Here is a 72,089-nt window from a genome sequence, read left to right on the forward strand (position 1 = left end):
AAGAAGCCCCAAATGGATGATTTTCTAAGAAATTTTGATGTGAGAAAATCATTTAAATTTTTTTCTAAAATGATAGAAAATTTAGATAAATTTTTAATATGAAAATAAAAAATAGAAAAATAAAAATAAAAAATAGATAATTAAATAATTAAATAATTAGAGATTAGAAAATAATTTTATATAAAATAATTAATAAATCCAACAAATAAGCCTATTCAAAAAAAATTAATGTGTTTTTTTTAATACTGTTGCGGTGAAATTTTTATTTTAAATTCTAACATAATGTTGGATATCAAATGTTGTTGAAAACCTAAAAAATTTTAATATTTTAAATAATAAAACTTAATATAGAATAAAAGATCATTTTAATTAAAAAAATTTTAAAATAATATAAAATTAATTAATATTATTTTAGGATGGACATTGTAGAATATTGATACATTTTTCACATATAACCGTATTCTCAAATATAATTCTATTACATAAAATTAATTAGTCAAGTTTAAAAAATTTCTTTTAAAAAGGGGATAAATTCAACTAGTTAATCAATTATATTTAACCATAAAAGATTAGTAATGACTTTTACTTTTTGGGTATAAAGATTGGGTTCTCAAATTTACACATTATGATACAGTAAATTACAATGTTTTATTTTATTTTATTTTTGTTTTTCAATAATTGTAAATTGCAATGTTAGCATTTGCCAAACACAGCTGAATACAAACCAAATGTATAAGTTGTGTTGGGCTATCAGGTCGACAATCTTAGGCCTGTTGTGCAGGCAAGCACTACACAACTGGTTAGGAACACATGTTTGCAGTAAGCCAGTTGGTACAGCTACCAAATATCCGCAAATAAACCTATGACTTCATTTGATAACCATGAAAATTATTTTTGGAAGTCATTTTTTGTGTTTTCTAATATTCGGAAGGGCAAAACGATCATGATAAACAGAAAATATTTTCAAATCAACAAAAAATTAAAGCACAATACGTTAAAATTGTTCTAGTCTCTTTTCAGACAAAAGATAATTTCCGGAAATCTCTCCAGACAAATCCACAACCCTTTCCCAAATTTAACTCTTTCTCACCAATCACCGTTAATTCTTCACTTTCTTTTTTCTTCTTCTTCCACTCCTTTGTTTTTGCACGTATTTGTCTTTTTTCTTCATGGGTAGGGACTAAAAAATTCTAGCTTCATTTTCCAGATTTTGTTTGAGTTTCAAAAATCTCACTTTGGCTTCATCTCCTTCAAAAACAAACACCCATAAGCTTCTCCAATCATTATGTCTTTTTCCTGAATTCTTTTCATCTTCTTTCATCTTTTTGCTTTGTTGTTTAATCTTTCTTCAGTTTTTCACCATAAAACCCATAAATCTCTCATAATTCTTCATCTTTTCGTTTTGTTCTTTTATCATTCTTCAAATTATTCACAAATAATTTTTTTTTACTTCAAAAACCAAAAAGCGGGCAACAAAGTCTACCCACAGTGAAAAAGACCTCTTAATTGAATTTTTATCAATTTGAAATGAGTATCATAAACTATTATGAATTTGTATTTCATAAAATTCTTCAAACAATAAAAAAATATTTTTTTCAAAATGGTTTTCCATAAAAAAATTATTTTACTTGTGAAAATTATTTTTAAATTATCAAACGAAGCCTGCGAGGCATTAACCATATTTGACTGCACTATCTTTTGTTTCTCAAAAATAACGAATATTTTTTCAAGGCGAAACTACCCTCGAAATGTCATAATATTATACTATGCTAAATTATTTTATTGAGTTATTTTTGAAAAAAAAAAATCTAAAAAAAGCATGTGCACCTAAAAATCTAAAATCAAAACCAAAATTTTTGAAAAAAAAAAAAAAAAAAAAAGTAAAGCTTGACTCGACATAGATTGCATCATGGAATGCCATGTCAACGTTACGCTACCAAGGTCATGACGTTACATTTAGGCGGTCGTGCCAAGTGTCAACACAAATCGTTAGACACGTTAGACGATGATTGACATTCTGTAATGTCTACTCTAAAAAGAAAAAAATCTATTTATTTTTTTTAAATTAATTAAATTTTATTATTTTATATATTTTTGTGAGATTTATATTTTGTTAATCAAAATATTAGTGTCATGTTTTATACATGTATTTTAGCATGTTAAATTTTAAATTAATTAAAATGAATAATTATTTTTAATAATATTTTATTCATCAAATATGTATTATAAAATGATGTGATCTCGACTTCATATGATATAAAAATTAGATTGATTTGAGAATTTATTTACACTATGAAAATAGATCTATTGTAAAATTCATTATTCTTACAAAAGGGTTTATACATATACATGAATTAATTACACATTTAGCATCCAATTATAATTAAATTTTGACTTGATGCTTAGAGAAAAAATTTATAATTAGATATTTAAAATTTGATTTTATCTATCAATTTGCACAGAAAACTAATTTCATTAATCAAATTACTTATATACTAAAACTATTTAATTTAATAAAATTATGATGCACTCAAAGGTGTCAAAATATTTTTTTCCTAAAATTTTTAAATCATAAAAAGAATTAAAAAATTTTAAAATCAAAAAGATTAAGGAAAAAGAAAAATGAGGAAAAAGCAAGGGTTGGTTGGAATCGATCGTCTGATCCAAGGAGATTGATAGTCATTTGGCCTGCACTCGCCATTTTCTTTCGTCCTTTTTCACTTTCGCTCATTTTTTTCCCCCTTACTTCACGTTCTCTTTTATTTATTTTTTTTTTTAATTTCAAAAATAATTTTTTTAAGAAAGAAAGATGTTTTTATATTTTAAAAAACTTATTTATAGTTTCAACAATATAAATTTTGAAAGTGAAAAAATAATAATATAATTTTAAATTAAAAATTTAGAATTTATTTAGATATAATAAAAAGTACAAAAATTTATTTTAAAAAAGTCATAGAACTTATTTAATATTTCAGCTTTACTTTTAATAAACAAAATTAAATTAAAAAAATAAAAAATAAAATGTAACGTGAAACCATTATTTCATATATCCTCACCCAATCAACAAATGACGGTGAACTAGGGATTGGTGAGCAGAGTTTTGAGAAACCATCTTTTCATATCATCCTTATTTTTCTAAAAGCGGGGAAGAACGTAGACGCCTCTCTCTAATACAATTTTTTATTTTAAAAAAATCAAATGATAATTCGCACACCGCAAGAATACTAAAATTCGAACAACAAAAATTATTACATTGACTTGAAATTTTGGATGAATGCCGGTCCAAATCTTATAAGCTACAAATAGACCATATCCTACTGTTATTCCAAGGATTTGTTTTTTAGGACAAAACAATAACAAGAACAACAGCATCAAAGCTTAGCAAAAACAGGTTTCCTTTTCTGGATTTGAGCAGAGATGGCCTCCGTTAGATCATCAGACAGAAGCATCGAAGAGTTCCAAGTTGCAACATAATCCAATCCTTGTTCCATACTCAACTCCCTGCTTCTTAGCAAAACAGCTTTTGTCCCTGCCACGGCTAGTGGAGATTTCCCAGCAATTCCTGCCATACCAATTTCACTCTCTTAAACTTAAGCCCACATATAAGATTTGAGGATTTAATAAAATTACACTAAGTAAGAATAAAAAGACAAACTTACCCTCTGCAATGGTAAGGACGCCTTCACTTAATTCTTCGTTTGACTCAAAAACTCGAGAAACCAGACCCAACTCCTTTGCCTCCTGACCCGAGAACCTCCGACCCGTCAACGCCAGCTCCATGGCGTTCCCAAACCCGACAATCCCAGGAAGCCTCTGCAGCGTTCCTAAATCCGCGGTGATAGCCAAATCGACTTCCTTCACAGAGAAAAACGCATCCTTCGTACAATACCTTACATCACAGGCCGTCACGATATCGATTCCCATGCCGATACATGCGCCGTGTATGGCAGCGATTACGGGCTTCCGGCATCGCTCGATGGCGGTAATTGCATCTTGCATGAACTTGATCTGTCTCAGTAATCGCTCCCCGGAGCGGCCGCGGTCTCCCGAGTAATTACTGGATAAGAATTTGAGGCTTTTGAAGTCGATGCCAGCGCAGAAGTGGTCGCCGGATCCAGATAGTAAGATGACAGCGACGTTAGGATTTTGGTCGAGCGCATTAAGAGCTTTTGGGAATTCGGTGTAGAAGTCGAATGAAATCGCGTTGCGCACAGATGGGCGGTTTAAAATTAGGTTAAAGACTCCCGTTGGTGATTTTTCGAGGATTTCCAAAGTTTCGTACTTGTCTCCCATTTTTTTTATTTTTCTAAGGAAATTGAAAGAAAAAGAAAAAGGAATTTATCAAAAATTGTTGATTTTTTTTAATTGAAAACTCCTAGCAAAATAGTTTATTAAAAGGCTGATATATGTTACGGGCTTCAGGTACCCATCTGGGCCATATCCGAAATCTTAATTATTTTGTCTTTTAGAACACCCCTTTATCGATCCGATTAAGATTTGATCTCAGTATCCGAACCGTAACCCAAATATGATAAATAAACCTGTTATTTACCCCAATCCGGTTTTCAACTAGAATTTATTTATTTATTTATTTTTTTTTTGAGAAGAAGAAATACAGTATTTTCAAATTCAACCAATCCTTAAAAACATATCATACTATAAACTCAAATTTGAGAATAATATAATATAAAATAGAGCAGAAAAACTGTTTAGATCTCTCGCATCTTGGAATTAAGGCATATAGATTTTAAATATATATATATATAATATAATGTGCAACTGTAAAGAGACAAAGGTGAGAACAATCATTTAGAAAATAACAAGACTAAATATGAGAGAGAGTAGAAGAACGAGTTTGCTCAAATCCAACAAAAAAATAAAATAAAAAAAAAAGAAAGAAAAAAGCGTTCCGGCACGCAAATGAAATGGAGTCTTTTTCCTAGTCTTGAAAAACAAAACGTTGAGTTGGCCCTCAATAATTTATTTAGAAAATAAATTAAAATATATATATATATATATATATGAAAGTTTTGCAATTCTGATGGTTAAACAAATTTAAATGACAAAAAATTTCGCCATTAAATATTTTGTCTAGAAAAGTGAAGCTGCAGCTTTTGGGCTTCCCGAGGGCGATAACAAAATGGAAATGAAAAACCAGACCTCCCGCGACTCGCTGAATTGAAAGCCATTTCACTAACCCCTAGACCACGATTCATATTTTACTTAGTTTTCCATTATTAAGTTTTCAACTAAAAGAAAGATTATGAACGTAAATATCCAATAAGACATAGTTTCTGGATCCCAATTTCAAGTTTCAGATTTAAATCTAACTCTGCTGATTTTTTGTATTGATTTCCTCTAATTACGTACTATAATATATATTAAAAATCATTTGATTATGATTCTAATCTATATTTGTAAAAAAAAAAAAAAAAAAAAAAAGTAGGATTGACAAAATAACAGAGGTTAAAAGCTGGTGGGTGGGAAGGTGCAAATGACAGAAATAGGGAGACGTTGTGTACGGAAAGATGCTAGATTGATTGAAATTGAAATCGAAATGCTTCCACTTCAAACAAGGTTTCCTTAATTCTGCCATGAATAAATGTGGTTTGGAATTGACTAAAGTGTTGAGTTGAAACCAAAGAGAGAATGATACGTTGAGAGACGGAAAATGTATTTTGGCATTTGCAGAAATCAAGAATGGATATTGAAGACCTCACTGCTTGCACGTAACCGAGTGATTTGCGCATCTAGACATTTTAGATGCAGCTCCCCCTGTCCCTACTCCCTTTCAGCTCTCCACAAAAAAATTCTTCATTGCTCCTGTTTTAAGCATCCCTCTTAATTAATATCCGTCCTTCTTCACTCACCCTAAGCATCCAACAAAACCCATCAATCCAGACTTTTAGTTGGAATTTTCACACATTTGAACTTATACTTTATTACAAATTCCAATCTTCCTAATTAAAGCCATTGAAAAATGAGCTTTGTCTAATGGATAGCCAACCATGATTTTATTTTCTTTAGAGCGTAATGAAAAATCTATTACGAACAAATGCAACTTCATCTTCAATCAGAACAAAAACAAAACCCTTAGAGCAAACAGACGAAAATGCAACTACCACACCAATTAATGAAGGAAAATATCTTCTGTTGTATAGTTTTTCTTGTTAATTGCATCATAAGTTCATAATTTTTGTTCAATATTTCATTTTCGTTCGTAACCTTTAAAATATGATTTTTCTCTTTTACAAATTTTTAAAATTTTTTAACTTCATCCATTTGATCAATTATCATTAAAATTTAACAAAATATTTCATTCCAAAATTACATTTATATCTATTTAAATGTCCATCGTGATAAAAATTAGTTTTTTTTTTAATTTTTTGAGATAAAATATATGCCACATAAATATTTATGTAACATTAAAATGACATGTTTTATTAAAAAAATTTTTATTTTTTGAGATAAAATATATGCCACATAAATAAATTTAAAACACTTGTAAAAAGAATGTGATGCAAAAATTGAGTTTTAAAAGTGACAAAATTAATAATAAAATACTAGCCAAAGGTCATGGACGTGTGTATTTCACCCATATATAGTTTCTTATATTTAAAAATTAGAGTATGAAGGGATTTTAATTAATTAATAAATGATTAAATGATGGTTCTTTTACACAAATGATTTCAAATGCAGCAAAATTTTCCTACATTTGTTTCTCAAGTTTCTTGCTTTAAGCGTTTTACATTGATGATACATGCTCTTTCCGTAATCTATGACGACTTAAAAGCACGTGTTTCAACGCTGAACTTTTATATATAAATGAAATATAATAATGAATTGGAATTTTAGTTTAATCGTTTTATACAATAATTTTTAAAAAATAATATTTAATAAATTTAAAATTTAAATCTCTAAAATATTTTTATTTCGTATTGTAACTTTCTTTATACTTAAAAATAAAATAATATAAATAATCATTATTTTTAATTTATTTTGTAATCAATTAAATTTTTTCAAAGAGAAAATCTTATAAAAGGTCAATTGGTCGCAGTTTAGATCGCATACCATTTTGGGAGGTTAAGAATTTGAAAACTTATAATAGTAATATCTTCTTCAAATGAATTAAATAAATAAAAATAAGAAAGTCAAACGTAAATTAAAATTTTCAAAATTTCAAAAATATAAAAGAAATTCTTTAAAAATAATAATAAAAAGAAGGTGTTAAAGGTATTTATTGATCAAAATAGTATTGTAATCTTTTTCCATTATTAGATGCTACCAACATACAACCAGGGGAATTTTTGACAATCAAACCAAGCTAAAATGTTAAACCGACCTGAAATATTCGATGTCATATCAATTCAGTCATGTCACTATTGTCCGCCATAAGTTTTTCGTTTTTTGTTTATAAATATAGACATCTATATACTATCATTCCACTCTATATTTTGCTATAATTCCTTATCTTCTTTCCTTTCTCTCCTTCTAACCTTCCCTATATTGATCTCTAATTTACACATCATAGTACAAACGTAAAGAATACTCTATACCTTTAAGATTATAACCCCACCCCAAGCTTTAAAGGTGCTCGATCTAGTTACCCCTAATCGATAGGCTACAGAAAAACAATCGAGCTACGATGAAGTAGAAGCTTCCTTGACCTTCAAGGAAGAAAAATAAGATATTCTAACTACTCATCATTATCCCAGCTACAATTTGACATATGCTACAACCCAAAAATCAAAATAAATTGACCTAGAATCCTAATCGAGCATAGACTTAAAGGTCCGAATGTAGGCCATGAAAAAGGAACTAAAAGGGAATACAGTCACTTTCAAAGACGAGCTTAAGTTTCTGGAGACCTCGCCATTTACTGAAGAGATTGATAGAGCCATGCTTTCAAAAAGTTTCAAGATGCCGATCTTGGATACTTATGATGGTACATTTGATCCTTTTGATCATTTAAAATTTTATAGGACTAATATGATGATATAGGGTGCAAACGAAATGCTCATATGTAAGGGGCTAACCACCATTTTCAAAGGGGCAGCTTGGTCCTAGTATAATAGTTTCAAGCTGAGGTCAATCATAACGTTCTAAGAACTTAACCATTCATTCCTTTATCATTTTGTAAGCAACCAAAGAACCAAGAGAACAACTTTAAGCCTAATGTCAATTTATCAAGGCTAAATGAGTATTTGAAAGACTATGTTATATATTTTAACACGAAAACTCTACTGATGAAGGATTTAAAGCAGACGACCATCATAGCCACCCTGACAAGTGAACTCAATGATAGAGAGTACCATCTTAAACTGACCTTGTCCCAAGAACCACCAAAGACGTTGGTTAACAGCTTACTTTTGGCTAAAAATATATAAATGTCGAAGCTATAACGAGAAACAACCAAGGTGAAAGTAGCTCATCCTTCTCTTCGACGATCAGGGTAAGAGAGACTCATCTCTCCTTATCAGTTGTAAAAAAGTGAAAGATTTTTATGATCCTCCCCCAAAAGGGAAATGACATAAGGACAAGAGCCCTAACAAAGAAGAAAAATACACTGTACTGAATACCTTTCGAGAAAAAATTTTAATATAAATCGAGAAAAACCTAAAGCTCTGATAGCTGAAGCCACTAAGATAAAAACACAATGAGGGATTCAACCTAAAGATATGCCTTTCACAGAGACATAGGCCATAACATCGATGACTATATTGATCTAAAGAATGAAATTGAAGCTCTGATTAGGAAAGGCTAGTTAAAAAGATTTATGCACTGACGAAGATAAAGTCAGAATAGGTCTAATTATAGAAAAGATCGTAAAAAACCTATAAAGAATAGGAAAGATAGACCAAAGGAAAACAAAAGAAAAAAAGTTCAAAGGGATAAGTAGAAATATGATAAAAGTTGACCCTCCGATAACCAACCTATTTTGGGGTAATCAACATGATCACTGAGAGAAGCTTTGCCTTACTAAGAGAAAATTTGATTAAGGCTTGGTTATGGGCATTGGTTCTTCGATAAAAAAAAAGGATTGGAAGAATGAGCCGATCTCTTTTAGCTTAGATGATTTAGAAAGAATTCAATATCCTCATGACTCTGCCATAGTAATCACTATTGTGGTTTACAATTATGTGGCTAAGATGATCTTATTTGATAACGGAAGCTCAATCGACGTCTTGTATTGTACCATCATAAAGAAAATAAGAATTAAAAAAGATCAATTACAGCCAAACACTACCATTTTAATTGAATTTGGGAATAAGCAAATGACTATTAAGAGGGCCATTAAACTACCAGTTTTCCTAGGAACCAAGCAATGAACAATCACATTTGTTATAGAGTTTCTAGTCATGGACATCCCATTATTGTACAACATGTATTAGGTCGATCTAGTTAGTCTATTATACAGCTTATAGGCTTAGCTCCCCATTTGAAAGTAAAGTTCCCAACACTTCATGGGTTGAAGAGATTAGGGGAGACCAGTTCACAGTATGACAATTGTATGTTACGTTGATAAAAGGAATGACTAGAAAGCATACTGATAGTTTGGCTGAGACTGAAAAAAGGGAAAAAGAGAATGAAGCAATAGAGACTAAAGAGAAACAAGAAAATAAGAGTGAGCACTTGTAAGAACAATACCTAAGTATTGATAAAAAATTATGAATGCTACTAAATACCAAAATCAATTAGGGATGATATAAGTAAGTGTTAAATTATAAGAAAAATTTTTTTTAATAAACAAAACATGAAGAAAGAACGTCAAACTTACCATTATCGAGTCCCAATATACCCAAAGCTAGGCTTAAGCTAATTAGTGATATGATATGAGGTGCTTGGCATCAATATACTATACCCTTTTTTTAAAAATCGAAAGTTCATTCTCAAAGAACGGACGTGATGAGCAGAAGACATATTAGGGTAGTTCTCGGAGTTAGCCTTATGTTTTAAATTCTTCATCACATCCTTGGGGATAACTCTTAAAAAGTAAAGAGTATAGATGGGGATTTCAGCTAATCATATAGTTTCGAGGAGGATTCCCTTTAACTTTTATTTTCAACCCTTCGTTGCTCTTCCTTAGACATCAAGTTTAGCTAGTAAGCCATTTTACTAATGTTTTGACTAGTAATGATCCATGGAACTAAGTCGTTGTCGTTGTGTCTGAGCCGACCCCCTAGGCTCTGTCCTATAACTACATTTACCCTCGAAACTAGCACTAACAAACATGATGAAAAGATACGTACCGAAGTGATAGAGGTGAGCGATTAGATAGAAAGAAATACTTTAAGATCGAAAAGAGCATAAAAGCTTTGAGGTTCGAAGATTCAAGTCGGTTCGAAAGCAAAAAAGCAAAAAGTAAAAAATGAAAGCCCCAACAATCCTTTATATAGTCACGTCTCAGAACAAATGATGACCCAAATCATGCCACATATTAGAATGCTATTGAAGAGCATTTTTTCATCTTCTTGGCTCTGGATTTTATCGCTTAAAAACTTTTCACCTCATTAAATGTGATCTTACCCATTTGAATAAACCAGACCAAATAAAGAGTCTAAGTCGAATCAGTTGGGTGAACCAACTTCTATATCAACCCAGGGTAAACATGGACCAAATTTTAAAAAATGCTAAGTTTCACCTTTGGCTGAACAAACCTCGCTAGCTCACCCAAAGTTCTTTCATCTTCACCTCGAGCCACCTAAGGTGAAGTCACTTTGGTAATCTTCAAGCAGATCATATACCTAACCTAAAAGATACACATAAGATCAAACTAACACCAGGTCGACACAAGCTAGGACCATCCAAAATTGAGTCAAACAACAAATGCGGGCCTTAAACGTTTACCTATCACATCTGCTTCATAAACATTTGACCTCAACAATAAGAGGTCGGATCTTAAATAATCTTTTGAAGCCTACATTCATAGAGATTAAGTCCACAAACATAAAAAAAAAAAAAAAGCTAATCACACACCAACAGTTTGATACTCAAATTGTTTGGTAGGGGAAGACAAAATGTTAAAAACATTTAACAGTCAAAAGGGCATTGTAGTCTTTCCTTCTTATTAGAGGTTACCAAGCGACAATCAGAGGTATTTTGGACATTTAGGCTGACCTGATATATTCGGTGCGACATCAGCTCAACCAAGTCACTATTGTCCCCTATAAATCCTTCATCTATTGCCTATAAATATGAGTATCCAAGTACTATCATTCCATTCAATATCTTGCTTCAATTTCCTATCTTTTTACATTTCTTTCCTTTTGACCTTTCTTGTACTAACATCTGACTTGTGCATTAGAGTGCAAATGTAAAAAACACTCATTGCCTTTACTTCTAACTGCTCTATTCTCTTTTTTATCTTTTTAAGAATACCTTCAAATTAGAGCTCGACACAAACAAAAGGAATATTTAATCTTTATGGATCCAGCATATGATTCTCATGTTGTTCCTTCCTGTATGAATTAGTATTACTTTGAATTCATGTTTACTATGGTCAAAACACGCATTTGACTAATGTGGACAGAGGACTCCAGAGTTCAAAGTGTGGAGAATTACTCTCAAATTAGTTATGAAATGTAACTAAAATATTATTTTCTTTTTTTAATTAAGCACTAATTAGTCATGTTTACCTTGCATAAAATGTTTCAATTTCGATCTTACGATGGCAGGGAGAGTCAAATAACGATAAAGGAACACAAGATAAAAAGTGAAAAAGCATTATGTTGGACCCAGCATTTGTAAGCTTTCCTCCCATGTTCCTTAAATGTTGATTTTTGCATGGATGATTAAATTAATGGGTTAATATCATTAAATGATCTATATAAATTATAATAAAATATTTAATGTGATATTTATTTTTAAAAATATTTAATATGATATATGAATTATGAATTTATTAATTAATATGATATTTATAGGATTGGTTACTTATCACGTGTCATCATTTGAAGTTATCAATACTAAAATAAACACCGCATTATTTAATATATTTATAATTCAAATACTACATTAAAATTTTTAAAATTTAAGTAACACATTAAATATTTTATTATAGTTTAAATCTATTTATCATACTAACCTTAAACTAATATATAATTTTAATGAGAAAAATTAAAAAAGAAAATACAATACATAATTGGGTTTTAAACCATTACTTATAGATTAATTAATTGATCTTATATTAATCATATATATATATATATATATATGAAGAATCAATTGAAATTGTACCTATATGTGAAACTAGCTACTTATTATATATAATGAATTAGTCATTGATTATTATTGAAATTTATTAATGAATTACTAATTATTTTTTTGTTTATACAGCTTATTAATAAAATAACTTTCAATTTTCAGGTTTAGTTTAAGAAATAAAATGTTTTATATATATATATATATATATATATATATATTTAGTGGTGAACTTTACACTCTCCACTTGAAAACTGACAAATACGAAGGGTTAGTTGGACATAAAATTGATTTATTAATCTTAACTTTATGTAGTAGTTGTAGTAATCTTTATTGAAATGAGTTAAAGATATGATTAAAAAAATTAGGCAAAGGGGAAATGCGAAGATAAAAAGAAATTAGAAAACCAAAAAGGACAATTTGGACAAGCATGATATAAGCAGCTACCCACCACAATGCCAATAATGACGTGCTTGTCTTTATCTGCATTCCAATAATGACGAGCTGAACTGGCTTGAGCTTAGTGAATGAGGGGAAGGCAGCCACAAGTTGAGGCGATCGTGGACCAAAAGTTTTTCAAGAGTGGTTCGATCAAACTATAATATCTATCCCCTCTCTTGCTCACACAGTTCCCAGTTCAATTATAGGGGTTATGTATCTCCAAATCAAAAACAATAAATCATGCAAAATCAAGCAATAACTCCTATTATGATAAATATGAGAGAGAACCCCACGTTTGATGTCTACCCCTCCTTTGCATTTATGATCAATTTAGAACCCCACATTTTTCTTTTTTCCTTTTATAAAAATTGAAGTAGTCAGCCAGTGGCCATCAAACTTTCCTTGAGACGCAGGGAGAACCAAGCCGTTAATTTTCATGATTAATTAATTCAGTGAATGCACGACTCAATCTCTGAACCCCAACTCTTTTCTGTTCCATAAATTATGAGTAAGCCAAATGATAACGATAGTGCCTTTTTTTTTTTTATGTTAACTTTAATGGACGCAAAGATTTAAAGATCAGATCAGGCACTCAAAAAAGTTGAATGTCGAAAAATGATTCATTTCATTGCCAACCCAACCCCCCCCCCCCAAAAAAAAAAAAATTGATTTCATTAAAAGGCTACAAAAATTAAAGAAAATCTTCAATTTGTCAGTACGAGTGAATAAGAGAGTGATTAAGAGGGCAATGAAGTGTGGGGTCTGGAAAGTTAAAGAGATGTAGCTGCTATCCTTAGCATTATTGGAATTGGGGAGAGGAATCAGATAGGGAAATCCCGAATGATTTAGTGAGTGATATATAAATATATCATAAACTACAAATTTTACACCAAAATATACAAGGCTTTTAGAAGAAAATCATGTAGCAGTCGAAAAATTCCAAGAAATTGAAAAAACATGTTGATTTCCGTTTACGTAGAACCACGAATCTGGCAAGCTTTCTGACATCCACCTAGCATTCCCAGACAAATTCCAACTGTGTCATACACACAAAGGAAGAATAACAACATCATTATTTGTTTGCAGCTAATATTTTTTGTCCTGTTTCATTTTCCTCCTCTCTCTCATCTAACCGCAAAAAAAAAAAAAGACTTGAAGGAGAAAAAAGTCAGATTCTCGTATGCCACACGAAACCTTTCCCATGCAAAAAAAACAAATTTAACAACGAACATAATTTTTTTTTCTTTTTCAGTGAGGGTTTTAGGGCTGAGGCGGATGAGCGTGTTCTTTTTTGTGTGTTTGTTTAGACTTTAGACTTAGAGTTAAGTTGTATCATCTTATTCACATCCTAAAGACAAACGGCTTCCAAGTTGTGTTTTCATTACTTCACGTGAATTGAGGCTTTTCGACGGACACCTTTGCGGTCTATCTGTAACGTAAATTGTGCCATCATACAAACTCTTGCTGACATCGTGCCACCCTTGTTCTTGGCTCGTGTCCCCCTCCCTTTCTCACTTTTATTAAAATTCAATTTAACTCTAAAGTGAAATACAGGTGTCCTTTTTTTTTTAATCTTTTCTACGTAAAAAAAAAATCAATATTAACTTTTTAAGTGAATTTTTTATAAATATTAATTTTTTATGATAATTGTAATGGACGATAGAATACTAGTACAATCAAACTAGAAAAAAAATTCAAACTGTGTTAAGAAATAAATATGATTTATAAACAAATATCTTAAATCATTTCGTACAAGCATTAGTATTTTTTTAAATGTTCACAGTAATGAATCAATTAATTGTCAATATTTTTGAAGCTCAACAAGAAATTTAAGAACATTATTGGAGTGAAAATACATATAAACCATAAATGGGAAGGGAATTTGGTTGATTGTCGATGGCAACTAGGTTGGAACGCTGGACACGATACTAAAGAGGCACGTGGGGTAAGGGGAATTTGACAAGGTTAAATGATTTTATACGAAGCTACCTTGCTACAAATGCTTCCACTTGTCATGCAATATAACGAGTTTAATACGCATACACTATGTGCTTGCATCACCATTCACCACCTTTTCCATAGCCCTCCGCCCATTTCCCATATAAAAACTCTCCCCTTCCCATCCTTTTAGTTCATGAGATACATAGAGCGTTTGGGTCTCCCAACAGAGTGTCTCTGAGAGCTAGGGTTCCCTTTCAGCCCCCTCTGCTTCTGCTTTTGAACAGAGACTTCGTTCAACTACTCCTCAAACTTCTCTTTGTTTGTTACAGAGAGATAGCCATAATGGGTGATCACCATTCCTGCGCAGTTGCATTTGGTATCTTAGGTAACATACCAAAATGCTCTTAACACACTCTTTTTTCTTCACTGCTATAACTCTTTTTTGACACATAGAACTGAAGTTTGAAGAGGGATAATCATCAGGCTGGTCATAAACAGCTTCGGGAGTGTTTTTCTTTTTTTTTTTTTTTTTTTTTCTTTATTTTGAGAGTCACTTTCGTCCTGTTCCAAGTTATTTCAGTTTTATTTAAGGGTGCTAGATCTTATCAGCACACTACCAATATATCACACAATTGTTTTTATCGTTCTTCACTTTAGTTTCTTTATTTGTTTTCTTCTTCATTCTTTCCTTTTGAGAGTTCATTTAAGCCTTTCCCCCACTGTGAGATTAATATATTTTTACACCATAGGTCTGGTTTAGGTTCGTCATTAAATTCTTTCTTCGTCCATACTAGACTTTATTTGAGGAGGTTCTAGTCATAATTTGGTTAAGTTACACAATTAAATAAAGACATACTATTTATGTTCGCTCTATTTGTTTTGAACAAATTAACTAGTTGTGTCCTTGTTAGAAGAACCTCCAATTTCACCCAAAGATATATTAATTAATGTTTAGTTATATATACTTTTTAACAAAAAACACTACAATACATATTATTTCGCTTTCAAATATTTAGTGTTGTCACCTAAACGATGATCCACCTTCCCAATCATATGAAATAATTCATTTATTTTGAAAACAGTACCGATGTATCAGCATGAATGCATTTTTGGAAGATTTTTTTTAGTTGAACGGTGAAAACTTTATGAATATAAAAAAGTATACTTTTTACAGAACGATGAATAACCAATGAATTTGTTTGCAATTGATGACAGGTAACATCATCTCAGTCCTTGTATATCTCGCTCCAGTGTAAGCATCAATCCATTTTATATCTTCTTTTACATGATCACTCAAAATCAATGGTTTTGAAATATACCAACAAGACGAATAATAACCCTTTTTTTTTTTTTTTTCCAAAAAATTTCAGACCAACGTTCCATCGAATTTACAAAAAGAAATCAACGGAGAGTTTCCAATCACTGCCCTACCAGGTGGCATTGTTCAGTTCCATGCTATGGCTGTATTACGCGTTGATTAAAAAAGATGCTTTCCTTCTCATCACCATCAACTCATTTGGATCTATTGTAGAGACTATATACATATCTATGTTCATAGCTTATGCATCAAAGAACAGCAGGGTAATTCACTCACCAAAATTAAGTCTTTTTATCAGACTATATTATTATTCTCTTATATATTTCTAATTTATGGAATTGCAGATGTGTGCTATGAAACTTTTTGTAGCTATGAACGTGGGGTTCTTCGCTTTAATTCTCATTCTCACACACTTTCTGGTGAAAAGTTCAATTCGCATCCAGGTTCTTGGTTGGATTTGTGTCGCCATCTCTGTATCTGTCTTTGCAGCACCCTTAAACATTGTGGTGAGTATTATATGTCCATTTTTGCACATTAATCTTCAACTTATTAATTACTTTTCTAACCATCTTTTTATGCTTTCCAGGCACGAGTCATTCGAACAAGAAGCGTTGAGTTCATGCCTTTCAACTTGTCATTTTTCCTCACATTGAGTGCAATAATGTGGTTTGCTTATGGACTATTTATTAAGGACCTCTGTGTAGCTGTAAGTAGTTGTTTTCTTTTCATGCGGGACACAGTTTTTTGTCTTTCACTTCACTTTGAGGCACTAATTGATTTTTTCTGATTTGTTTCCTTGTCAATCGACAGCTCCCGAATGTCCTAGGCTTCATCCTGGGGATGCTCCAGATGCTGCTATATGCAATTTTCAGAAACACTGAAAAGGTTGTAGAGGAGAAGAAGCTACCAGAACAAATGAAAACTATTGTTGTCCTTAGCACATTAGGCGCCTTTGAAGTTTATCCTGTAGATGTAGATATTCAATCTGATGATAACACTAACAATAAAAAAGAAGATAAGAAAGAGAATGAACAGGCAGGGAAGCCTGATAAAACTGATCAGAAAAGCTTGGAAGATTCTAGTGACTTCCACTCAAATGAGTGTCCAGTTTGAATAAACATTAAACTGTACCCAGTTATCATTTTGTTGAGAGTTCTGATGCCTGAAACTGCCTTCCTCATTTCTTTTCAATCCGTTCTTGTTTGCGTTCCATATCCACCCCGCACCCTAGCCTTTGTACACAGAACAATGAGCCAGGGGCTACTAAAAAAACGCAGACTATGTATTCTGCATATTTCAGTTTAATTATCTTTGTATGTCATTGATCCATTTACTTATTGTTTTGAAATACAACGATGACTATTTCGGATGACAATTATTCTCTCTTTGTTGATGATTGAACCGCAAAGTTGATTAAAACTACAGGGAAATGATTTCCCATTATTGGGTTCATCAAAATTGACATCCCAGGCTATGTGGCTCTCCCTTTAGGCTGGTTCGAATCATTTATTCATTCGAAACAAGACAGCTGGATGCAATAAATAGGAGACGTGAGAACGAGGAAACAGCTTTTCTTTTTTCCTTTTTGTTTTTCCAGCGGCCTGGTATGAGAAATTATTTTATGGTGCTAGAAATGAGCCCCCGGGGTTTAATTTTTTTTATTAATTAAAATAAATATCTTGAAATTAATTTATAGTTTATTTTAATTTTTTTGTTATTTTGATATAAATTTTAATTAAATTAAATTAAAAATAAATTTTACATTATCAATTTTTTTGTTGTAAAATTTATATAATTAAAAAGAAAAAATAAAGGTAAAACATTAAAAAAAAACATAAATAGAGATAACACGTGAACCAAATCGAAAATCATCAAATATAAATTATTTTTTTATTTCAATTTCATCATTTTTTATTGTAAAATTTATCTAATTAAAAAATAAAAACAAAAGACCTAAAAAAAAAACAAAATTAAGGTGTTGTATAAATACCTCAATTTTTTTTCATAAAGTTTTTCTAAATTAAAATAAAATAAAAAACAAAAACAAAAAACATAAAGTGCCAAATGAGACTAAAATAAAAGTTAAAATACGTAAAATTTATATAATGAACGGATGAATACATGAATTATATTTTAATTACATATAAATATAATGTTTTTATTAAATTAAGATATTAAATAATAATTTTTTAATATAATGTATATATCAAAATATAAAATAAATAAATAACTAAAAATAATTATTTATATATTTAAAGCAAGATGAAACATCATAAACTCATGTCCAACCTAACTCTAATTTAAAAAAAAAAAAATTGATCCAATTTTGAATTTTTTAAAAACCCACACATATTGGATTGGAGCAAATAAAAACTCATGAGATATAAATTGTTTTATTATTTATACATCCAATGACTTTTTTTTTAATAAATTTATCTAATTAAAAAAAGTCAAAACTTTTTTAAAATAATATAAGAAATGTGCCAAAACAATAGAAAATAAAGTCAAACGGGGATGCTACGTGAATTTGTTAAATTAAAGTATTATATAATAACTCCATTAAAGTATACATATATATATAAATATTAAATTAAATAAATAATAAAATATATATTTATATATATCCGAATAAATTAAAACACTTTAAACTCACATTCAATCTAACCTTGATTTTTGAAAAACATTTGATTCGATCCCAAATATAAACAAAAGCACCAACTAGATCTGGACAAATTAAAACCTATTGAATACATATTGTTTTATCATCCATGGTATTATTGACTTTTATCCTTAAAAATTTATTTATCAAGTTTTTTATTACAATATTTATCTAATTAAAAAAATAAAAAATAAAAAAAGAAATAGAATGCGATGTGGACATCCATTGCCTTTTTTTTTTTTTTTTCAAAAATTTATCTAATGAAGAAAGAAAAGGAAAAATTAGAAAAGGAAAAAAGAAAGAAAGTTGAGTTGGCACGTGGTATTAACAATAACAAATTATTCTTGCAAAATTTATATCATAGATTTTTTAAAAGTAAAATCTAAAAAAAGCAAGGGCTAAAAAAATTAAATTCATGTCATGTAGACACCTCTGTTAATATATATATATATATATATATATAGTTTACAAAAATATCTAATTTAAAAGAAAAGAAAAAAGTATGAAAAATATATATTTTTAATCAATAATACCATAGAGGTCTCATAAAAACTTTTTTTAAAATATTTATTAAATATAAAAAAATAGAAAATAAAATAAAATAAGCAAAAGACTTAACACATAATATTTAATAGGTCCCACAAAAATTTTAAAATATAAAAAAAGTATTAAATATAAAAAAGGAAAAAAAGAAAAACAACAAATAAAAAAATGGAAAGAAAAGAAAAAATATAAAAGAGGGCTTGACATGAGGTAACCAAAAGAGGTCTCCACTAATAAAAAATTTAAAATAAAATATATCTTTTCTATATTTAAAAATTTTATCAAAGTGACAGTTGTAATGTGAAAATACGCAAGATTTATATCTAAGATATGAGAAAATATTTCAAATGCTTTGGACATGTTCAAACTTCCACCTCTCTATCCAATGTTTCAAAGAGGGCTAAAATAATTTTTTTTTTTGAATTTTAACACTTTATTTAAATAAAATTTTAAAATTTTTATTACACAAATAAATCCTTAAATTTTAATTTAAGTTCAAATAAGTGTTTAACCTTTAATTTATATCGAAATAAGCTCTTAATTTTTAATTTATACTCTTAATATAAATCAATCCTTTACTTGAATTAAAGACTTACATGTAGAGTTATTTATCGGTTGAATTGGGTTTAGACAATATATGTATAATATTAACAGTTTATATGCTCACTTAGATTAGACCCGATCCAATATTTCAAGCTTCAAAATTCCTTTTATCTTAGCTCAAGTTGAAAAAATAAATCTCAAACTCACCAATTAAATTAAATTTATATAATAAAAATTTTAAAAATCATTTAAAAAAACAAAATATTAAAATACAAATATAAATCCCATGCCATGGATTTGAAAAGAAAATTATCAATTCTAGTACCCGTATGTACCAAGAATCAAATTTTGAGGGTGTTTTCACAATTAAAAATGACACTTCAACAATACTTTTGTTCTTTCATACCATAAAATTAAAAATAATAATGATTCAAAGATATTATAACTCATTCGTAAATAAGTTCTCACCATTAATCCATTTATAAGAATTTCCATTTGCCTACGGATCCAAACATATAAACTCAAAAGTCAAAATGACTTGGCCACAAAAAAAATGATTAAGCCTTATCATACTACAGAGGAACAAATGGAGATGCGAGGGAAAATCAGAAACCATGAAAAACCTGGCAAAATCAGCAGTTATATTTCAATAGCCAACATGAGAGAGCAAAGCAGCTGACTAACATAGCAACAGAAAAATGGTTGAAAATGATCTCAGTTGGTCTGGTAAAAAGTGCTTGTGTACCCAAGATATGACTACAACATACAGACAAAAGAAAAGTTCCGTACAGAAGGGACCCTAGAAGAGCAAGGATTACATTGACCCAGACGTCTTTACTCTCAAAATTTTATAAATACGTCTTGTTCTTCTCTTGCTCTCCTAGTTGATAATAATGTACATCCATTATGCTTTTCATCACCGTCATCATCATCGTCATCATTACTTCAATGAAAGGGTGTAAAGTAAAGAAAAGAGAAAAGAACCAAAGACTTGAAAAAACAAGGGGGTGGGGGGTGGGGAGTGGGATGTGGTTAAGAGCGCGTCAGCATCACAGTCCTCAAAGAGAGCACCACCTGTCTTCAGTTCAAAGGAAGGAAGAAAGCATTGCCTAACTTATTGGATGCAGAAGAAAGTTAGAAATGTTTCTTATAACCTCGTCAAGCGAAAAAAAGCTGGTAAACACTGATGGAAGATGGGGTGCACCACTTTAGGTGGGATGCTACCCATTAGACCCATCGAAACTACCCTGTGCACTTTGTCGCCTTTTTTCTCGCCAGTTCTCCCCCCACATCTTGGCCTCAGCTACAGCCCGTTCCCTATCCAAGTCCCTATTCAACATCCTGGCAGTTTCCCTGGGGGAGTCATCCTTCTCAGACCCTTCCAAATCCCACCTACGGCCAGATGTTCCTCCTTCATCATTCTTTGGCACCCTTCCTCTGTCATCTCTATGTCTTCTATCATCCTTTTCTCCAGAACCTCTGTAGCCATGCCCTGCTGCATTAGGATCATATGCCTGACTTGCCAAGTACGAGAGAGCAGTGACCACGTCCCCAATCAGAGGACGTGTGACAGCCTGCTCTTGAATGCACATGGATGCCACAGCTAGAGCTTGGTAAAGACCTCGCATTGGATATCGTCCCTGCAATCGTGGATCTGCCAATTTTGAAAATTTGCGGCGGTCATTGAATAATGGCCGTGCCTGTATATACATAAACCAGGAAAAAGAAAAAACAATTATTAAATAGTTTGAGCCATTACTTGCTCCTCTCACACCAACCCTCCACAACATGATAGTTAGGCAACCAGACTACAAAAACACTTAAGATACATTACCCATGTGATAAGGTTCTGTTCTCCATGGGGTCGTGTGCTATCAATAGCTTTCCGTCCAGTAATTAGCTCTAAGAAGACAACCCCAAAACTATAAACATCAGATTTCACTGTCAATTGACCAGTCATGGCATACTCAGGAGCACAATAGCCATATGTACCCATAACTCTGGTGGAAACATGTGATTTATCTCCAACAGGACCAAGTTTTGCAAGCCCAAAATCAGATAACTTAGGGTGAAATCCTTCATCCAGTAATATGTTGGAGGACTTGAAGTCCCTGTAAATAACAGGAGGGTTTGCTTTATCATGGAGGTATTCCAAACCTTTAGCTGCACCGGCTGCGATCTTCATTCTTGTGTTCCAATCTAGTGGTTCCTTCTCAGGTGGAAGATCTGCAGAAAGATTAATGACAGATTAGATCGTAATCAAGTTTACCCTTTCCTCCTATATAAAATCTGCATTTAACTGGCACTGGCAGAAAACAAGCAAAACATGTCCAAGGGAACGACAGTGCAAATATTGGGCACATCCATTTGTATCAACTTAAACCAGAATTCATCCAACAATAAGAAGTAATCATACACCATCTGTCTCAAAACTGATTGAGAAAACATATGGCAGCATGTGAATAAGCCACAAAACAGATCCATTCTGAGAATTCTATGCTCATAGCTCATTATTAGTTCCAAGAATAACTAGGATTAGTTTAACGTTATAGTTGGTTGGAAAACTGTGGTTGAGAAATTAGGGTTTGGGAAAGTATGGTGAAAAGCCACTTTTTTACTCAAAACTTAGTTTAGGCAGAAAATGTCGAATGTGTTTGGTATAGTAGTTGCCGTGCAAACCATGATTTTGCATGTCAACCACAATGCCAAACTCGGCCTTCATCTAATACAATAGAGCCGTATGCTTAAATTCCATATCAAATAACCAAGCCACAAGGTAACCTTGGGCTCATGTTGAACACCAATGAGTACAACAATTTCCTTGTCTTGCAGATAGCAAATGTCAACAGACTTGAATATCCAGATTTTCTATACAGCTAAATAAAGCTTCTAGCCTTAATTCTGAAACTACAAAGTACCACATAAAAACCCAACATGAAAACTATTCCAACAAAGAATTAGTTGTAGTTTAGCCTCACTGCTATAGTTGGAAAAAGTGCATTTAAAAAGGGTGATTAAAAATTTTGTGTTCAGTATTGCTGTGAAAAAGTGCTGTGAATAATTGAAATGTCTAAAATGATATGCATATAATAATAAAATATTAGAAATATAGAGTAATATAAGGATTTTCTATCCCAAAAGCACTTTCACCACAAAAGCACCTCTTGATTAGCTTTGTGGTTTTGGTTGCAAAACCAAGCTTTTAAACTGAAAAAGCCATATTTTTTTTGTTGTTTAGCATTGAGGTTGGATCAAAAGTAGTTTTTGAATGCAAAAGCTACTTTCAACAGTGATGCTAAACTAAGCCTTAACCAAAATTATAAGCACAAACATTAATGTTACAAGTATGTAACAGAGCAACAGCACAAACGTTTAATTACTGAAACATATTAACCTCATCAATACATATATTTAAACCCACAGCTAAGTATCTACCATACTTAATAAACATATTAAAATATATTTAAGCCTACACTTAAGTATTTACCATGTAAGATAAACAGATTAAAATTACTTGACAGTCTAAAATGAGATCAGAGGAATAAGACTACATATAGAAACGAGACAAATAAACACTTCACCACACCCTTTTCTCTTCCTTTTTGCTCTAACTTGCATCTTTCTCTACCGTACACCATAATACAAGCTCATTTGACATCTAGAATAGATTTTGACAATATAAATATCAAGAAAAACAAGAGAATAACTGAAGTAGTTTTATCTAGAAGACTTTACAAGAATATCTTGTCATCAGACAACAAGAAAATATTTTATTTGACTTTTCTTATCAATATAAGACACATATGAAAAGAAATAGTGAGTAACACAGTGTTGGCCTAAAATATTTAATTAAGTTATGTAGGGCTGTTAGAACAATAATATGCTATGACATAATAAGGGTTTACGCCTGTTGCCCTGAGGAATGGACATGCAAAAAACAAGAACTGCAAGAAGAGAAGCTCAAACCAGAGAATGAGCATAATGAATCATCCTTAATCTTCATATTGCAGTGAACACAAACACAAATGTAGATGCTTTACCATTTAACAAAATGAAATTCTCTTTGATAGCTTGAAGCACAGATAACTACAAAGCCTCACAGGCAATTATTTATCATATATTTGGCATGCTGTTGGAAGCTTACTTCAATATTACTGACTTTTCAAGACTAAAAGAAAATAATAATCCATCCAACACAATGGAATAAATTATGATTGCCTAACTTTTGACATTTGAAATGATGTAAAATTTAAAAATTTTTCTTTTGGCAAGACAATATCCAGTCAAAGATGACCAAATAATATCTTCTACCCTAATCCTTTGGCATCATATCCAGTCGAAGATACCCCTCTATTCATCTTTGGATTAACATTAATTACCTCTTCACAACAACATGGACTCCACTGAAAAATATGAGGAGCTAGAAAAACAGTGTCTACAAAAAATCTTAACAAGTTCCTTAACCTAATGCTGATATTCTACACTGACCTCAAAGTGCTAAAATTCTTGAGTTGGTTATATCTTTATCAAGATCTAAAGGTTGCAGTAGGACTAGTTGGTCTAGATAAATGAATTAATGTGAGAAAGGAATTCTATCATCAGAGCACTAGAAGTGCACCAAAATATTACCATGAAGGTGATCTTCCAAGGATCCCAAGGGCATGAATTCATAAACAAGAAGCCGCTGATCTCCATCAGCACAATAACCAATCAGGTTAACAAGATTAGGATGATGAAGAAGGCTGAGCATGAGAACCTCAACCAGAAATTCCCTGTTCCCCTGAAGACCGTTCCTATCCAACTGTTTGACAGCAACTACCTGCAAAGGCAAAAAATATATATATATATATATATATATTTTTATCTAAGAGACAGAATTGCATGAACACCCCAAGCCATACAAGATTGAGTTTGTTATTCCAACTACAAGAACCTTCAATTTGTGTAATTTCAGAAGAAAATGCAGAACTCCTCTTTCAAATATCTTATGCACATGTTTCACAATCCAGTTACAAAGGAATAAAACAATTTAGACAGAGACAAAAACTTCATTGTCCAAATTGCATGGTTATATATACCCACTATAATGGTTCTTCTCTTACAAAGATTAAGTCTAATAATTATAACTGGTTAGATATTTGTAATTATTTTGTTTGGATAAATATGTTTTAGAAAGAAATTTAATCTATTGGAATTTGAAGAGATAAAAAAGATAATTATAAAGGAAAATTAATAATATTAAAGATAAAAATATATATTTATAAATAAAATATGCAATATAGGTATCATTATATTTGTAAAAATATTTAGATATTAGTAATAATATAAAAAATAAAAAAAAATGTATTAAAGTTAAATAAAATGATATTTTATTTTTTGAGTTTTGTATTTTATGATGGGCCATATGCAGTAAAGAGATGGAGGATTTGGAGGAATTTTAAAAACCATCTCTTTATTTGGAATTTAAAGAGGAAATTTGTGCACCTAAATTTTCCTCTAGAAATTCTACCTAAATTTTGAAATTCTTATTTTTACCCAAACAAGTCATTTTTGGATTTTTGAAAATATTGATTGAAATGAAATCCCTCCTCCAAATGCCCTATCCATACACACCCTCAGACTCATGCCAGACCTCAGCTACATCATGATAGCATCAAGTAGATGATTTAGACGGAAAAACCACATTTTATAAGCAAGACAGACTCCAGGAGGATGAATGCTGCTCTTTTTTACCAGAGGGTCAAGTATGTCAAGTAGCAACAATCACATCCAAAAGGATAAAAATATACTCAGATATTAATTAGATCATCTTCAATGGACAAAAGATTATTACTTGAGAGTTATCAAATTAAAGAGCTCCATCCAAATTCAATAGTTGAAGTTTGCAACAGATGAACACTAAGATTCAACCGTATATAGCCTCTTCAGTGGGAGATAGATCAGAATGCAAATCAAGTAATTTAGAGGATTTGGAAATCCTAATGCAGAGTGCAAACCAATGATGCTAACTGGCAATTTTACCAAAATACATTCTTAACGGTGAAGGTGCTAATTTTACTAATGCTTCACTTGCTATGTTTATAAATGTTAGAATCTTAGATAAAACAGAGTATTTTCTTTCCCAACACCCAGTCTTCAATCACGAAATATCTATATAACCTCTATGAATGGTTGAATTTAAGAATTCTTTTCAGAATATAGGACAGAAGACAAGGTTTGAGCAAAACAAGCAAAGGCCTAGAAGTGGTAAATCATGGTATGACTCAGATCTTATATGCTTTCAATATTTGTTAAAACACGGCAACAATAATAAGATTACCTGACCAGCACTCTCAAGCTGCCCTTTGTACACATGTCCAAATCCACCTTCCCCTAAGAAAGACTCAGGCCTGAAATTCTTTGTTGCAGCTGCAAGCTCACGGAAAGTAAAAATTTGAGCAGCAATTTGGACACCAGGCCCATCTTTGGGACTTGGTAATTCCCTTTTGGACCCTCCACTACTTCTTGATCTAAGCCTGTCCCCTCCTGCCAACTCCATCAAAATAGATACTATTAAAGATCTTAGTACCATTTCAATACTAAGAAACAATCTAACAAGGAAAAAGAATACGATCTCAATTCTCAAGCTCAATGATTCAAGAAAAGACACAAATTTTAATAGCCAAGGCAATAATAAGCTCTATCGAGCTATAATTTTCAAATGCTGGACTTTGATTTTTATACTTAATAAGCTAATTTTAATTTTAAGAAATTGAATTACTACAAATCACAAGACATCTATCAAGGGATTTGAATTAATTACAATTTTTTCATCCTAACCAACTATCGAACAGATCAGACATGTGATCAAAATCATCACTACTCATGAGATCCTAATTCCTTTACAAAAGAGCATCAAAATCTGTAAACAATCAAAAGTTACATCTGTAAAAATTTTATGAGGATAAATCAACCATGGCATGATACGCTGGCAACAATGAGAAAATTATATAACAACAAAATAAGCATCATCATCAAAACTTAGCATAGAATAATGACCCAGATCAGATCAAGTGATAAGGTAATTAATTAAAAAAAAAAGCTAACCTGACGATAATCTGGAAATGTTAGAGGAAACAGTAGCGTGTCCTGGTTTTCGATCATCGGTTTCTTTGACAGGATTGAACTTCTCCTCTTCCCTTGAACCGAAACAAGGAAAACAACCCATAAATCGAACCAAACCCAAGAAAAATTCCTTAAATTTCTGAAATATATCAGATTTACAATAATAAAAAAAAAAAGCTCAATCAATGTGCCGTATCCAATCCTGTTTTCTCACAAATTATATATATATATATAAAGAAACTTTTGGGGCCATATCCTCTCTCTTCCTTTACCGATCAAATCATCCAAAACAAAGTATGAAATGAATCCAACTTCCAAATAAGAATAAGAAAGTGAAGGGCAAGAATCAAAGAAACTTTAAGGGTGTGAGTAAAGGAGAAATTTGAAGTAAAAGAGAAGTGGAAGAAGAAGAAGAAGCCGGCTTTTGCCTTCGGCTTGGTGTACACTTGAAACAAAACTTAAAGTTCCCACGAACACTCGCTGTCTTTCTGACGATAGATTATTTTATTTCAACCAAAGCTTACAACAAAAAGTTCCCCTTTCCTTTCCCTCTATTTTCTGGCAGGGAAGAATACATGTCGACCTTTTACTGTACATTTGTTGACAGCTTGATAATTAATGTTATAAAATTGTTAGTTCGAAATTTTAATTTTTATTTTATCATTTAATTTGGTATTTTAAATTAATGTTATCAGTCAATTTATTTACATAATATGATTTTTTTTATATTTTTATATAAAATATATATAAAAAAATTTAATCAATACTACATCATCAATTTAGCATTAAAAGAAAATTTTAAAAAAAAATCTAAAAATTTAAAAAATCCAAAAATTTTTCTAAAATTTTTTTAAAAATCTGAAAAGTTTTAAAATATTATAAAAAATTAAAAAATGAATTATTTTAAAAAATTTCAAGAAAAACTCAAAATTTTAATAAAAATAAAAAAAATAAAAAATTATGAAACTTTAAAAAAATTAAAAATTTTAATAAAAATAAATTTTTCTTAAAATTCATAAAAGATTCACAAAAGCTTAAAAAACTTAAAATTAAAAAGGATAAAATTTTTTGAAAAAATATGAAAGTTTTAAAAAATTTTTGAAAAGCATTTCATTTTTTTTAATTTAAAATTCTCATTTCTATATATTTTTTGAATTTTTAAGAATTTTTTTAAATTTTCTTGGATTTTTATTAAAATTGTAAAATTTTTATATTTTATTTTTCAAAATTTTTTATTTTTTCTAGAATTTTACAGATTTTTGGAAATATTTTTAACATTTTAGAATTTTTTTAAAAATTTTACATATTTTAAAAAATTCAGAAATTTTCCAATTTTCATATTTTTATGTTTTGTGAATTTTTTGACTTTTAAGAAACCTTATTTCTATTAAATTTTCATTTTTTTTAATTTTTAAAATTTTTTTGAATTTTTTACCTTTTTATTAAAATTTTGAGATTTTTTATTTTTTTTAATTTTAATAAAATTTTTTGAATTTTTTTTATAAATTTTAAAATATTTCATATTTTTAAATATTTTATAATTTTTAAATATTTTATAATTTTTAAAATTATTTCCTATTTTGTAAAAAAAATTTAAAATTCTTTTTAAATTTTTTTAACGATAATGTAATAATTAATAATATGATATTAACTAAACGTTTTGACACATATAAATATTTTATTAGATGTTTATATCACATTAAAAAATTAATTAATAATATTAATTTGAAATAATAAATGAATGATAAAATTAAAGTTAAAATATCTAAATGCTAATTTTATTTATGTAAATATTATACTGATAAAAAATATATAATACATTAAAGAAATGAGTTATCATACTATTACCAACTTCCTTATTTAAAAAACACTTTGCAGTTACTTTTTGCACCGAAATAAACGTCCGTGGTGTATAAAATTAAAATAAAATTTGATATTTATGTGTCAATTGACCAGCGGAGCACACAAAAAAAGAACAACATGTTTAGTCGGGGAGAATTGTAATTCCATTCCTCTGTGGCGCTTCTATTCTATTACTTGGTTATTTTGTTAGCAAAAAATAACTACTTGATGGAATATCAATTCCTTAAAAATAAGAAATAACAATCTTTACTCTCTTTTAAAAATTGTAATTGCTTGTCCATCAGAAATTGAGAATAATTTTATCTTTTTATATTTACTTAATTCCAATTTTGTTTTTATATATTTAATTATAATATTTAATTAGATAATTTATTAATATTAATTTTATAAAATTATAATTAATTAATATTCAAATATTATTAAATCCATCTTTAATATAAAATATTATTAGAATAATATTATATTATTATAATATTATTAAAATAAAATTTTAAAATTAAAATATTATTAATTTAATGTTAAAATTTTAAAAATTATTAAATTAATATAAAGATTGAAATAATACTAAAAAATAATAAAATATGATAACATAAGTTAAAAATATTAAAAAATTATTAAACAAAAAAATACTAAAATATTATTAAATTAATATTTAATATTAAATTAATATTTAATATTAAATTAATATTATATATATTATATATTGTTAAATTAATATTTAGTATTAAAATATTTAGTAATCTAATGTGTAATACTTAATATTAAAATATTATAAAAATAATATTAAATATTAAAATATTGTTAAATTAAAATTTGGAATAAAATATTACAAAATATTTAATATTATTTTATTAATATTTAATATTATTAAATTTCATATTTAATATGATTAAATTTATATTTAATATTGTTCAATATTTTTTAAAATTATTAAATTAATATTACAAATATTAGCATTAAAATATTATTCAAATAATATTAAAGTTTTAAAAATTAATTATTTAATATTTAATAAGAAATAAAATTAAAATTTTATAAATTGAATTATTTAATGTTAAGATATTATTAAATTAAAATTTCATATTAAAATATTTAATATTATTTAATTGAATATTTAGCATGATTAAATTATAATATTTAATATTAAAATATAGTTAATATTATTAAATTACTATTTAATAATATTGAATTAACATTGAATATATTAAATTATTATTAATATTTTATTCATTTTATTAATTAATAATTTTGATAATAAATTGCAAGCGTCTATCCATGAGCTTTGAACTAATTAAACATATTAATATTAACTTCTATTTTCACATAATACCAATTTCATTCTCTCTCTTATTAGATGTTTATGTTGTAGGCACCTATTTTGTTCAAAAAACCAAATTTTGTGTTGAATAAATTCTAACCGATTCTCGATTTCATTTGAGTCCAATGAAATACATTAATTGGATTCATCGGATTATTTTTCGTACTAGATTATTTTAAATTTCATTAAAAATTTAAATTTTTATTTATTATTATTATATATTTTATTATTATTTCTTTTTTCTACCATTTTTTCCCTTCCTTGATTTTTCTTCCTTTCTTCTCATAATCATAATGCATTTAATGTACTGAAAATCTCCACTAAAATTTTCAACCTCTCTAACAACCTCCTTGCTTGACTTTTGCCCTGAGATTTTAGCAATGTTGACATACCTCAAAAAGTCTACAGTAATCCTAGAAAATTTGATATTCTGATATCTAAATTAACTCTATAAATAAAGCCAATTCATAAAGATAAAATAGGACATAAGGAACATTTTTTGGGATTAGGAGAAATTGTTGCAAAGACACAACAATCACACACACAAGCAACTCAAAAACTAAAAAATTTTCTTAGTATCCACATCCCTTTTCAGGGAACTAGTAGTTAAAAAAAACTCTACTTGAAAATAAAAACCTTGATCTAGGAGGTTTGAGATTTTTTTTTGGCAAAACTATTTGAAAAATTGTGGTGGGGGCTCGAAATGAGTGTTTTGGGATTTTTTAGGAAATTTTGAAAAATTTTTAGGGGTGGTCAGATTCTAGGAAAAGTTTAAATTTTTTTGTGACTATTGAATTTTTCAACCATTAAAATCTGCCAGAAACTGGAAATTGATTGAATTTTTTGACAATGTTTGAAGTTTTTGGTGACGACACGATGATGATCGACCAGAAATTGGGATTACGCAATGGCCAGCAAAGGGTTTTTGGTTTTAAAGAGAGAGGGTATAGGAGAAAAGAGAGAGAAAGAGAGAAAAAAACTAAAAAAGGGCCTTAAATAGGCTAGCCAATATCATAACATATAGATTCGTAGACCTACCACTAGATATATATTAGAAGAGTCACTACCAATCTTTTTTGTTTATGTGTGATTGGCCACTTGATCGAATTTGTCCCATTTAAATAAGAGTTTCAAAATTGACTTAGGTATTTTTAAATAGTAGATTTTGATCCACGAAACCAACTTTTAGGTTCAGGAGTATGGTTACGTCTGAGAAAGGTTATAGCACATGCATGCGTCATCCAAAGAATTGTACCAATTTGATTTCAAATCATCCAAGCTTTAAACATGTTTGTAATTTATCAAAATATTTCATATTGAAAATTAATCTTAAAATTACCATTATAGTTTCGTAGCAATTTAAGATAATTCTCTTATCTCAAGAGTATTTATGGAGACTAGTGTCCCACCCTGAAGAGGCTCCGTCATCGAATTTATTAACGTATTTTATTTTTAAAAAATTAGTAAAGCCCTTTAATAGTTTAGTAGGATTTACTTTGAGGTAGATCTTCCAATAGTTTGGTGAGATTTTATTTGAAAGATATTCATAAAATTTTATTTTTTTGAGAAAATTCATTAAATCCTCCAATAGTTTAGTAAGATTTAACTTAAGAAGCAATCTTCCAATAGTTTGGTAAGATAAAATACAAAAATTAATTTTCTTTTTGAAATTGATTTATGAAATTTCCTAATAGTTTGTTAGATTTCATAAAATTTAAATTCATGAAAATCCTTCAATAGTTTGGTGGGATTCATGAATTTATTTGAAAAAATTTTTTTTTTGTTTTTTTCATTGTTCTTCAAAAATAAAATAATAAAAGGAATTTTCATAAAATATTTAATAAATAATAAATTGCTCATCAAAAAAATCAACAAAATAAAATAAATAATAAAAATAAAATATAAAACTTAAAATATAAAATGAAAAAAATAAAAATAAAAAAACCTATGATCGGGTTGGGTTGTGCATGGTAAAACATGAGAATTTTGGTGCTTCAAATTTTAGGTTTTCTTCAAAAGTGTTTGAATATGCCTCTCTTTCTAAAATGGTTATTCTTCTGTTTTCTCTCTAACTGATTTCTAAAAATTGATGAATAAATCTCAAAAGCCGATACAAAATTTCTAGAAACTCAACAAATTGTCTAGAAAATTAAACCTAGAAATCCCTACAATGCAAAACCCTATAAAAATTCAAACACAAAAACACAAAATCTTAATTCTAGAAAATCTAAACAAATCAAATCTAGAACCTAAACCTATTGGTTGCTAAACAAATTTATCTTTTTTCTCTCAAGAGTTTCTGCATAATCCTTTTTTTTTTAATGATTCCTTATTCTGCCGAATGATTCCACAATTGTTTTCCTTTTTTTTTTTTTTCTAATTGCTTGATTGCAAGCTCTCTCTCAATGGCTAGAAACCCTTAATTCCCATAAACTTCAAACCCAGAGAGGTTCCCCCCCCCAAAGATCAAACTCTCCCCCTCTTTTGCGATTTTACACTCAATTTATAACTAGTTCTTGGTAGAGATCTTAGGGCCTGAATAGAATCAATACAAGCTTGAATCCTAGGATTGAATTATGTCTGATGTGATTTTAGGCCTAGGTTTTTGCCAAATTGTCTAATTAGATTTGATTTTGAATTAAGAACCTCTTAGATTATGCTGGTTTGATTTCCTTGTTATCAGTATAGATTAAGAAAAGGAAAGAATAATAATAATAATAATAATAATAATAATAATAATAATAATAAAAACATAGTTGACCCAGACATGGATGAATATCTACAGCTATCCTTCTTTGTGCATTTTTGTAAAATAAGAATTGCATAAAGACAAAAGACATCCATTTTGTTCGGGTCTGAAAGTCGAGATTTAAAAAGTGATCGAAGTATACCAACATAGGAAATGATCGAGGTTGAATAGCGAAACAAGAAATAAAATGATCTGGACTAAGCCAAGATCAAAACAGGTGACTAGGATTGAATCACGAGTTAAAAAAATAAAATGATCTGGACTAAGCTGAAATCAAAATGAGTGACCAGGATCAAATTATAGGTTGGAAAAAATTCAAAATTTCAACTTGAAATCCAAAGATTCACAATTTGAAAATTCAACTATTTGTAAGGTTCCATAATAGAAGTTTAAAGATCCCAATATTCCAAGTTTCATAAAAAAATTGTAAAGATTCAAGATTTGTAAAGATTTTCAAATTCGCAAGAATAAAAGATTCGCAACATTCCAAGTTTTGCAAAGATTCTAGATTCACAAGGTTTCAAGTTTGCAAAGACTTTCAGATTCGCAAGAATGAAAATTTTGCAAGACTTCAATTTTGCAAAGACCAGGACTAAGCCACAAGTTAGAAAAATGATTTGGATTGAATATAGATCAAACAGGTGCTAAGACTGAGTAGCTGTAGACATCGAATTTTATCCGGGTCTACATTTTTTATAATTAAAAAAATTAATTAATTAAAAATTAAAAATTAAAAAAAAAAGAAAAAAAAGAAGACAAATAGAAAATCCAAACAGAAGAAGAAACAAATTGGAAAGGGCTGGTGCCAACGGGTGCCGTGCACGGCACCACTAGCTACCCATGCCCTGCCACTACCCCAGCCATCATACCACCCCTTCGTCTAGTCTTTTCACTCCATCAGCATATGCTACCACCGTTTCTAACCTTATAAAACACTTGATCTCCTTCCTTTCAGATCTAGCTGAAACTTTCTGGATATCCCCTCACCAGAATACAAAAAAAAACACGCACCCTACCAACAACCTTTCAGACGAAAAAAAAAACCCAAACAACCTTAAAAATACCCAAACAAAAAAAAATCAGATTTACGAAAATCAACACAAAAAAAACCATAAAATAAAACACAGTCTTCCTCGCAGGGAGGAACCCAGCGCCGAGCCACCTGCACCAAGAAAGAAAGGTATTAGTTAGCTTTCGAAAGAAAAAAGAGAAAGAAAAGAATACCAAAAACTTTAAAACTCGATCTACGCGAATCAAGGTCGTTTCTGGTGAAGGAGCACCAGATCTGAGCTCAAGAGGTTGAACGGAACCTCCTGATCAGTTTTAAAGTTTTCGACCACCGACGACGGTGGATCAGGCGACGACCGATGCGGTGTTCCGACAGCCGAACGATGAGATGGCCGGACCTCTCCTAGAGCCCTATCTCTTTTTTTTTCCCCTGTGAAATAGAAATGAGCTAAAAAAAATTGACTTTTATAGAAAATATTAAAAGCAGAACAACGTCGTTTTGAACATAGGGCCAAAACGATGCTGTTTCAGGCCAAGGAGGATCCGCGCATTGACTCAGATCCGATCCGAGATCCGTGCAACCCGACCTGTTGACCCGTTCTTTTCCACAACTGCTGACCGATCCAATTTAGCCGAACTGAATCGCTTTCTAGATCGGTCCGAACCGTTTCTCGACCGGCTCAACCGAATCTCGCGTCGAACCGACTCCTTTTCGGTCCAACTGCACCGTCATTGACAGGACCGTTGACCGGTCCGGATCAAGTAAATTTTTTTTTTTAATTTTCTAATTTTTTTATATATATTATTATTTTTGATATTTTAAGTTGTTATATTTATGCATAATAAAATGTTTAAATTTATTAGGATAAATATCTAATTGTTTTTAATAATAATAAAAGTAAGATAATAATTAAAAAATATATATTAAAAATGCTTAAAAAGGAATAATAATAATACTTTTGATTATTTCCCTGCCTAGATGTTGGAGGAAATAAAATATATTTCTAAAATATAATTTGACCTAGATGTTGGAGAATTATTATTAATAAATTTTCATAAAAAGAAATATATAAGAAATTTTTAATTAATTTTCAAAAATCATTAAAATCGAACTTGCTTCCAAAATTCGCCTAGATGTTAGAGACTTTTAGAGATGTTCGTATTTTCTTAAAAATGAAATCTTAAACACTAATTCTTAATTTTCAAAATCCTAGGTTTCTAAAACCCCTAAAATCCAAAATCCCCTAAAATCCAAAATTCTAAAATCCAAAATCCCTTAAATCCAAACCTCTAAAATCAAAACCCTAAACCTTCCATACCTTAAAACCAAACCCTAAAATCCTTAAAACTTAAATCAAAACCCTAAAATTTGAATCTTCAAAATCTTGAAACCCTAACCTTTAAAACCTCTACGCAAGCCCTTACTCAAAACATTCTGAAAATTCTAAGGACACGTGTGATAATCTCATTTGAAATGATTTGTTCCTGAATGCTGCCTAAATGATGGGATATTTAGGAAACTCCATTTCATTAAATTTTTCATACGAGTTCTTAATTCACATTAATAATAAGATTAATTAAAACAAGTATAATAGTAAATTGGGATCTTAAATATAAACAGTCGCACCTAACTCTGTCTAGATGTTGGAGAGTCGGGTGGTCTCATTATACTTAAAAACTCAACTTTTAAATTGCATTTCATTTTACTTGACATCCATTAGCATACATACGTTAGCGTGTTATCATCAATAATTGTCGGCATTATTCTCTCTTTAATTTATGTTTGATGACAAAATATTTTATAATAAAAAAGAATAATACATTTAAAAAAAAATTGTGATATTACAAAATAAAATAAAAATAACATTCCGAAAGAAATAATTCTTGATACTCCGCCTAGATGTTGGAGAGTCACTAACAATTATCTTCTATAAATACTGTTATTTCATTTTAAGGATTATCGTGTTAAATCTTAAGCGAAAAGAGTTATTTTAAATTCTGCCTAGATGTTGAAGAATTTTAAAATAATTCTTTAACTTCAAGATTTCCTCGATATTCCTAAAGAAAGAGTTTTAGCAAATTTTTTTTTTCAAATGAAGGGAATTACTATTAAATTTCAAGTCAAAACCATTTTTATCCAACACCGAAAATAACGCATAATTAAATGGTACCAATTTATGGGTGTTGTGGGGGTGCTAATCCTTCCCCACATGTAACCGACTCTCGAGCCTAACCTGGTTTTTCGTAGATCGAAAATTATCTTTTTTATAAACTTTAAACTTGTTTTTATAGTTTTATTAAAAAGATAAACTTTTGGGTGGCCAATCACACCTTAACAAAGATTGGTGGCGACTCTCCTTTTATTTCTGTCGATTTTAAAACTTTTAACGTCTGGTGGTCCCAAAATCGTTACGACAGCTTGACGACTCCACTAGAGACTTTTGAGAGTCAGGCCAAATTTTAGTTATGCGCTATTAATAGCTGTTAAATTTAATTAGTTTATCTGATATTTAATTTAATTCTCTTTATTTTAATTTTTAAAAATATATACATACAAGTTAATAAATAAAATAAATTGCTTGTTAGCTATTACTTTATTTTGTTTTGTGTTTATGATTTATTCATGTTATTTTGATTAATACATTACTTCGCACACACTTTGCATATTTACTCGCATGCATGAGTTCTAGATCCGGGCTCTTTCCCTTTTAGAAGGAAGTGAAATAGCTACGCTCTCGTGAGGTGATAATCTCCGTATTTGCTAGTGAAACACTTTCACTCAGATTGAACCATTTTCGTTAGTAGCCTATAATGGGTGATGATCAGGGAACCTTACTAGTCTATAACGGACGATGATGTGAGGAATAGTCTGGGAACCATTAGATGCATAAACCTTAACCCAGCATATCGTGAGCCATATGAAGCTAGCCTAGGGTAGAGCCTTGCTGATCTTTTTATAGAAATAACCATAAATGAATGATAAAAGAAAAGCATTTTCTAAAAAAAAATAAATTTTCTCTTTACATGTAGTTCATTCATTTGGTAATTGTTCAAATTTTACAATTTCATAAAATATTTTAGAATAAAGTGATTTTTTTAAGCATTATCCAACAAACCAAAAAAAAAAAAAAAAAGGTTTTCAGAAAAATTAAAGATTTTTCTTAAATTCTTTGTTTATTGGCCTAATCAAAAAATCAATTTTCATGTCCTAGTTTATTTTGTTTTTCCCTCTAAAATTTTTTTTTTTTATATTTTGTTTCATTTTTTGCATTTCATATATCATAAAAAATAATACATGTATCCCATCACATATACATCATAAAAGGTAGTGTCAATTTCACTAGGTTGGCATAATACAAGCATTGCATTCCATGTAAAAATATAACATGCACTTGATAGGTTCATGCATTCCATACAAGTATGTTGTATTAGTAATAGGAATACATCTCATCATTCATGTAAATATGTCATTGCATTTTATGCATATAAATTCATGAATGGTAGGGTCGTATGGAACAAATGTTGCATTTCATATTCCATTATCCTTGCAACATAACATTCCTTACATACACATTCATGGTTGATAAAAATTTTCATTTGGGTCATTTGTACATATAAAAATCCATTGTCATAAATATATATGCATTTCGTGACATTCTCATATTCATGTATTCATAAACATACTTTGTGTGTCATTGTTTTTGTGATATTCATTTAATAAGGGTAGTAATCTAGAATTTTTGGTCTAAGTCCCAGAATAAAATGTCTGTCTTGGTAAAAATTAGAATGGCAAAAATGGAAGATCAATTGGAAGCAAGGATTAGTGCTTTGGAGTTAAATCAAAAGGAATTATGGCTTGAGCTTCGAGAGATGAAACAACAGATGGCTCAATTGATAGAAATGGTTAGAGGTAGTGATGTAATTGAGTTTGTTCCTCCTCAAAGATCATTGTCACTTCCGTCAAGTCAAGGTCAATCGGCTCCTTTTAATTCTAGCACTCTTCCAGAGCATATTAAGGCATTGGATAATTTGAACAATGATCAAAGTTTGGGCGAACTTAAGAAAGGAATGGGTGAACTAGCCACGCAAATGATTGAGCTCAAGAGTTTGATTTCCAATAAATAGTCACCTAGCTTCAAACAACCATCACCAACTATCTCAAGTCCTAACCCGTATCTAAATCTTCTTTATGACTACTTCCAACCTCTTTTCCAAGCACCTAAAATTAAGCCCCCAAGTGTCATGCAACCTTTAAAAATTTCACACTTGAATTCACATCCCTCACCTTACATTTCACAATCGCTTGTTTAGCATGCTATCCAATCACCACTTTATCAACCTAATTTTTAACCCAGAATTTCTCAATTCACTTCAAGACCAGCTATACTGGCACCTTTTCAGCAAAGCAAACCAACTATAGGATAGAAAAACTCTAGCAACACCAAAGAAAAGGCCCCTATTGATTCAATACCCATGTTCTACATAGAGTTATACCTGCTACTCTTAGAAAACTATCTCATTGTCCCTATCCCTGTTGAACCTCACAAACCACCTTTCCTTAAATGGTATAACCCTAATGCCCAATGTGAATACCATTTTGGTGTTGTGGGTCATTCTATAGAAGACTGCACAGCTTTAAAACATAGGGTACAGGGATTGATAAAAAGTTAGATATCTGAGTTTTGATGCCAAGATGAAGCCAGTTATTCACAAGAACCCTTCTTTGATCCATGCCGAAATGGTAAGCAGTGCTGCAGACAACAATAAAATTGGTCAGGATGATGAATAAAAAGCTTTTTAAGCAAAGAGTTATCTTCTCTAGTAATCATAGTCAACTATTTTTTAGGTGAGACAAAGGGAAGTGGGAGTAAGTTTGGCACTTTTTGGCCCCAGCCCTAGAATGGTTTTATGATGTGTAAACTTGATAATTTTTGAATGAATGAAAACTTCTTTTAACCTAGATTTTCTATGAATTGATGTTTCTGTCCACCTTTAATAATTGAAGCCAATGAAAAAGAGTGATGGTTGTGAATATACTTTCATCAAACTTTCGAAGAAGAAATAATGTATTTAGATAACCCAACCAGAATGTATGATAGAACTCGAGTTTCCCCTTTCTTAATAATAATAAAATTTAGCTTGCACATCATGTATCATCTGTTTGAATTCATTATTTTTCATGCTAGTTAAAGATAAAAGATGATGATTGTGAACATGCTTTTGTTAAACCTTCAAACCCAAAAGAATTTTTATAATAAAATTCATGTTGTGCATTTTTTACTTCTGATAATTAATAAAAAGTTCAAGGATAGTTATCCTAGGAAACAAGGTCAGTTCAGTCTGCACACTTGTAACACTTAAATCTGTACCAAAGTTATGAAAAATAAAGATGCAGATCGAATGGACATAGTAGAAAAAGCTCAGGGAGAGATCAATGAAATAGTCACAAGAATGCAACAGAACATGAACAGACAACTGGTAGAATTAAAATAGATGATAGTGGAATTGATAAAAGAAAAAGAAGTTGTTGAAAAACATAGGACAAAGGAGGAAATAGCTATTGAGACACCATTGTATCCATCCGGGTTCACATATGTTCAAGATCCCCATATGTCACAAGCACCTCTAACAACTCATCAACCTTATATTAGCCATTTTGCCAAGTTACTATCAGTTCAGACAAATGTCAATCCTGGGCATACTCCTCATGACTTCACTACTATACCTAATGTGGATGATCATAAAGAATTGAAAAAATTAAAAAAAGTGTCAGATCCATCAGAAGATATAGTGATGAAAGATAAGTATGATCTATTGAAAGGGAGATTACAAGCAATTGAAAGCCATGATGTGTACGAGAATATTGGCTCCAGTGAACTTAGTCTAGTACCTGATCTTGTTATTCCATCAAAATTCAAAGCCTCAGGTTTCGAGAAGTATGATGGAATAAAATGCCCTTTAATACACATTATCATGTACTATCGAAAGATGATAGGCTACACTCATGATGATAAATTGTTGATCCATTATTTTCAAGATAGTCTCACTGGACTTGCAGCAAGATGGTATACTCAATTAGATCGAAGTAAGATTTACTCTAGGAATGAATTAGCTAGGGCCTTCCTAACACAATACAAGCATGTTAAAGATATGATGTCAGATAGGTTATCCTTACAGAACGTGAAGAAAAGATCAACTAAAACATTCAAAGAATATATACATAGATGGAGAGACATAACAGCTTAAGTACAACCACCCTTGTCAGAGAAAAAAATTAATGTTTGATTTGTCAATTCTTTGGACACTCTCTATTATGAAAGAATGATTAGGAATCTCTTCAAAAACTTTTCGGACTTGGTGATTTCTAGTGAAATTATAAAAAATGAAATTAAGAGTGGCATGATTAAGTTAAAAGATACGATAGATGTTAAAAAAAAGTACATTAGAATAGAATAAAGAAGAGGTGCAAACAGTCACAATGGATGGGCATCTACCTAATAACTTTATCCCGTACAATCTTTACTTTGCTTATTAACCCCATCACCCTACCATAAGCTATATCTCTCAAAACCCATATCTTTACCAACCAAGCCAGCATTTGAGCTTTCCAGCAAACTTTCATCCTTAAATGGTCATTCATGATCTTGTTCTTATATTTGAACGCACTACCCAACCAACAAAGAATCGAAAAAGACCAAGAAATGATTAAGAAAAATTGCCCATCCCTATTTCTCACCTTTTGCCTTTGCTAATAGAAGATTGATATCTCACTCCCGTGCCTCTGAAAATAACACCAAATCCATCAACAAGGAGTTACAATCCCAATGACAAGTGTGATTACCATATGGGAGTAATTGGTCACTCAACTAAAAAATACAGGTAATTGAAAAAAAAGGTTGAAGATCTTATCAAGAATGATATTCTGACTTCGGAGGTAATAGAACAATGGAAGTTGTTGACTCCATTCAATTGTCAAATGTGAGAAGTTGAGATGAAGAGGGAGGTGTCAAGTTTTGAAAATCAGGATAGGATGATTTCTTTTTGATTTTTTTACTATGACATGTGCATTGTGTCTCCAGGAGTTATCTAATTTGGAAGAATTGAATACTTTGGATTTTTTTCATGAAATTTTCTCTTTATGCATTTGTTTGAATAAAAGTCCCACATAAGTAACTTTCAAGATTTCAAAAAAAAAAAAAAAAAAAGAGAAAAAGAAGTTTTATTTTGCAATAAAGATGGAATGATTCTTAAGGGAAATGGTGATTACTATTAGGAAAAGTTCATCAAATACTTTCACACCTTTTCAAATACTTTCATGACCCTAATCACTTAAATGATTGGACTCATCAACCATAACCTTTCAGGGAATGTGAGTTTGAGTTCAGACCTTAAAGGGTCAATAATATTTTCTTGGGTAAAGAACAAAAAAGATTAATTTTGAAAGTTTGTTTTGAATTTTAAAAATTAGATACTCTTTCAAATTTTCAATTGATAATTCAATGTGTGTCAAAATTTTGCTATGACCATGGATACAAAAACGTTTGAGCCTTTTTTTTAAATAACCTTTGTTCCATGTCTTAAGGCACATTGAGAAAAAGAAAAAAGAATCCCTTTCTGCCTAAGATAATTTATTTCATACCTTTATACCTTTTCTCTTCCTTTCATCAAGAAAATGCCAAAAAATTTTGGCGCCCAAAAAACCTTTTTGAACTATGCGATCGATCCTATACGACTTAATCGTCATTAGAACCTCGAGTAAAAAAAGATGGGGCATAAAAAAATAAAAAAAAGTAAAAAAAAAAAGTAAAAGAGAAAAAAATAAACAAAAGGGACATATTCAATGATTTGCTCTTCTAGCCAAGTGATCATATTTTAAATGATGAATGGCCATCTTTCTCTATCCTTCTCGTACATAAAAATTATCTATTTGCTACCCATTTGAGCCTATTAAATTTTTTATTCCAAAATAAACCCTAGCCAAGGATCATTTTCTACATTAAGGGGCAAATTTAGGATATATTCAAGATCAACTTCAAAAAAAGTATCCGATAATTGAAAGCATCTAACATGCCATTCAGAAGTGAAAGTCTGGGGTAAAAAGTGAACAAGGCTTCAATTGGAATTTCAAGATTCAAGAAAGTGAACAACCAAAGATGAAGTTAAGCATTTTTAAGGCAAAGAAACCTTAGAGATAAGAACTGAAGCTTCAGTTAGAATAAAAAAAAAGAAGTAAGAGAAAAAAAATAGAAAATATATACCTCGAAAATGAGAATTCAAGGCAAAAAAAAAGGGTGAATAAAGTTGCTGAAATTAAAGCCAAATGTTTTAAAAAAAATGGGGGCAAAAGAAGAAAGTTAGAGAATGCTCATCAGGATCCTTGGCCTAATTACCCTGAATAACATATTTTGAGCCTATTTATCCATTCTTTCAAAACCCTTAACCTTGGCCTACATTACATACCTTGAAAAGTCTATTTTGATCAAATGTTGACACTTGGATTGAAGAGCAATGTCCTTGAATTTGTATATACTTGTTGAATTTTTCATTGATAAAAAAAAATATAGCTCTAAGGTAAAAACCTCAAAAATGCAGTTTAGAGCTAAAGCCATTTTTGAGGCCCCAAAATGAATTTCAAAGTTTCAAGGTTTTATCTAAAATAAAAAGTTTCGATACAAAGCCTTTTGAAAGATTAGTACCCATTAAAGACCTTCATTTAAGAAAACAAAAGAAAATAGCCTTATCTTCTTCTCAAATCTTGTTTGAAAAGTAATGGCTAGTTTTGACTCACATTGGAATATCAAGTTTTTAATAAAAAAAGTGTTTTAAAAATTTATCTCTTTTGTGAGCCCAAGAGAAATCCTTGCAACCCTCGTCGAGCTTTCCATGAGATATGTCCACCAGTAAAAGGAGTTGAATTGTTAATTACCTTCCCATCCATAAGCTTTCCAAATAGTGGTCACCGACTTCCAAGAGATTCGAAAGTCTTGAGTTCTAAATTTTTCATTAATTACGAAGATACTTTATGTAGGGTAATTTTTGATCACTTTTGAAAATTTTCAAGATTAGTTAAGCATTTTGTACATAATACTGAGATCATTTTTTAGTTGAAAATGAAACAATAAAAATTTAAACAGGAATTTTTCAAAAAAAAAAGGGGAGGGCAAGAAGAGTCTTTACATTTGCATCGCTTGCATCTGCATCACAAGAAAGACATTCGTATTTGCATCACTTGCATTGGCATTTGTATAAGATATTTGCATTCACACCATAAGAAGAATTTACATTTGCATCATGGCATCTACATCTTAAGAAAAGGTATTTGTAGGGGCATCTACATGAAAATGACATTGTCATTTGCATTGTGAAAAGTCAAATGTATCAAGCATTTGCATTCTTACGTTGGCATTGACATTTGCATCGACATTTTCATTAGCATAATTTGATAAGAATAGACATTTGTATCATGCTTGTATTTATCAACTTTGTAAGTATTAAAAACAAAAAAAAGGGGCATGTTTTTAAAGTTTTAAAGTCTTTGTTTAAGAGGAACCGTTCTTAATCAAGATTTCAAAGCCTCTGTTTAAGAGGAACCAATTTCAATCAAGATTTTAAAGCCTCTGTTTAGAGAGAACCTTCCTTAGAAAAGACCTTTAGAGTCTCAAAAATCTCTGATCACGTGAAAGCCATGTTTAAAAAGATTTTCAAATTTTTAAAGTTTCATTGCCTCTGATTATAAAGAGCATTCAAAGATTTTGAGATTTGTAAGACCTCCGGACATAATCTTTAAAATCTCTGAGTACAACTTTTAAGACCTTCGGGCATAATCATTAAAGCCTCTGCGCACAACTTTTAAGACTTTTAAGTAAAAGATTTTCAAATTTTTAAAGTTTCATTGCCTCTGATTAAGAGGAATATTCAAAGATTTTGAGATTTGTAAGACCTCTGGGCATAATTTTGATTCGTGATGTTATCCTGATTAATTCTTTATCTTTCGACTTATGGTGTTATCACAGTCGATTCTGTAAGACCTTCGGACATGATTTCTAAGACCTCCAGGCATAATTTCGATTCGCGATGTTATCCCGATCGATTCTTTATTTTTTGACTTGTGATGTTATCCCAATCGATTTTATAAGACCTTCGGGCATGATTTCTATGACCTCCGGGCATAATTTCAATTTGCAGTGTTATCCCAATCGATTCTTTATTTTTAACTTGTGGTGTTATCTCAGTTGATTCTATAAGACCTCCGGACATGATTTTTAAGACCTCCGAGCATAATTTTGATTCGTGGTATTATCCTGATCGATTCTTTATTTTTTGACTTGCGGTGTTATCACAGTTGATTCTGTAAGATCTCTGGGCATGATTTATAAGACTTCTTGACGTAATTTTGATTCGCGGTGTTATCCCGATCGATTTTTCATTTTTTGACTTACGAGGTTTGTCTCAGTCGATTCTGTAAGACCTCCAAGCATGATTCTGTAAGACCTTCGAGCATGATTTCTAAGACCTCCGGGCATAAATTTGATTCACGATATTATCCCGATCGATTCATTATTTTTGATTTACGATGTTATCCTGATCGATTCTGTAAGACCTCCAGGCATGATTCTTAAGACCTCCGGACATGATTTCTAAGATCTCTGGGCATAAATTCGATTCGTGATGTTATCTCAATCGATTCATTATTTTTTGACTTGCGATTCAATCCCAGTTGTCGTTAATCTCTGACTTATAGTTTAATTCTGATCATTCCTATGTTCCTGACTTATGATCTAATCCCAATAGCTTTTATTTAGTTAGTTAGCTTCGGACAAAATCGTTGTCCTTATCTTTGCCCTATTACTGATTTTTAGTAATGTACAAAGAGGGGCAGCTGTAGACACCGAATTTTATCCGGATCTACATTTTTTATAATTAAAAAAATTAATTAATTAAAAATTAAAAAAGAAAAAAAAAGACAAACAGAAAATCCAAACAAAAGAAGAAACAAACTGGAAAGGGCTGGTGCCAGCGGGTGCCGTGCACGGCACCGTTAGCCACCCACGCCCTGCCACTGCCTCAGCCATCATACCACCCCTTCGTCTAGTCCCTTCACTCCATCAACACACGCTACCACCGTTTCTAACCTTATAAAATACTTGATCTCCCTCCTTTTAAATCTAGTTGAAACTCTTGGGATATCCCCTCACCAGAATACGAAAAAAAATATGCACCCCTACCAACAACCTCTCAGACGAAAAAAAAAACCCCAAAAATACCCAAATAGAAAAAACAAATAGATCTACGAAAATCAACATAAAAAAAAACCATAAACAAAACATAGTCCTCCCCGCAGGGAGGAACCCAACGCCAAGCCACCTATACCAAGAAAAAAAGGTATCAATTAGCTTTCGAAAAAAAAAAAAGAGAAAGAAAAGAATATCAAAAACTTCAAAACATGATCTACGCGAATCAAGGCCGTTTTCAGTGAAAAGAGCACCAGATCTGAGCTCAGGAGGTTGAATGAAACCTCTTGGTCACTTTTGAAGTTTTTGACCATCGGCGACGGTGGACCAGGTGACGGCAGCGCGGTGTTCCGATGGCCAGACGACGAGACAGCCAGACCTCTGCCAGAGCCCTCTTTCTTTTTTTTTTCCCCTCTGAAACAGAAATGAGTTGAAAAAAACAACTGACTTTTATAGAAAACATTAAAAGCAAAATGACGTTGTTTTGAGCATAGGGCCAAAATGACGCTGTTTCAGGCCAAGGAGGATCCGTGCATTGACCCAGATCCGATCTAAGATTTACGCAACCCGATCTGTTAACCCGTTCTTTTTCATAGCTGCTGATCGATCCAATTGAGCTGGATCGAACCGCTCTCTAGACCAGTCCGAACCGTTCCTCAACCAGCTCAACCAAATTGCACGTCGAACCGATCCCTTTTCGATCCAACCGAATCATCGTTGATCGGACCATTGACCGGTCCGGTTTAGGTAAAAAAAATTTTTTAATTTTTAATTTTTTTTATATATATTATTATTTTTGTTATTTTAAGTTATTATATTTATGCATGATAAAAATGTTTAAATTTATTAGGATAAATATCTAATTGTTTTTAATAATAATAAATAATAATAAAAGTAAGATAATAATTAAAATATATATATTAAAAATGATTAAAAAAAAATAATAATAATACTTTTGATTATTTTCCTGCCTAGATGTTGGAGGGAATAAAACATATATCTAAAAAATAATTTTACCTAGATGTTGGGGAATTATTATTAATAAATTTTCGTAAAAAAAAATATATAAAAAAATTTTAATTAATTTTAAAAAATCATTAAAATTGAACTTGCTTCCAAAACCCGCCTAGATGTTGGAGATTTTTAAAAATGTTTGTATTTTCTTAAAAACGAAATTTTAAACACTAATTCTTAATTTTCAAAATCCTAGGTTTTTAAAACCCCTAAAATCCAAAATCCCCTAAAATCCAAAATTCTAAAATCCAAAATCCCTTAAATCCAAACCTCTAAAATCAAAACCCTAAACCTTTCATACCTTAAAACCAAACCCTAAAACCCTCAAAACTTAAATCCAAACCCTAAAATCCGAATCTTAAAAATCTTGAAACCCTAACCTTTAAAACCTCTATGCAAGCCCTTACTCAAAACATTTTGAAAATCCTAAGAACACGTGTAAGAATCTCATTTGAAATGATTTGCTCCTGAATGCTGCCTAAATGATGGAGTATTTAGAAAACTCCATTTCATTAAGTTTTTCACACAAGTTCTTAATTCACATTAATAATAAGATTAATAAATAAAAAGTATAATAATAAATTGGGATCTAAAATATAAAACAGTCGCACCTAAACTCTGTCTAGATGTTGAAAAGTCGGGGTGATCTCATTATACATAAGAATCTAACTTTTAAATTGTATATCATTTTACATGACATCTATTAGCATACATACGTTAGCGTGTTATCATCAATAATTGTCGGCATTATTCTCTCTTTAATTTATTGTTTGATGATAAAATATTTTATAATAAAAAAGAATAATACATTTAAAAAAAATTATGATATTATAAAATAAAATAAAAATAACATTCGAAAGGAAATAATTCTTGGTATTCTGCCTGGATGTTGGAGAGTCACTAACAATTATCTTCTATAAAGACTGTTATTTTATTTTAAGGATTATCGTGTTAAATCTTAAGCGAAAAGAGTTATTTTAAATTCTACCTAGATGTTGGAGAATTTTAAAATAATTCTTTAACTTCAAGATTTCCTCGATATTCCTAAAGAAAGAGTTTTAGCAAAATTTTATTTTTTTTCAAATGAAGGGAATTACTATTAAATTTCAAGTCAGAATCATTTTTATCCAACACCGAAAATAACGCATAATTAAATGGTACCAATTTATGGGTGTTGTGGGGGTGCTAATCCTTCCCCACACATAATCGACTCTTGAGCCTAACCTGGTTTTTCGTAGACCAAAATTTATCTTTTTTATAAATTTTAAACTCGTTTTTATAGTTTTATTAAAAAGATAAACTTTTGGGTGGCCAATCACACCCTAACAAAGATTGGTGGTGACTCCCCTTTTATTTCTCTCGATTTTAAAGCTTTTTACGTCTAGCGGTCCTAAAATCGTTACGATAGTTGCAAGTCAAAAAAATAATCTAGATTAAGTCGAGATCAAATAGGTGACTAGGACTGAGTCACAAGTTAGGAAAATGAGATGATCTAGATTGAGCCAAAATCAAACAAGTGACTGAGACTAAACCACAAATCAAAAAAATAAAATAATCTAGACTGAACCGAGATCAAACAGGTGATCGGGACTAAGTCACAAGTTAGGAAAATGATCTGGACTCAAACAGGTGATCGAAACAAAATTACAAGTTAGGAAATGATCTGGATTGAGCTAAGATTAGATGATCGAAATGAAACTATAAGTCTAGAAAATGATCTAGACTAAGCCAAGATCGAATGACCAAGACAAAATCATAAGTCTAGAAAATGATATGGATTGAGCCAATATCGAATGACTGAGATGTAACCACAAGTCTGGCAAATGATTTGGATTGAGCTAAGATTAATGACGGGGATGAAATCACAAGTTAAAAAAATGATTTGGATTGAGCCAAAATCGAATGATCGGGATGAAACCATAAGTCAAGAAAATGATCTGAACTGAGTCAAGATTGAATATGGGTGATAAATGATGATGCAACAATGTAAATACAAGTCCTATCTAGGATGCAAATGTAGATGCAATGTATGTAATGCAGATGTAACTAAATCAGTGCCATGAAGTTTTAATTATAGTAACAAGGTTCTCAAGACTCCACCATCTTAAGTATTTCATCTCAGCTTTTCAACATCTCAGAACAAATTCTGTCAGTCAATCTATGTCATTCTTCTCAATTGGTCATAACTCCTAGGATATATCAACCAATCTATCACTAAATTCATCACTGAATCACCTTGTTTGCCCTTTTTTTAAATCATTTCTCAGGCTTCATTCATTTATCTTATCTTAGATTTCTTTCAAAAAAATAAAAAACTCTTTATGAACATTGTCATTCATTTATTTGTTGTCATTCATTTATTTGCTTTCATTCAGATTAGTGACAAATATGATACCTTTTCTTGATTCATTTAAGTGATTTACAGTTGGTAAAGAATAAGATAAATTAATCTTTATTATCGAAAATAAGTATGATCAATAACAAATCAAATGTGAACAAAGACAAAATACTTTGACTATTCAGATGGAATATCAGCATATGAAAATAATGATTATTCATATAATTGTGAACTTCAACTTAGGATCCTCTTTCAAAAACACATTCCATCAATATTTTTGGTCTCTGAGCCAGTCATCCTTATTCCTAAGACCTTCACATGAAGTTTTTTTTTCAAGTTTTCATCTTTACTTAAACCGTCATTTTAGGTTTTCAGTTTAAGTCTTTTTTTTTCTTTTTCCTTTTTTTATTCATTTTTTATTTTTTTTGCACACCTATTTCTTATCTTTTCTTCTTATTTCTTTCTTTTGATCCATCAATGACATTTTGTTCAAAATCTCAAACGATCTAATGACAAATTTGCCTTCATTCAATTCATGATTCTTCAATTCAAGTATTCACATTTAATTAAAATAGACTTTCAAGGGATGTAATATAGGATATAGTGAAATGTTATGAAAGAAATAGATAAAATATACTCTAATTATACTTATAGGGTTATCAAACCAAGAATCATTTTTTCTATATAGGGCATACTAGCATTTTACCCCATCAATTTCTCTTTCATTTTCACTTTCTTTTTTTCCCCTTTTTTCTTTTTTTTTTTAATTTTTAAGAAAAATTTAAGCACAAAAGGGCTTTGCTCTTGAAATCACTAAGGATAAATAAGCTTATCAAACTTTGCCTTCTAGTGTGGGGTGATCCTTGGTTAAGGTTCTTTAAAAGAATTTTCAATAGGCTTAAATAGGATAACAAAAGATAATTTTACTCTTTTTTTTAAAGGATTAAAAAAATGGCCATTTCTAATCTCGAACATTAATATTCTCAATGAAAGATATTTATTGACTAAGAGCAGACTTGTGAATGAACAATTACAAAGATCATGTATTGCATCACTTTTGAAATTATTCTTTAAATTTATCTTTTTTATTTAGCAGTCCTAACAATCTCAATCTATCAATTAAATTATCATGAATGATGTTTTCAAAATCAAATCTTGAATTATCGTCATGACTGTCTAAACATTTATCACTTGGTATCAAAGAATAGATATGGGAAAAAGGTATGAAAGGTAAAAGTAAATAATCGAAAGTCACACAAAAGATGAATGTCATAAAAATGCATCAACTCTGTTACTTTTATTAAAATGATGAAAATAAGATAAAATCTAAGTGTATAAAAGAAGCTCTAAGATGATAAGCAATTCTAATAAGCCTTCACAAAATCATGCCCCTAGTGATTGGACAATGGGTTACCACTGACATTAGGCATCGTATTTCTACCAGTGTCAAAGTTTATCAACTTTTCTTTAATTAGATTTTGCACTTTATGTTTCAAATGGATACAATTTTTGGTAGAATAACCAGTTATCCTATAAAGATAGTCACAGTGAGCGATGAAATTATACTATTTGGGATAAGGGGGTTCAAGTTGTTTTGCTGAAACGGGAGCAATCAAATGATTTTTGTAAAGCTCTTGGTACAATTCTATGCAACTCATGAGAATAGGGTTAAATATGAACTTTTCCTTATTCCGTGATTCCTGTACACCACTTATTATGATAGTTGAACAAATAAAAAGCCTTGGTGTAGATGATCATGTAGCAAAAGCATGACTTGCAATGGGATGATATGTGGAATAAATTGGCTATGGGTAGTTTTTGAATTGCTGTCTATTGAAACTCACAGCTTAATTCTCACTTTTCTTTTTCTTGGGCATCTTTTTAGCAACAAAAGATTCTCTTTCTTTTAGTTTATCATTTTTTATTGTATTTTCAATGAACTCACTCAAAACAACATGTTAGCAAAATTTTTTATCGCATTTCCTATCATCTTCTCATAGTATGACAACTTTAAAGTGCTTACAAATAGCACTGTTGTTTCTTTGTCTGTCAGTGGTGGTTGTACTAGAGCAGCAACATCCTGCCATCTTTGGACATACTCTTTGAAAGATCCAGATGCTTTCTTCTCCATACCTTGTAACGAAAGGCAATCTAGAGCCATATTTATGATGTGATGATATTAATTGATGAAGGATTGAGTCAAATCTTTCTATGATCTTATGTGAGTCCTATTCAACTAAACATACCACCTTACGGTAAACCTGGTTAAGCTGTCCTGTAATATATACATGAGCAATTTCTCATTGCTAGTATATGCTATCATTTTACGATAGTACATTATGACATATGTAATGGGACACTTAGTACCATCGTACTTTTTAAATTATGATAATTTAAATTTTAGAGGAATTACAACATCTAAGACCAAACAAAAGTTAGCAGCATCCATGGAACCATAAAAATTTATTCTTTTTATAGCTCATAATCTTTCTTTAATCATATTTATAGTTTGATCAATCTTAGAGTTTTCTAAGAGTATAGTCATTCGTAACTTCACTTCTTCTTTTGTCTCATCTAGATTGGAAATTTGGATTGGTTCAACTATCTTTTTAGTAAAAACATGATTAATGTAACTCTGAACATTTACTTGATTGGGTGCATAGGGCATTCTTGAGTAGTTGTGACTTGGAAAAAGTGGTTTATTATTACTGAAAGCTTGGAGTAGTTGGGTTTGATATAAATCGAAACATGAAGGATATAGTGACTAAGTGACTTCATACGAGATATCTTTCTCCACCATTTTTCCTTTGTTTATTTTATCTAAAGTTTCAAGAATCTTACTTAGTTTCCCCTCATTACCTCTTGAGCCTTTTCCAACCTTTCAAAATGGTTTGCATTATCTTGCTCCATCTTTCTAGCTCTAGCTTGGGTGTTATACGGATGTTGAGCTATTATTGCACCTTAGTATCACAATCTAGAATAAGTGATCTTGACACGATTTGACATATTGAATAAATGATCATGGATGAATGTAATACAATGCATGTATGTTTATGAATATGCATAAAAAGAAAAGAAATAAACGAGATAAAAAAATTAGTTAGTCATCTCAATAAAGAATAAACACTATAAAGCAAGTAAAATAACCACATGACCTTAAATTATATATTAGTTATAAAGGGTGGAAAGACATGGCTCTACCTATGGTGAAGCTCTTAAAGTTAACTATATGTGGTTTGGATTACTTCTAAGAGATTCCCAAATTATTCCTTATATCATTGTCCATTACAGACTAATAAGGCACATCGATCCTCACCCATCATAGGCTATAAGTAGAACGGATTCAATTTGAGTGAGAGTATTTTGTAAGCCCATGTGAAGATATAAAATCTCACGAGGGCATAGATACTTCACTCCCTCATAAGGGTAGAGCTCGGATGAAAAGCTTATATTATGCGCATGCAAATGAATGATAGATATATATAAATGAATAACTAAACAGAATACAAGCAATGAAAAGAAAGAAGTAGGAAAATAAAATAATCTCAAATTTATTAAGCAAGGCTTGGATAATAAGAGATCATTTACTGGTTTGACTTTCGATTTCTCCAGTAGAGTTGCCAAACTGTCATAACGTATAGATCCGTAGACCATCGCTAGACATAGATTAGAGGAATCGTCACCAATTTTTTTTGTTTAAGTGTGATTGGCCATTTAATCAAATCTATTCCATTTAAAGAGGAGTCCCAAGATTGACTTAAATATCTTTAAATAGTAGATTCTAATCCATGAAACCAAATTTTAGGTTCGAGAATATGATTTCATGTGAAGAAGGTTATAGTGCCCCTACAGCGACCATCCAAATGATGGTACAAGTTTGATATCAAATCATCCAAGCCTTAAACATGTTTGTAATTTACCAAAATATTTAATATTAAAAATTAATCCTAAAATTATCCCAATAGTTTAGTAGTAATTTAAGATAATTCTCTCACTTCATGAGTAATAATGGAGACTAGTGTCCCCCCTGAAAAGGCTCTATCATCGAATTTGTTAATATATTTTATTTAAGAAAAATTAGTAAAGCCCTATAATAATTTGGTAGAATTTACTCTAAGATAAATTTCCCAATAGTTTGGTGAGATTTTATTTGAAAGATATTAATAAAATTTTATTTTTTGAGAAAATTCATTAAATCCTCTAATAGTTTGGTAAAATTTAACTTAAGATGTAATCCTCCAATAGTTTAGTAGGATAAGATACAAAAATTATTTTTCTTTTTGAATTTGATTTATGAAATTTTTCAATAGTTTGGTAGATTCCATAAAATTTAAATCCATGAAAGTCTTCCAATAATTTGGTGGGATTCATGAATTTATTTAAAAAGATTTTTTTACTGTTTTTCAGAAACAAAATAATAAAAGAAATTTTTGTAAAATATTTAATAAATAATAAATTGCTCAACAAAAAAAATCAACAAAATAAAATAAATAACTAAATGAAATAAAAAAAACTTAAAATATAAAATGATAAAAAAAATAAAAAAATAAAAAAATAAAAAAAATGAAAACCTACGATTGGGTCAGGTTGTGCATGCTAAAACATGAGGAACTGGGTGCTTCAAATTTCAAGCTTTTCTTCATAAGTGTTTGAGTATGCCTCTCTTTCTAAAATGGTTATTCTTTTGTCTTCTCTCTAATTAATTTTCAAAAATTGACGAATAAATCCCAAAAGCTAACAGAAAATTTTCAGAAACTTAACAAATTATTTAGAAAACTAAACTCGAAAATCCCTAAAATGCAAAACCCTACAAAAATTCAAACCTAAAAACATCAATTCCTAATTCTAGAAAATCTAAACAAATCAAACCCAAAACCTAGATCTATTGGTTTCTAAACAAATTTCTCTCTTTTCTCTCAAGAGTTTTTGCACAATCTTTTTTTCTAAATGATCTCCTATTTTGTTGAATTGATTCCACAATTGTTTCTCTTTTTTTTTTTTCCTAATTGTTTGATTACAGGCTCTCTCTCAATGGCTAGAAACCTTTAATTCCCAAAAACTTCAAACCTAGAGAGGTTTCCCCCCCCAAAGATCAAACTCTCCCTCTCTTTTGCGATTTTACACTAATTTATAGCCAATTCTTGGTAAAAATTTTAGGGCCTAAACAGAATCAATACAAGCTTGAATCCTAGGATTGAATTCTGTCCAATGTGATTTTAAGCCTAAGTTTTTACCAATTTGTTTGATTTGATTATGAATTAAGAACACCTTTGATTATGCTAATTTGATTTCCTTGTTATCAGCACAGATTAAGAAAAGAAAAGAAACATAAAAATAATAATAATATTAAAAATAGTTGACCTAGACATAGATGAGTGTCTACAACTAAAATGCCATCATTTTGGATGTCTAACCCGTGCCCTTCCTATCTCTGACCCGCACATGGACCCGCAAGTGACTCGACCCGTTTAATGAGTTTTCTTTTTTCTTTTTTTTTATTTTTTGTTTTGATTTTGATTTTTTTGATTTTTTGTTTATGTTTTTGTTGTTTTTTATGATGTTATTATTATTATTATTATTGATCCATTTAGAAATAAATAAAAAATAAAAATAGAATAAAATAAAATAGAGGTTTGGTAAAATTAAAAAATGTGAATAAAGCTTTAAAATATAATTATTAAGCAACTCTGAAATTTTGTTCCAAGCAAAATATTTTTTAAATTTTATCAAAGTGTTAAATAATTTAAAAAATAATTTTTGCTAAAAATAGAAATCTTACAAATAATGAAAAATAAAAAAAAATAATGAATTGCTTAATTAAATCTTTTAAATGTAATCTTTAAAGAAAACTAAAAGAGTTTGGTTTTTTAAGTATTGCAAGTAAAAATATTTTTTGGATTTTATCAAAAAGTTGGGATAATTAAAAAGTAATTTTTACCAAATAAAGATTTATTTGAATAATAAGAAAAAATGATGAAAATAATAATAGAAAGTAATAATAAAAAACATAAACAAGTAAATAACAATAAAAATTAATTAAATGTTTAGTTAAATCTCTTGAGCAAAAATTTTAAGAAAAATTGAAAGAGTTTTATTTTTCTTAATTATTATCGGGGAGAAATAATTTTTTAGAATTTTGCTGAAGAGTTGAAATAATTCTAAAATCAATTTAAAAAATGATTTTTTCGATTTTGTTAAAAAATCGAAAAAATCCTAAAATCAGCTTTAATAAATAAAATATCCTATGACCAAATTTAAGAATTTTGTGAATGTTTAATTTTTTTGAAATTTTTTTGAATAAATTTTTTTTATAAATTCTATCAAAGCGTTGAAAAATTTATAGAATGCGAAAATAATAATAATAATAATAATTTCACAATAAAAAAATATTTTTCATAAATAAATTTTAAAAAATTAATTTTAAATATAAAGAAGGTTATATCATTAAAATGAAGTAATAATATATGCTTAATTGGTACTGTTTTTCAAGCGAACAATGCCGGAGTATTATACCTTCTCCACTCGTAATTATATTATCCGTTCTAATTTCAATTTTTGTAGATCAAAATATTTTTTATTAAATCTTAATTAATTTTAATTAACAGATAATATTTTAGATGATCAATCACGCCGATATAAAAAATAAATTGATCATAACTTTGTAAATTTTTACCAAGCTTAGCAAGTGAGTTCTCGGAATAAAAAATCATTATAAAAAGGTTAATGAAATATATATAAAAAAGTATTGAGTTAATTAAGGTAGCTTTCGGCTAACTAAATATTAATCCACATTTGTTTCCTATATATGTACGTAAAGGAATATCATTATTAGCAAAATTTTGTATTATACAACTGAACGCGAGGAATATGCTTTCCACTCTGACAAATTTAAAATTAATCTATTTCCCTCACGTCTTTTCCACTTGGGGGTTTTTTTAACCAAATTTGAATTAGGTTTAAAGGGGCTGATGATGACTTGCTTTGGTGGTAACGGTGACAACCGAATTTTTAATCCACTAATTTTCTTTGGCCGATGTTTTGGTCTGAATGTACGCCTAAACACATGGTAACAGTGCAGCTGAGATATTCCATTTTACTTTGGTTGGCTTCCTGAATTGGATACGCTTTGGTTCAATGGAGCCTGCATCCAACCACATTAATTTTTGTTTTTAAAATGCCACCGCCCTGGGGCAACTTTTTTAATGCATGACACATGGATTATACTGCACAACTTGGATGATATATTAAAATCTTCCAACCCATTTCCATGTAAATTTTATAATTATCTGCACTATTCTGTAAACACACAGCATGATTTGGTACTTGAATTGTTGATAAACTAATATCCAACTCTTTTTTATCAGCAATATTGTTCAGAGACTAATAATAATAAAAATAATAATAATCTTCTTTTGATTCTCACTATCCTGCATGCCCATCAACCATCCTCGTGTTATATATATTTTTTCAGATTCTTCCAAATTAAATGTCCACGAAAGGAACATTTGCCGGATCCTGTTTTGGTTTCATAAATCTAATCTAATATATTTATTATATTATATAATAATATACATAAATAAGTTTATCACATGAGCATTTATATGGACAATTTTCTTAAATAACACATAGGATAATTATTTTAAAAAATAAAATAGTTTTTTAATTATAAATTAGATAATTATAAATTTATTTAAATATAAAAATTATTTAAATTATAATTAAAAATTAAATCAATTTAGAGATATATTTTTTAAAATTAAAAATATGAAATATATTTTTTAATAAATTATTTTAATTGTTTCCCAAATAACCTTATTTAAAAAATTATTTAATTATTAAAATCTTTGAAACATGTTTAAAAATTATAAAAATTAAATTTATCCAAATCTTTCAATAATTTTTTTTATCTTGATTTAAAAAATTATTTTTTAAAAAAATTTATGTAAGATTTTAAAAATGCTAAAAAATTTTTATCCTAAATTGTTAAATAATAAGATCATCAAAATTATTATATCCATTTGAACATTAATTATCAAATTTATAATTTAAATAAATGCAAAAAATTGAATATTATCTTTATCACTTATTATATCCATTATAAATTTTTAAAAATTTATTTAAAATTATCTATTTAATCCTAATTGCCACTATAAAATTCTTTTACAAATTTAAAACTACAAATGTAATGTGTTATACATCAATTTTTTTTTATTTTTTTAGTAATTTTTTAAGGTATATTCTATTATTATTGCATTTTTTTTTTGTTTATAACTTTTATATTTTATTATTATTACAATTTCATTCTTATAAAAAATAACAATTTTCAATTTATTTTTTCTTTTTTGACATATTTTCTAACATTTTTCATATTTTGCATAATAATTTAGTCAAGATTACTAAAATGAAAGTATATTAATATTTTTTTATTATTTATTTTATCATTCAATAATATATTTTTATTTTTTTTAAGAAAAGCATAATTTATTTTTATTTTATATAATATTACAGGTATATAAATATTATTGTAAATAAAAATATCCAAATGAAATATATAATTTTTTTTGCTATTTTCAAAAAAATTATTTTTTAATGACAAATCAATATATATAACTTTTAAATATCCTATGAGTTTTAAAGGTTTAAATATAATTTGAAATGAAATTAATTTATATATATAATCATATTAATAAATAAAATTATTTTGTGCAGTACGGGTTATAATTTAATTACAAATAATTAATGGAATACGTGTACGCTTTGATGCCGTTAGATTGGTCACATGTGAGAACTATGCGAAATGTCAACGTCAAAATCTTCGTTTCCTACGACATGCAATGCCACGTTTGGACATTGCCTCAAGTGGCAGCCGAAATGTGCCATGATCTGCCACCGACGATGTTCCAAAAGCAAATACACCCTCTCTTCGCTAGAAGCCAGGAAGACTGAGATTCCGAAATCAATAATTAAAAAAAATCCCTAGATTAGAGGGCTCTGGAGGTGGCTTTAAGGGTAAGTACTTTACACTTGGTAGGAATGACAAAAATGAAAAGAATGGAAAAAGATGAGGGAAGAAAAAAAAGAAGAGTAGAAAAATTATTTTTATTTTATGTTTAACCAGAAGAATGACAAATGAAGAAAAAAAAGAATTAAAAGTAAAGTTGAAAATAAATTATTAATTAAACTAAATGAGTATTTTCCTTTAACATTAAAAGGAAGGTAAAGATGCAAATCTACAAAGTTTTTTCCTTCTTATATTTCTCTCTTATCACGGAAAAAAAAAAAAAAAAAGGGTAAAAAAAATAGTAAATTTTTTCTTGCACACATTTTCATTCTTTCCTCTTTTCCATCAATCACATACTGTGGTAGAGTATATTTGATTCCGCTTTGAGATAGGGTTGAGTCCCACTTTTTTGAAATTATTGTTGGATTATCAACTTATGTTAGGCAATTGACACTTATTTTAACTATGTATACGGAGATTTGTATTTAATTTAAGAAGTATTATTTAATTTGATTTGAAAATTTTATGATTTTATCTCATAACAAGTACATCATAAATTTATATTTAAATATATATTTATATATCATATCAAATCTTCATAGGGATGTCTCAAACTCTCTTGCTAAAATTTGATATATTTGTCAAATCAAATACAAAATATAAATAAAAACCACAAAATTGTACACACAAAATACAAAATTATAATCATAACAGATATTAAGATTATAGTAGTTACGTTTATCGTGTAGCACTTAACTCTATTGAGATTTTAAAGATAACTTCCATGATGTAACACTGATGTAACACTTAACATGTGTTTGATTGGTAATAATTATGATATTATTTGTGGAGATTCACATGCAACTTGTGAGGTATTATTCACTTTAATTCAAATGTCTCACGATTTTATTCTACAAAAGATACTTCATAAATTTAGATTTAAACATTTACTTATATATATTATAACAAAATTTTAAAATATCTTAATATAAGATTGAGGTATCACAATATAAACAACAAAATTACCGATATGTTCTTTATTTTATTTTTTTTTGAAACCTTGAGTATTACATCTTTTTTTTTTTTTTATTTTCTTGGTTTTGGACCTTTTTATTTATCTTACATTCATTATCTTTTGTAAGAAATGTTTTGAAATTAAAAATTTTAATGTATCAAGTTTATATAAAAAATGTGCTTTTAAAATAATCTAAAAAAACAAATTCAAGTAAAATTTAAGATAAAATAATAAAAAAGTCATAAATTATTTTATTTTTCTTAAATAATTAAGCTTCTAAATTTTATTGTACCTAAATTAATTCTTGTATCCAAATAATTTATTATATATTTTAAATAAAAGATTTATTTGTTTTAAGAGATTTATTTAAGTATAAATTAAAAATTAAAAATTTATTTGGATGAAAGTTAAATGTTAAAAACTTATTTCAATATAAATTAAAAATTATTAACTTATTTGAATCTAATAAAAATATAAAAAAATAAACTTTGTAAATTTTTTATTATTTTGACCTAAAATTTAAAGACATCTTTAAATATATTAAAACCAAATAGAAGAAATAGGTGGTAGATGAGATTTTTTTATGAATTAGTTGGTTGAAGACATTTTAAATCCTGTAACTATGTCTTTCTGGCAAAAATTAATTCTACATATAATGCGAAAAGTTCCCTAAAAATATTTGGGAGAAAACGGCTTCCCGAAGTCACCATCGTATGACTGTTGAGGAAAGGAGCCAAAATTTTGTGCTATGCTATCGCCTGAAGTACGAAAATGTCAAGCTGGAGCGGAGTACCCACTACCATCAAGTAAAAAACACGTGGCTTTTACCACGAAAGCACCAATGGGCCTTAAGTTCTCGACCACTATGCTAAAATAGAGGAAGATTCAGAGAACCCAAGAGTCCCTCCTGGAATTGGCAATGTCACAAGACCCACTTGGCTACCACCACCGCCACCACTTTCGTCCCGGTGCCTTGCTCATTTCGTTTCCCAACAAAATTTATGAAGTTGTTAACTTTTCTTCACTTTTTTTTAATAAAAACACTTACTTCAATTTTCCTTCTAAAAAAATAATTTTTTTTCACACGTTAACTTTTATAAAGTATTCATGAATAAAATTGAATTGTGTATATATTTGATATTAATAATTTATATATTTTTTAGATTTGATTTAAAATTTTGAATCTTAAAATTTTTTTAAGTTCAATCTAAATTAAAAAAATAAATTCTAAACTTATTTGTTAAATTTAATTTATATAATAAAAATTTTTAAAATATATAATTAAATTAAATTTAATAAGATTATATTTAATTCAAATATATATTAAAAATAAAAATTATACATGTAAAAATTAAAAATAAAAATTATATAAAAAAATAAAAAAATTTTATTTTTATTTTTTATATATATGAGAATTAATTTAGATATAATTTACATATATATATAAATAAATATATATATGAATTTGGGTTATACTAAATTAGATTTGAACTTTAAATTTTTTGTCAAAAATTTAATCCAAAATTTAAATGAATTTAAAATTTATGTTTGAATTTGTTTAAAAAGTTTTAATTTTTTATTCAAACATTTTTAAAATTTGAATAAATTTTTAGACTTAAATGAATAATTCAATCTTTGAATAAATCTAAATTCTTTCAATTCTTTTCCACAGAAACAAACGATATCTTTTTTTAATAGTTTAACAATAAATTTCAAATTTCAAAAGTAGAAATTTCTCATGAAGCCCATGTTCATTGGTGTTTGTAATTGTTAGGGAGGACGTAGGGTGAAGATGACGTGACTAAAAAGGGAGACGTGTGGTTTAGAAAGATAATGATAGCTACAATAGGGAAATGTAGGATGAGTAAGGTGGAGCGCCAACAATAAGGTAAATGGAGTGCTAAGAGATGAATGACCTGCATTTAAAAACGATAAAATCTGATGGAATTAGAAAAATCATTCAAACGATTCAATTTCATTCAATTCGAATTAATTCAAAAAAATTAAAAATTATTGTCTAAACAGTTATCCAAAACAATTTAAGTTGAAAGTCAACGAGAGCTGAAAATAGTTTTAACTTAAAAATGATCATAATATGAAATAAATTAAATTCACAATAACTTGAATTCAAAATTAATTTAATTTAAACTTTTAGAATTTATTTTTTTTTAAAATACATAAATTTTGATTAACTACACAGTAACTGATTTGAAACAAATCAAATATAAAATAGATCAAATCCCAAAAAATTCAAATTCAATGATTTAAACTTGTGACTATCTAAATTTAAAATAATATATTCGAAATAGCTTGAGCCTGAAATATTTGAACCCAATAGGAACCTAAATGTGAACCAGTACTGAAAATAATTAAAATCTAAAAATAAACTGAGACGAAAAGGTCCAATTGCCATCTCTATTTACACTTTCCAAGGCTTTGGTTTCGGTGTAGCCCATAATTAAAATTGGCCCGAAAAATTTACAAGAGAGGCTGTGCCTAACTAGAAAAGGGCACGGTCTAGGGTTGATGAGCATAGTAATATGAGAAAGAAAAGTTGTTGTGTATGTTACTTTATTTTTTAATTTTTTAATCTACCCATAACTCTCTTACTCATTATATTTATCAAATTGAAAAAAATATTATGCATATGAGCTCATTTAATCTGTAAGTTTTAAGCGTTAACAAAAATTTTATGTCAATTGATAAAAATATCAAATAATGAATATCTTTCAAAGTGTTTCTAACTGTCTTTTATAAAAAAAAAAAAAAAAAAAAAGAGTTATAAATCATGTAATTTACATAAAATTTGAGTTTAGAGTGTTAGAAGGTGGAAATAGCCAATGGAATGAAAACATGCACTATCAAACGTATCAACTGCTAGACAAAAGCAAGCGATTGTCTTACCTGCTGCTTTGGTCACTAACTCTTGGGTGACTTTATTGACATTAGCAAGCAAGAGCAGCGACTATCATGTTTCTAACAGTCGACTGTCACTTTTGGAAATTCAAAAAATTATTCCGTTGTACATTCGTTTCATTCCAATAGGCTTTTTAACAAATTACTTGCATTAATTATCTCTTTTTATATAATAATTTAAGAACTAGTTTGGTGTATAAAATTATGATTGAATAGGATAAGATAATATTATGATTAATATTGGGTTAAATAATGTTATACTATTTTATATTTGATATGTGTAAGAATTATGATAAGATAATTTATTTATTAATCAAGATTATTCTTTTTCGAAATTTATCTAATTTAAATTATTAATATAATTTTTAAGGATATAATAAGACATGTAAGTTAAATATTATGAATTTAAAATAATCATTTTTACTTTGAAAAGATTAAATCATCTTATACTAAGAGGATGATTAATTCTCCTTATAATTCTATTTCTTTCTTTACATATAAACCAAACATAATATAAAATGATTATTATCCTATTCTATCTATCATCTTATACATCAAATATGCCCTAAGGATAATAGATTATCTTCAAATGACGACTTTTGCAGCTGTGGAAAATTTTCTAAGAAAGGCATGAAAAAATGTTCTTGATGTTAAACAAAAATTTAGAAAAAATATCGTTTGGAAAACTTTATTAGTAAATGTTGGAGCATTATTGTTTGGTTACCTTCGATACTTGTTTTCTGTTGGAGTTTGAAACAAGATTATTCTTTCAGATTTGTTCTTTTGCAATTTGACTTCTTCCGAGTCTAAGTATGTTCAAAGACCAAACAGGCAAAGTAAAAAGTCTTATGAAGAGTAAGATATATCTTCGGGATATCAAGATGTGCAATAAATTTATTGTACTACTTTATGTGATAGTTTTAAGATATATTTATATTTATTGGATTAAATATTTAATTACATTTTAATGATTTAATATTTGTTTATTAAATATATTTGATTGAATTTTATTAAAAAAAGTTGACATTCACTACAAGAAATATATAAGGTTTTTATTGATAGAGTTTTTTGTCAATAAAATCTTGGTTTCAATCGAAAATATCAATTTTCAATTGAATTTTTCGACAAAAATTTTCATCAAAAAATTTGAAAATGCTAAAAGTATTTTGCCAAAAAAAAAAAAATTTCCTTCAAAAATAAGGTAACTTTTACTGATGAAATATTCTATAAAAAATTTATAAAATTTTAACATTAAAGCTATTTTTAGTATTCAATTAATTTAATTATTTAATTAAAAATTTTTGTTAGTAAAATATTTATAGGCAAAAGTTTTCATAGGAAAAACAAATGGTGACAGAATATTTGTCACCATACAATTAATTCAATAATTATGTTGATAAAATATTTACTAACAAAATATTTTATTGGTAATGATGCTTTTTGTCGGTAAAACAACATTTATCAAAGGATTTCTATGTGGAAGAGGATTGATCCTTGATCCTTTTGCACACACAATGCTTTTCTTGACTAAAAAGACAAAAGGATCAATCTAGGTTGCAAAAGGATCAATCTTTCTTTTCTTTTTTTTTTTTTTTTTGTAGAAGGATAAATCCTTTTGGCCATTTCAACCAAAGTAATGATTCTATGTGCAGAAGGATTGATCCTTACTCAAGGGGGTCGATCTTTTTGAGGATAGAGTTGTCAGTTTGGCTAAAAAGTCAACGGCGCTCAATCCTTTTGAAATTATGATCAATTTTTTTAGCTTTTCAACCAAAGAGAATATTTTGTTTTGATAAAATCATCCATATTAGTAAAAATTTCCATATATATCCTAATATTGAAAAAAAACATTCAATTCATTTCCATATAAAATCTACTAATTTGTAAACAAACATTCATCAAATCCATCATTTCATTCAAAAACACTAATAAATTCTATTAAAATGTTACTAGAAATCATCAAATCCATGAAAATCAAATAAAGTAAACAAATATCCATAAAAATCAATATTCAATAGCATAAAAAGAAATACGCAATGTCACTTAGCGCTACCTTTCGACCCCTACTCTCTAGCATTGCCTCCCAATCGAAAAGATCCAGCTATAGAATGCTGTGCACAAATCATACTAGCATTGAACATAAGGCTCATCCTAAGTAAAATCGCCCTTATTTCCTCTTATGATTGCTTCATTTTCTTGTGTGATTAAACTACATACTTGATTTGGTATGCACATCTAGCACTTTACCTTTTAGATTTTTAACTTTGGTAGATGAATTTCAATTAGGATTTAGGACTTTATGGCTATCGCAATGTGTAAGTCCAGGAACTAGACTGCAGGATGTGAAAAATAAGCATTTTAAAAAATCTCAAAATCAAGGGAATTGCTACAATTTTTTTTTAAAATGTGATTAACTTTCTAAAAAGTTTATCCTTTTAATAAAACAATAAAACCACTTTAAAGTTTATTAAAAAAATATTTTGTATTTGAAAATAGAGTTAGGTTCAGAAGTTCAGTTACGCATGAGAAATGATTAAAACCTTTACAGTGTTCGTTTAAAAACTGTACCAATTGATTACATATTATCTTTGAGTTTTTGTAAAAATGGTCATAACTTTAATGTTTGCAAATAAATTCTTTAAATTTTATTTATTACTTCCAAAAGCATTTCTTGAAATCGAATCATTTTAAACCTTATGTTTTGAAAACATATCATTTTTATTTTTGAATTTTTAAGAAAAAACTGAATATTTTGGATCAAGATGAAAAATTCTAAGTATCAAAATATCTCCTCAATTCCCCTATATTAAGGTGGAACTCCAAAAATATCTCTATACTTTAGGAGTTTCATGATGCCCCACAAAACCAAGATAATATTTCTCATAAATGATAATTGTTGAAGATCCCCTTATATTTAGGCTAGATTTAAAGAGTTATTTTTACTTAAATATTATCTTCTTTTAAAAAAAATTTTTTTTTCTTGAAATACTTAATTCATGAAACATATAAATGATATGCATGAACATCATGATGCATAATATATGCATGAGAATTAAAGAGAGAATGACAAATATAAATGCATAAATGCAATGACAATTCAAGAATCTTAATGCATGTGACAATTTATAAAAGTGAAATGTAAATGCATGAGAATGGGTATAGGGTTTGCTTTTAAGGTTCAAGGATTAGTTAAGTGTTTGGGATTTAGGTTAGGATTTGGGACCTAGATTAAGATTTAGGATTTAGTTAGGGTTTGGTGTTTAGGTTAGGATTTGGTTGGGTTTGGGGTTTAGTTAAGGGTTTGAGTTTGATGTAAGGTTTGGGGTTTAGGTTAGGGTTTGAAAGTTTAGGTTTGGTTTAGGGTTTGTGTTTGATTTAGGGTTTTGGGTTAGTTTTAGTTTAGGTATGGTTTAGGGATGGCTTAGGGTTTGGGAAGGCTTAGGTTTTGGGAATGGTTTAAGGCTTGAGGTTTGTAAAAGGGGTGCATGTGATAAATAAATAAACATAGTATCTATGTAAAAATGTCAATAATTGATGCATGAAATAGGACTAAATAAGAAGGCCAAAACTTAAAGTAATTTCATAAATACTTTATGAACTAACCATGCATGCAAAAACTTAACAAAAAAAAATCAAATACCAAGGGTCAAAGAAAAAATAAAGTTTGGCCAAGCCATGAACAAAGTTAGAACCGAAACCTCCATGGCCATTTGAACATTTCTTGTTTGGCCAAGCATGTAAGATTATGTATCCACATTTTTCATTCAAAACAAATGCATGAAAAAAAAAGCTAAATCTACTAAAAAAATTCACTCATTCAACACTTTTATTCTTTGAAAATTTTGTCACAGACATAGAAAATATGAAATTCTAACTAGAAGCAAAGGCAAACATGCATGAAACATCAACCTTTTGGCCAAGAAACTAAGATCGAAGTCTCGACCAAGCAACGGGATGTTAGGTCGAAAGCTTTCCATTGCTCTCTCACAATCATTCCATTATCTCTTTTAGCTAAGACATGCATCAAACACTTAGAAAACTCTTTTGAAAGCCTTTTATCATCAAAGGATTCTTATCAAACATGTAAGAAACTACTAAGAGTGAAAATGTTAGAAACATTTATACTTGCCAAGCAACCAACATAACGCATTAAAATAGTAAAATAACATGAAAGTAATAAGCAATAGAACTACAAATATAGCATAATACTTCAATCCAAACAAGAAAATCATATGAGCAAACCAAGAGAAGGTTCGACTATGTCATGGGAAAGCTTGGCCAAACCTTCATGTGGATTTTGGTGGTTGTTTTTTTTTATTCTCCTCACTTTAAACCATACCACTGACTTGGTTGGTTGAATTTATTGAATCAAGGATGGATTGTGGAAGAGAAAAACTATGGGAAGAGTTGTTTCCTCTTGAAAAATCATAAAAAAAAAAGAAAACGATATGGATGTATATGGAAACTTACATGAAAATGCATGAAAGTGAAGAGAAATTATACCTTCCAAGCTTCTACCAATTTTTTCTTTTTTTTTTTTTTGCCTTTCATGCCACATTCTTGCTATTGCCTTATCCTCTTTTCCAACCTTTTATGATGAATTTAAAGGCTAAGTAAAAGTCTCTTAGCCCTTTTATAAAAAATTTATCCAATGGCTAGTATAATTCCCACTACTTTTCAAGCCTAATGATCAAGCAACCAACTTTAATGCTAAGATTTAAATTCTTGAAATATCAAAGGTTGAGAATGGATACAACAAAAAATTTGACTCTTAGTGCAACTATCTTGGTGAGAAAAGACTATTTTGCTCTATTAGTGCTCTTAGCCCTTTTGCATAATTTTCTTAAAAACTTATGATCCAATCTTTATTCTTGTGATTTTAATGTAGAAAAATTCATAAAATAATTGATTATGATCTGAAACCCTTTATGAAAAATTGACCTCGAGAAGGTTAATATACAAAAATATCTTTAAAGAGTGTTTTGATAATTTCAACATTTTCAAAGTGTGATCAGAGTTTTTAATGCATTAAAAATCATTAGATACTATCAAAGCATAGTTTGAAGCTTTTCACGAAAAATCAACTTCAGGAAGATCAAATTATGAAAATGCCTTTAAAGAGCATTTAGGTAATTTCACTCTTTTCAAGTTGCAATCAGGTTTTTTTAATGCACCAAAATTGATAAAATAATGTCTAATCATGATTTGGAGCCTTTTTCAAAACCTAATCTAAAAAAGATCAAATTACGAAAATATCCCTAAAAGACATCTTGATAATTTTAACCCTTTTGAGGTGGGATTAGGGTTTTTAATGCACTAAAATTCATTAAATAATATCAAAACATAATTTGAAGTATTTCACCAAAATTTGACCTTGAGAAAGTTAAATTACGAAAATAAATCTTATAAGTATTTTGGTAATTTCAACCATTCCAAGTTGCAATCTTGGCTTTCAGTGCACCTAAATCACAATTTCATGAATTTCAAGCTTTGACAGTCCCGCTCAATTGTGAATTCCAAGGATTGATTCGAGTGCAACCAAGTTTGATCGATTTTGACTAGGTTTATCTTTGTTTGACCAAGTTTAAATACGAGGCATTTCGGTCAAATTAATCCAAAATTTAATTTTAAACATTCATAAATGTTAAGGAAATGTTGGATACCAACTAGATTGGACTTTAAAGGCTTCACAACTAGCTAGAGCTTGCACGAACAAAATTAAGTATATATAACGACTTCATGTTAAGTAGGAAGAGCTAGCACAATTGAGTGTGAGTTGTCTACAATCTTCCAATTACTTGACACAAGGCTCGTAGATTAAATTTGGGATTACCATATGAGTCCTCTTCATATGTTTGATCCAATGAAAAAGTATTTTCCTTTAAGTACAATTGATATTGGTTTGAGTAAGAATAAAAAATAAAAAATTAATTTTACCAACAGAAATGAAGCAAAAATAAAGTAAAATTCACATACATTAATATACTTGGACTTGTTGTCCACGAAATCATAGCATCCCTCGAAACATTTATAAGTGCGATCAAACACTTCTTTATATGTAATTGGTTGCCCTAGCTTTTGTGACAATATACAATTTTAAAAAATAATATTTAGTACAAAAGATTGTAAAATTTGCCAACTTAGTACATTTTACCATCTTGTATGCATGAAAGGGAAAAAGAGTTGAACCACTTATGTGCTTCATAATGTTTCCTTTCTTCTTTCCTTTCTTTTATGTTAATCGATTTTCCTTACCTTTATTGGACCTCATTTGCCATCTTTTGATACTTTATTTTTATTAATTAGTTTATCTCAAATTTGGACTTTAATCCATTTGGATTGATTGTAACCACTGCACTCTACTATGTTATTTATGCCAAAATGTCTCATTGCCCTTTTCCTTTTAGTTTGCACTTTGTAACATGTCTTTAAACTGTGTTTCACATGTGTCTTCACATATTTTTCATGTAAAAGGTGTATACTTTGGAAGCCATATGCTTTTTTTCTAAAATAAAAAAAAATTATCAAGATCACCATATTCGATTAACTAAATCAAAAGGAAAAGAAAATGAAAATATAGTGATATTGTTCCACATTTCATGGAATTTTGGCAAAATGCTCTTTTTCACATTATCCATAATTTTTCTCCATGTGAACAACTTAATGGCGTAGTAATCTTTATCAAATTTGTTATTGATCAAATGATTACGGTTCTAAGATAATGTTTCATAGTCCAATAAAATAATTATCATTTATAATATATTAGTTATTCAATGGACGTAATAAATAAAGTAAACAAATTATAAACATCACACTAATCTTGTAGACTAGTAATTTGCACAATTTCATATGGATTGTTGCTCGACATATGGATGTTTGTGGGTGGGTCAGTGGCGGATCCAAATTTTTTTTGAGTGCCCACTTATAATATATATAAAAATTTACTGACGGATTTACCATCTTTGTCGATGAATTTACTAATTTTGTGCATGAAAAAAGATGTCCATAAGAAAATTTTGAGTGTCTAGTAAAAAAATTTTCTTTGAATTTTCTTTTTTTTTTCAATTTTTTTAGGTGCCCATGAAAAAATTTTGGAAGTGTCCAAAGAAAAATTTACCTTCAAATTTCTTATCAATTTTTGATAAAGTGGATCCGCCTATGGGGTGGTGATTACACTAAAATTTTAGCTTTTTCATGCTCATTTTTAATGCAATTTAATTCATATTTTGATTTGTTTTTTAAGATTTTTGACAAAATTCCTCTTAAATGCACGTTTGTCTCATGTGTAGCTACAAATTATGAAATTAAGAAATTTTAGATAATTTTGATATATTTTTGGAAGATTTTTGGTGCAATTTATGCTAGTAGGCTAAACTAGTTCAATAAGCAAAATTGCCAATAAGGGAGTTTTTTTTATTTTTCTTGCATTTTTTTTAGTATTAATTTCATAATTTTTGTAGGATAAATATATTAATAAAGCATTTGGAAAATTTTTTGCAAAAAAAATAAAAAAAATATAAATGATGAATGAAGGATGTTTGGACGTGTATGGTGCATGAATTGAACACCAAAAGTGTAAGAAGTCAACCGGGATTAAAGGCACCAAAAAGCTGAGCTAAGTGGGCAATTCAAAGAGCTTTCATTGGCTATAACTTGAACTTTTTGGAAGTGACAACATGCATTAAAAAGGCTTGCAATTGAGGAAGAACAAATAAGCCTACAAATAGCTATTTTAGAGAGACTTTAGCTTAGGATTTTCTTTTTCTTATCTTTAATTTATACATTTTTCTTTATTATATTTTATTTTTTTAGCAAACAAATAGCCCTTGATCTTCATGTTTTTCTATTGATTTTGATTGTACTTTTACATTTTCTCAAGTATTTTTTAGTATTCTTTATGATTTTAGCAATGAACTTGTAAATTTTATTGATTTCTAGATCAAATCTATTAATTTTTTGTTGATACTCAAATCTATTTTTGAATATGCCAATTCTGACCTATTGCGATTTTTTTATGATATCTCATTGACATCTTACTTGTTTTTGTTCAAAATTTTTTTCATAGTTTCCTAATTCAATTAGTTACAATATATTAAACTTTTAGCTTCAAACTCACACCATAGCATTCTAGATTAAGCTTGGAAGATCCATTTAAATGCAGTGATAGTGCAATTCCAGTTTTGATCTAGCAAGTTTGGAATGACACTACTCTCTCCTTGGCTAGTTATTTGCCTTCTTTTCACTCTAAATCCTTAGTTTTACTTATTTACTTATTGATTCCTACTTGATTAACTTTATTTCTTTACATTTCATTACTATTTGGATCATTTTCTTAGATGATATTATGATTTTCTAAATTTTGCACTATTTTTGAAATTGAGTTTGTTGAGCTAATTTTTTTTATTGTTTCATGCTATTTTCTTGTTGATTTAGGTAGTTAATTGATAGATTTAGGTTGTTTTAGCTTAGATGTTCTTTTCCAGCCTATAATCATATCTTGAATTTTTTTTCTTTTGCAACATTCGTGTGGTTCCAACACAGATTAGATTTGGAGTTAGTTTTTGTGCACTATTTTTGTAATTTTTTGCATGTTTTCTTCTTTAATTTTATTTTGCATTTAGTCCTTTAACCTCTCATACATAATCCAAGTTAGGTGTAGTTTTGGTTGTACATTAGAAATCTAAATCGTGAAATAAAAAATTTGTTTACAGCTTGTATTTACCATTTTTTGTTTACTGCAATTCTATTTGTTTGATTTTTCTTTACATTTTGTTTAGTCATTGTTCTTAGATCATGTGTTTATAGAAGTTGGTTAATAGTTGCTTCAAATTCAGTTTAGATTCAAGAATCTCTTTATACTTAGCTTTAGTTACAATTGCAACATTTAGCTTTCATTTCATGATTATGTTAGGTGTCATTTCCAAATTTTATGTGGCGTCATTTCCATTTTCCTTAATTCCATAATTTAAATGTTATTTTCATGTGAATTTTGTATTTGCATTTAACTCATGATTTTCACTTTTGCATTTTATTTTACTTATTACTTGTTCTTGCATTTTAGGACTAGTTATAATTTTTTTTCTTTGGTATTTTGTTCTTTTTTTTATGTCTTTATTTCTTAGTTAGTTTTAGTTGATTACTTGAATTTTTTTTAGTAGAATTTTTAAATTTTTCATGAATATTTTTTTATGAACCAACTTTAGAAGGGTGTGGGGATAATAGGTACTTAGCTTAGGAATGTTTTTAACTAATTTTTATGACATTGACAACTAGACTTTCATAATCTCTATTATTACTTGAACAACTTGTGCATTTGTAGAATTCACCCAATCAAGTTTTTGGCACCTTTGCCAGGGATTAGGTATAGAGAGTCTTATGTTAATATTATGCTTCACCATGTTTTTCTATAGACTAGTTCACCTTTAGTATACTTTTGATAGGCTAGTTGCTAACTTGTTTTGTTTTTGTTTCCTTAGGTTGTACACAACTAACTTTCTTTGCATAGGCTTTTGTTTAGGATTTGTTTTTTTCACATGTGAGATTCCAATACTTATGAGGTAGCCGAATATTATTTAGACTATGCTAGACCTTACTATTTTAATGACTACCTAAGATCATGGCTTAATGGGGAAGACAATGTCAAAATAATATTGACACTTAAAGATTTGACTGAAAAATTTGACTCTATAAAAAATCAAGTAAATGCCATTAAAAATAGGTATGATCCCAAGCTTAGTGTAGTCCATAATTTTTCAAGCCATCATGATAATGTTGAAGTACAATGTAGAGTTTACCATAGTAATAGGTATTTATTTAACCAACACTTTCAATCTTATGCAAACACCTATACCACTCACATTTGGAAGGGTTATTTTAATATCATGTGGGATATTAGTCCGAGACATTCCTTTAGTTCATCACCTCATTACACCCTGACTTATCCTATCAAGCATTCACTTCACAAAACCTCTACCACCCCAATATTTTTCACTATCACTAAAAGTTTCTTAAGTGCCACACTATGCTCCTCCACAACAATAGTTTTCTTTATCACTATGCCATTCATCTTTACATCATTTCCATCCACATCATATTCATCACTACCCCCCACACAAGAAAAGAAATAATCTCTTAAGGAGATGTTCACTGAATTGCTTCAAATTTAAGAAAAATACTAACAAGACCTACAGGCATGCATTAAAAATTTTAGACAATATGATCAAAATTCACATACCTTAAACACTTGCCTTTTAGATCCTATGCCTAGGACTATAGAGTCAACACCTTTTTGTGAGAAGAATGAAGAGCATACATTAAAAAATCATTTGAAAAGAGGAGGTTCAATGTGGATTGATGATGATGAATTTTGAATTATTATTGTGATAACACGGTTATTTAAATCTACATCACCAAATGTATCTTTTCTAAATCCTTAACATTTTTCTAAAATCCCTAACTTTTTGTTGAAATGTGAATTATTATTATGATGATTGGACGGTTTTTTATCCTATTTCAATGTAGAGGATAGGCTCCAGTAAGTGTTTATATACTTCCTCACTGTTAGCAAAAAAAGTCATCCTTTTTGGCATTCCCAATGCCTTTACCCACTTATAGGTAAACAATTCTCTTCTTCCTTTCATGTTTTAATCATTTGTTACCCATCAATGAAGCAAGTTGATTATTTTTAGAATTTTTTAGCAAATATTTTCGTGAGGGATTTTGATCTTGTAGCTTGAAACATGTGTTCAAGTTCATTAAGATAGCAAAAGAGCTTGAATTCAAAAGTGTTGGTGATATTACTAATATCAACGATAATATTTTATTTTGTTCTTAACATTTTTTTTACAGTTTACTTTACTTTAATATTCAATTAGCCTAAAGTTAGT

General features: G+C 29.1%; 3 protein-coding genes across 3 annotated transcripts; 1 reads left to right on the forward strand and 2 right to left on the reverse strand.

Annotated features, from left to right (window-relative positions):
• Positions 1–3,230: 3,230 nt before the first annotated feature.
• On the reverse strand, positions 3,231–4,389 carry DCI1 (delta(3,5),delta(2,4)-dienoyl-CoA isomerase 1). The gene is made up of 2 exons (XM_022871058.2): positions 3,660–4,389; positions 3,231–3,562 (listed from the first exon to the last, which is right to left on the reverse strand). Exons 1-2 carry the CDS (start codon positions 4,291–4,293, stop codon positions 3,372–3,374), a joined length of 825 nt encoding a protein of 274 aa, XP_022726793.1. The 5' UTR covers positions 4,294–4,389; the 3' UTR covers positions 3,231–3,371.
• Positions 4,390–14,776: 10,387 nt separating this feature from the next.
• On the forward strand, positions 14,777–17,276 carry LOC111281571 (bidirectional sugar transporter SWEET15-like). The gene is made up of 6 exons (XM_022869291.2): positions 14,777–14,968; positions 15,799–15,835; positions 15,954–16,164; positions 16,246–16,407; positions 16,488–16,607; positions 16,712–17,276. The coding sequence occupies exons 1-6, from the start codon at positions 14,926–14,928 to the stop codon at positions 17,012–17,014; spliced, it is 876 nt and encodes a 291-aa protein (XP_022725026.2). The 5' UTR covers positions 14,777–14,925; the 3' UTR covers positions 17,015–17,276.
• A 2,994-nt stretch (positions 17,277–20,270) lies between these two features.
• Positions 20,271–27,229, reverse strand: LOC111281877 (serine/threonine-protein kinase PBS1-like). The gene is made up of 5 exons (XM_022869646.2): positions 26,733–27,229; positions 25,966–26,171; positions 24,276–24,465; positions 21,481–21,872; positions 20,271–21,346 (listed from the first exon to the last, which is right to left on the reverse strand). The coding sequence occupies exons 1-5, from the start codon at positions 26,851–26,853 to the stop codon at positions 20,867–20,869; spliced, it is 1,389 nt and encodes a 462-aa protein (XP_022725381.1). The 5' UTR covers positions 26,854–27,229; the 3' UTR covers positions 20,271–20,866.
• Between the last annotated feature and the right edge of the window lie 44,860 nt (positions 27,230–72,089).

The sequence above is a fragment of the Durio zibethinus genome, chromosome 5 (genome assembly GCF_047325235.1).
Source record: "Durio zibethinus cultivar Kanyao isolate XHJ-2024 chromosome 5, ASM4732523v1, whole genome shotgun sequence".
Lineage (NCBI taxonomy): Eukaryota > Viridiplantae > Streptophyta > Magnoliopsida > Malvales > Malvaceae > Durio > Durio zibethinus.

Bases quoted from the DNA above. Each gene is read 5' to 3' on its own strand.
- DCI1 (XM_022871058.2), bottom strand. From the start codon at position 4,293: ATGGGAGACAAGTACGAAACTTTGGAAATCCTCGAAAAATCACCAACG. The intron at 3,563-3,659 runs GTAAGTTTGTCT...TTGGTATGGCAG, and splicing joins CGTCCTTACCATTGCAGAGG to GAATTGCTGGGAAATCTCCA.
- LOC111281571 (XM_022869291.2), top strand. From the start codon at position 14,926: ATGGGTGATCACCATTCCTGCGCAGTTGCATTTGGTATCTTAG. The intron at 15,836-15,953 runs GTAAGCATCAAT...AAAAAATTTCAG, and splicing joins CTTGTATATCTCGCTCCAGT to ACCAACGTTCCATCGAATTT. The intron at 16,608-16,711 runs GTAAGTAGTTGT...GTCAATCGACAG, and splicing joins TTAAGGACCTCTGTGTAGCT to CTCCCGAATGTCCTAGGCTT.
- LOC111281877 (XM_022869646.2), bottom strand. From the start codon at position 26,853: ATGGGTTGTTTTCCTTGTTTCGGTTCAAGGGAAGAGGAGAAGTTCAAT. The intron at 26,172-26,732 runs GTTAGCTTTTTT...TGGAGTTGGCAG, and splicing joins CATTTCCAGATTATCGTCAG to GAGGGGACAGGCTTAGATCA. The intron at 21,347-21,480 runs GTAATGTATCTT...ATGTATATACAG, and splicing joins AACAGAACCTTATCACATGG to GCACGGCCATTATTCAATGA.